This window comes from Coenobita brevimanus, chromosome 79, assembly GCF_032717465.1.
Source record: "Coenobita brevimanus isolate Jiangsu-jjx chromosome 79, ASM3271746v2, whole genome shotgun sequence".
NCBI classification, from domain to species: domain Eukaryota; kingdom Metazoa; phylum Arthropoda; class Malacostraca; order Decapoda; family Coenobitidae; genus Coenobita; species Coenobita brevimanus.
In genome coordinates this window covers 35254766-35326854 of record NC_137032.1, presented here as the reverse complement: position 1 = coordinate 35326854, position 72089 = coordinate 35254766, and the positions used below count along the sequence as shown (strand labels likewise).

Genomic DNA, 72089 nt, shown 5'->3' with positions numbered 1-72089 from the left:
GGGAGCGGTTATAGTTTTGGAGTGGTGGGAGGGACTGGTGATAGTTTGGAGTGGTGGGAGGGAGTGGAGTGGTGATAGAGAGGCCTGGAGTGGTGATAGACATGGTGACAGAAAAGCATGGAAATATTTCTTAAATGGCCACGTGCATGAAGTACTAGATTAGGTGCATAGAATCAGATAAGAGAGATAAAGAGGACAGAGGTATTGGTTTAGTTGGAGGCTTATAGGATTATCAGTATTGCGTAACATTAGCTTTTGTCTGACGGATGGATAATGCTCTCTCTCTCTCTCTCTCTCTCTCTCTCTCTCTCTCTCTCTCTCTCTCTCTCTCTCTCCGGGCGTCAAGCGTGTGGGAGATAAATGGATAAGCATTATCAGTCAAGTTTAATAACAGGTAGGGCACAGTACCGCTGCAGAATTCTACTTTTACTAGTGAACACGCTTAAATGAATGGAAAATGCAGTGACAACAATGTACTGTGTTTTTTATGAAGTTTTATCAAGTACTGATGATTGCGACGGCTTTGTGAACGGCATTTGCAGCCACAGACAGGAGGGGTGCGCCATTCTTTGGGTGCGGGGGTGGAGGGGACTGCGGTAAAACACATAGATTGGAAAGTTATGGATATTGTGTGCAGGTTCCGTGAATTGCACCTGCGCATTTAACTCCTTCAATCCTGGGACGTTCTCATTAGTTATTTAGTTAGTTAGTTATTTATTTGTCTTCCTGCTACCACCAGACAGTTTTTATTCAACTTTAGAATGGGCTTTCGTTATAAAAGACTTAAGGCTGTATCTAAACCCTTCATTTTGAGAACTCCTAGCAAATAAAAGTCTGAAACCACCAGGTGTAATCAAAGAAAGACATCACCGAATTCAAAGGATTGATTAGAATTTTTGCCACTGGAGTGAGACGGTACTTTTTTGTGGCAGCGGGGGGGGGGGTTATTGTTTATGTCCGAGCCGCGGTGAGTCAGTGGTTGTGCGTTCACCTCCCGATCTGCCTGTGTTCTTTCGAGGTTTGAAACACGTATCATGGCGGATCTTTAAACTCCCTAAATACTGTGGCTTCTTTTTCTTTCTTTTTCTTTTTTCTTTCCTACCTCCAGACAACTTTCATCGGGTTATGAGAGGCTTTTCGTGCCGGAGTTTGATCCCTCCTCACTGACCCCTCCACCACCTGAGTTTTCTCATTCATCTAAGCATTTGATGATACTATGGCCCGTATTCTCGTCGGTTAAGGAAGGTCCCCAACACCTCTTCATAAGCGGTTTATTTATATACTCCTTACCATCCTGTTCTGTCATTTAAATCATTCAAATACCACCATACTGAGCATAAAAAACACACAGACTTACATTAACTAGCCGTATCTAGTAACTAGAGGGGCACTCAGTGGAGCACATCTCTCCGACAAGGGCAAGGTACTTTCCAAATCACTCATCATAATGGGTTACGTTTTCTCATCATTGATTAGGGTTTGGCAAAAAAAAATAAATAAAGTTTTCCGGATCCAGAATCCTTAATACGATCCGGATCGATCCCAAAAGTTAATAGATTGTTCCTTGGGACATGGGCTGTCAGACCAGCAGCCCAGAGCCTTGAGCCTAGACGAACGAGGTACCAATACTGGAGTTTAGGTGCATCTTTGAAGTCTATCTATCTATCTATCTATAGCCCGACGCCCTAATCCCGCAAAGGGTGGCCGCAAACAAAACGCCTCCAAGTCACTCTGTCACCCACCATTTGACTACCCTCCCCCCAACTCACCCCCCCCCTCCCTCATATACCTCTCAACTCCATCCCTCCTCCTCATCCTCGGTCTACCCCTCCCTCTCCCTCCCTCCACCTCATCCTCGGTCTACCCCTCCCTCTCCCTCCCTCCACCTCATCCTCGGTCTACCCCTCCCTCTCCCTCCCTCCACCTCACCTACATACACCCTCTTAGTCAGTCTTTCATTCTCCATTCTCTCCACATGTCCAAACCACCTCAGTGTATTTCTCCTAATCTTTGAAGTAATGGTATGAAATGGATTTCTGGCCGGTCCGGTACCCCGCGCTGCGTGTGATCCATGGGGACCCTGACAGTGGCCCCTATGATGAGGCTAGCACAAACATTGGAGATACCAGTGTGAATCACGTCCAGATTGTGCACACTGCCAAACCAATCGCAGATACATGCCTGACAGACACCCCAACCACTGCGCAGGACCCGCCAGACCCCCCCAGAAGGGCCCAAATATATTTCTGCTAGCACAAACATTGTAGGTACCACATAAAACCAATTTCAAAGAAGCAGTTACATTCCCCAGAGTGTCAAATGACCCTTGACAGATTTTCCGCAGCGTTATCCCTACCAGACACCGTTAAATTGGGCCCCTCCGCCCCAGGTACCACATACAACCACTTCCAAACAAATAATTTATGCCAGGTACTCGTGGTTCGAGGAATACCATATATATATTATCCTGGAACCATTGGAAATACCCACAATTTCCCCCTGGACAATACTCCTTATGGACAATACATCGATGGACAATGCCTGGGTGGAAAATACAGCAGTTAAATTCACCCGGATTTACCCATACCCTTATTCCTGTTACTGATCCCGGATGAGAGAGAGAGAGAGAGAGAGAGAGAGAGAGAGAGAGAGAGTGAGAGAGGGGGGGCAGGAGGGGAGAGAAAGAGAATTAGAAGGGGAGGGGAAGAGAGTGTGTGTGTGTGTGTGTGTGTGTGTGTGTGTGTGTGTATTTGTGCATGTATGTACGGTATGTGTATGTGTATGTACTGTATGTGTGTATGTTCGTTTGTGTGTATGTGTGTATGTATGTATGTATGTATGTGTGTGTGAGGGGATGCAGCAACAACAGGATGGAGCCTAATTTCCTCTTGTGCCATAAGGTCAGGGTGATGCCTAGTATTTCCCCTTGCTGAGCCGGAATGCTCAGCTCAGGGGGGTCAGCCGTGCATATATAGGACGATCCATATATAACACCCCTAGCACACTACAACAGGCGAGTTAGTCTTGTGTGCGGCGGCGGCTCAGCGTTTCCAGTGACCCACTTGCACTATTTATTCATTTCCCACACCCACTGCCACATCCACGCCCACACCAGGAGACTGAGCCGTCCCCGTAACACGTAGGGTGAGTTTCTAGAGGAGTGCTATGTGTGGACCGATCTTATTGATTGTTTTCCGTCGTTCCTATTGTTTTTGTTTGTTTTTGTTTTATATTTTTGTTTATAGTCTGTTTTTTGTTTTGTTTATCTTGTTTTTGTTTTTATTATCGTTTGTTTTTGTTTTTATTTATCGTTTGTTTTCTGTTTTATTGTTTACTGTATACTGTTTTCTGCTGCTTTCATTCTATCTTGTCAGACGCCTTAATCCCGTAAGGGGGGGCCACAAACAAATCGCCTCCCTGACTCCCTGTTCTCCGCCATTTGACTGCCCTGCTCCCAACTCACTCCCCTCTCTCTCATATACCTCTCCACTCCATCTTGCCTCCCTCTCCCTCTCCCCCCCTCCACCTCACTCTCATACACTCTCCTCGTCAGTCTCTCACTCTCCATCCTCTCCATGTCCAAGCCACCTCAGTGTGTTTCTCTTAACGCTTCCCATCACATCCACATCCACACCACAACGCTCCTTCACTTCCTCATTTGTCAGTCTGTCTCTCCATGTGACTCCGCATGCTCCTCTCAAATAACTAATTTCCACTGCACTCACTCTTGACTTCTGTCCCTCCAACAAGGTCCAAGCTTCACTTCCATACGTTAGAGTTGGTATCACAATACTGTCATGTAGTAACTTTTTTACTTCCATGCTCACTTCCCTGTTTCTTATCACTGCTTTCAAGGAACCAGCAACCTTCCTTGCCTGCTGCACCCTTTCAAGCACTTCACCCTCTAAACTTTCATCCTTACTCATCACACTGCCCAAGTACTTAAATGCACTCACATTTTCCATTTCCTCCTCATTCAACATCACTGTACATTCACTGACTTCACTTCTCTCGAAGACCATAACTTTACTTCTCCCTACATTCACCTTTAGATTCCGTTTCGTAAACACTCACCCAAACTTATCCATCATGCCTTGCAGCTCCCCTTCTTCTTCACATAACAACACAGTATCATCTGCAAACAACAATACAAGGAGTTTCCAAACACTGCCCTCTCTCATTAGGGCTGCTCCAGCATCCGCTTCCCTGCCTTGTATCTCTTTTATAACCCCATCCATATACAGATTGAATAACCATAAGGACATGACACATCCCTGTTTCAATCCAACCATCAAAGAGAAAAATTCACTCAATTCACTATCCTCACGCACTGCAGCCTTAGCACCCTCATACATACTCTTCACGGCATTCAACATCTTCCCATCTACTCCATATATTCTTAACACTTTCCACAATCCTTGTCTATCCACCCTGTCATATACTTTTTCCAAATCCATGAAGGCCGCATACAACTTCTTTCCCTTCTCTAGAAACTTTTCCACTAAAGATCTAAGAATATCTGATCTACACAACCTCTTCCCTTCCTAAAGCCTCCCTGTTCTTCTCAAACAAATTCCTCTGTTATTTCCGTAACTCTATCAATAAGTATCCTACCATATACTTTTCCTGTTACACTAAGAAGACAAATGCCCCTATGATTACCACACACTTCTTTTTCCCCTTTTCCTTTGTACAAGGGAATAATAATTATACCTGACTTCCAATCCTCCGGGACTCTACCTTCCTCCCAGGCCAATCTGCACATCTTCCACATCCATTCTACTACTCTCTCTCCCCCATGCTTCAGCATTTCACCACACACTCCATCAATTCCTGGGGCTTTCCCCATTTTAACTTCCTTCATTGCGGGGGGAGGGGGTCCGTTCAGTATTTCCCATTTCTTCACTAATAGCACAAACTTAATCACTCCATACCCTTTGACATTAACATTATTCCCATTAATTTTCACTCACTTCCACTAACTTCCACTCTCCCACTAACTTCCATCTCATTTCCACTAACTTTCATCTCACTTCCACTAACTTTCTTCTCACTTTCACTCACTTTCACTCACTTCCACTAACTTTCATCTCACTTCCACTAACTTTCATCTCACTTCCACTAACTTTCTTCTCACTTTCACTCATTTTCACTCACTCCCACTAACTTTCATTCACTTCCACTAACTTTCACTCACTTCCACAAACTTCCGTCTCACCTCCACAAACTTGAATCTCACTTCCACTACCTTTCATTCACTTCCACAAACTTCCGTCGCACCTCCACTAACTTTCATCTCACATCCACTAACTTTCACTCACTTCCACCATTCTCTCTCTCTCTCTCTCTCTCTCTCTCAACGGGAAGATAAGTCGTTGTGGTGCAGGGGTGAGGAGGAACCTGGGAAGTGTTTTTTATATATTGTATCTTTAATCACTCTTACTTACGGCATGTGATTGAGATGTGGATCGAGATAACGTGCTCTCTTTTTCTGTAACTTACCTGATTAAAGGAGAGAGAGAGAGAGAGAGAGAGAGAGAGAGAGAGAGACTGTGTGTGTGTGTGTGTTATCCGTGCTTGTCAGTGTTCGTGTATGTTATCGAGAAGACTCCATCCCCTCCCTCCCCTCTCTCTCTCTCTCATCTAATCCCGTGTTGCCCCATGAGGAGCGTAGGAGCCCGGGGCTAGGCAATTGCGAGTGAGCACCCTCACTCATCCCTGAGTGGCATTACATGAGCAATAAACCCCACCCATCCCATGGATATAAACCTACACAGGCTCAATCCGATTGGAGCGCCTTAATTACCCACTAAACCACCAGGCGCCATAATTTGGTTATATGGTAACCACCCAGCGTAGTTAATGGTTTCCTGGTGTACAGGAAACCATTTGGCTTGTCACTTACTGTAGAGTCACCCACAGACAGAAGGAAGAGGAAAGAATGAGAGAAAGAAAGACTGGAGGAAAGAAGGAAGAATGAAAATGGCAGGCATTCGAGAGCAGCACTATATCGATTGAGTGGATGGTGAGTGTCCCCACCTACCATATATATATATGCAGGTAATTCTTTGATCAAGCCTAGCGCAGTGGTGGTGTAAATCGGATCGATTAGAATCACCAAGACGCTGCTGAAGTTTTCAGGCCTCCACACCAAATCATGGAGAACCGCAGTGTTTTCTCCATTTCCTTCTTCATTCTTCCAAAAGCTTTTTTGAACTACGCGCCATTCCCTTACAGTTTCACAAATTCGCTTCAGACTTGAAATTGTTCCGTAGGCCAATAGCCAGACACTTTTTTTTCATACCCTTTTTCTTTCTTCTTTTTTAAGCCTAATAATTGATTTTTGGGATCAAACTTCAGGCCATTCAAACTCGCAGATTTTGAGTTTTTTTTTTTTTTTCATTAACCATCTTGGTAGTTTACACAAAGGTATGGAAGTTGTTAGCGTCGAAGTGGTGTGGATGTGTGTGGTAGGCAGGTGGACTGCTGGACCTCAGGAAACGGGCGAGTAAGTGTATGACCAGAGTCACACACACACACACTCACACACAATCTGTCAACACCATCTAACATGCCGTTTAGTGGTAGGTGGTGGCGACCATCATCCACTCACTCGATGTAGTGCTGCCTACTTCTCCCATCACCTTTAACATTCTTTTTCTGTCTGCCCTCCTCTCTTCCCATTTCTCCCATCTTTCCTGTCACATTTTATTACTCTCCTTTCCATTTCAGGTGGCTTTACATTAAGTGACAAGCCAGGTGGTTTCCTCTTAGCCAGGAAACTATTTACAACGCCAGGTGGCAACCATATAACAACCCGTAGTGTTCCCTACGTGTCAACAAGTGGGTTGGCGGAGAGTTAGTGCCCCTCCCCGTAAAATAACTAACTCAAAGACAAACGGCCACCCCTTAAAGGATTATTGGTCTGGCTGTAGATAGTTAGATTCGGTTAAGAGTGCTGACTATCTCGTTTCGTATCTGTCTTGGTCTGCCGTCACCCCACTCTGTCGTGACTGATAAAGCCAAGGTTGGGGGAGAAAGTTACTGATAAGGGAGAAAAGTAGGTGAGAGAGGGGAAAGTGTGGGGGAGAGGAGAAAGTGTGGGGGAGAGGAGAAAGTGTGAGGGAGAGGAGAACGTGTGGGGGACAGGAGAAAGTGTGGGGGAGAGGAGAACGTGTGGGGGACAGGAGAAAGTGTGGGGGAGAGGAGAACGTGTGGGTGAGAGGAGAAAATGTGGGGGAGTGGAGAAGAGGATTGAAATATTTGTGCAAGCAGGAGAAAAAGGGAAATACGAGAGAGAGGAGGAATGAGATGGGAGTGAGAGTATGGGAGGGAAAGGAGGGAGAGAAGAGAGAAAAAAAAGAGAGTGAATGAAAGTTGTGACCGATAACTCCAAGGTTAGAGAGAGGGAGAGAGGAGGAAGGAGAATGAGGATATGAAAGGGAAGTGAGAAAGTTAAAAGAAAAAGATGTGAAAGAAATATAGATATGAAAGTAGGAAAGAAAATGGAAGGTATAGTAAGAAAACGGGAAGGGGATGGGGCTGTGGAAACTAGAAGAGAATGATACTGTATGTGAAAGAAGGGAAGAATGAGAGAGAAAAGAGAGGAAACACACACACACACACACACACACACACACACACACACAGCCCTTATTAACATCCCAGAGAGCCGGATGTCAGTAGTAAGGTCGGATAATAATCAAGGTTTCATCTCTGGCCCACTCAGTGTTCAAGGATACCGTTTCAACACTAGCCCGTGAGCATCATGCCGGCTATACTTCTTTTCATCTTAACTTGGCCCAGAATTTCGTCCTTTTGTAGCTTATTTCACGTAGTTCAGTGGCAGAAGAAGACAGTTCCATGACTCAAAATTCCTTCCATATTTTTTCGTGACTAACATCATATTTCGGTGTTCTATCTTTACAACTCAGGAGTCAAGATGGAGAGATGGCAAGTTGGGTAAGTTAGAGTAAGAAAAGTATGCTTCTGTATTTTTTTCTTTCATACCACATTTTCGTGACTAGCATCATATTGTAGTGTTAATTTATCGTTACAGTCAGCGTTCAAGGTGGAGAGATGGAAGTTTTAGGCCAAGTTAGAGTGAAAAGAGTAACTTCAACACATCATACCTCTTCTACACCATTGCTACGGCTCAGACATCGAAGGAGACATTTTTTTTAGACATTAATGTTTGCAACAATCCCCTCACAAATATCACCGGACCTTCCTCAGCAACATCCTACTTCCAAAACATTTCAACACTAGTAATGAAGAATCACCAACATACACGTTTCATGCGCAGGGCAACACAGCACCGCGATCAGAATACTAAACATCCAGCCCCCTTCCCCTCCTCCCTCCTGGCATCCACCCATCAGAGGTAGCCATAAATAAACCTGGTCACGTTAAGGGAGGTAGGGTTAGACAAGGACGCTACCCAGCACCCCTCAAAACCAGCTTTGATTCAGGTCGGGTGGAATTACAAATGATACGACCATCATCCACTCACTTGATGTCATGCTGCCTACTTCTTTATTCACCTTCATCATTCTTTCTGTGTCTGCCGTCCTCTCATCCTACTTCTCCCATTCCTCCCCATCACCTTTATTACTCCCCTTTCAACTTCATGTGGCCCTACACTGAGTGACACGTCCAAAGGTTTCCTGCAACCTAGGAAACCATTTACAGTGCTTGGTGGTACCAAAAAACTAAATCACTGGATGCAGTGCAGCCTACTGTGGTGCCCCCTGTAACGTGAGTGGAGAGATGCAAAATGTGGCATCCACCTAGGAAGCAAACCTCCACACATTTCACCACGCCTCGCTGTGGTGAGGCGCTGTCATCCGAAAAGGAATACCTGTTCATGCGACCCTGCAAAGACGGTTGCATTCCTGTATTTGATGGGTCTGATTGGCCAGACAGTCGGGTTGATCAGCAAGAATAGATGGCACGTTCCCCGCATGTAGAATAGTCCCACACAACATAACACAATGGAGCACTGCACAGTACACGCCACATTAAGACGCAGACACAACATCACTGGTATGGGGAACCTAAGGGACGACCCTGTAGGGCTAGTTGCTTGCCTGCAGTCGACGGGTGTGCTGGGCCGGGCATGACCGAGGTTGAATAGCAACAGCAACATATGCACCGGAGTCCATGCGTGTTTTGAACAGACCCTGAACACGTTTCAGACAAGAGTGGCTGACGCTACTGAGTTGTCTTGAGTGTGACCCACTCAACAAAATAAAAATGTCTTAGGTTAACTGCAACAGAATATCAGAGTTGTCACGATCATAAGAGGGTTAATCATATCGGTGGTGATTTAGATTATCAAGAAAAAAAAAAAAAATAAAATTGTGTTATTACTCGGTATCAAACCCTTCCAGTGCGATGTCATTTTGTTTTCTCGTTACCGCCAGACGATTTTGTTCAGCTGTAGAGGAGGCCTTGAGTTTATATCGAAGAGATTGATGTCGGCTGCACCTAACTATTCAAGCTCAAAGTTTCTCTTAGACTGAATAAAATCGCCTGGGAATATAATAAAATAATCATCATCCATCCATCATCCAATCCTACGTTGCCCCCATGAGCGTAGGAGCCCAGGGCTAGGCAAGTTGGTCCTGACATTTGAGTGACCAGCCTCACTCATCCTCGAGTGGCATTACGTGAGCAATAAACCCGAACCACACTGTGATAATTAATATAAATAAAATGTGCCAGCGAGCTATAACAGGTGGCTTTGGGAACTTCGGTAACACCTCTTCCTCAGCGATTCATTTTGCACATAACACCTATTAAATTATCAGCCGTATAGCCAGGTTTTCAACGGATGGGGATGGGGACTGAGGAGAGGCCAGTCCCTATTTTTTTTTGGGGGGGGCACAAATTATATAATCCGAATTGCAGTTTGTTAAAATATGTTAAGAAATCTCGGAAAGTGAACGAGAATAGCCCATGTTCGTTATCACGCAGCCCACCCGTTCCGGTGGATTTCCTGCCGGATGTCAACAGTTAGGAGGATGTCCGTAGGCGGGGTATTAAATCTGAAAATGTTTAAACTCGAAGACGTTGCGGTTTATTCATATAATTAAATTTTATCCAGTTTATTCTTCTTGCGGTTAAACGATTTTGTTTATTCTTGCAATTAAACGATTTTATTTCGTGTATTCTTGTTGGAATTAAACGATTTTATTCTAGTTTAGTACAGCGTCCTGGTAGTGAACGGGGTTAATTAAGGCCATATCTAACCCCTCCGGTCAGAAAAATCCCATGAGTCAAATCGTCTGTGTAGGCTAGCAGTAATAATTTAATGTCCTAATGAAGTGATTTCCTCCTCTAGGATTTGTCAGCGGAATAAAATCGTCGTACAGCAGCAAAAATAAGAGCCGTAACTGAAGTGGAGTGGCTTCCTCAGATAAAGAAAATCGTCTTGGCGTAGAGAATGAGACGCCATTGTAGTGAAATGCTTAACTCTTTGATTACAGGGATCTCTCTGCTCAATAAAATCGTCTGAGTAACTATAATGAGATGTACTTTTGAGTTTCATTTTCGCAGATGGATAAAATCGTCTGGAAGTCATACGAGTAAAAAATGTCCTCAAAATAAAATAGTAAACCCTTTGACTTAGGATTTCTATTGGCTGAACAAAATCGTCTGGAGTTATCAAGACTGAGATGAGAAAAATCGTCATTGTGCTGAGAATAAATGCGTAGGTAGCCTTTTGCTTCTGTTATTTCTCACAGCTGAATAAAATCGTCTGAAATTACGAACAGTGAGATAATAAACATCATTTTACTGAGAATATAAATAAATGCATAGCCTTTCGATTCTGCTATTTCTCTCAGCTGGATAAAATCGTCTGGAGGTAGCAAAACATATAAATTCGTCCTTAATCTTTTGCTGCTAATATTTCTTGCTGAATAAAATCGTCTGGAGAGAAAATGAGATAAATACGTCCTTGATCTTTTGCTGCTTATATTTCTCACTGAATATAATCGTCTGGAGGTAACGAAAAAGATAGATTCGTCCTTAATCTCTCTTGTTAATCTCTCTCCCGCTGAATGAAATCGTCTGGAAGTAGTAAGAAAGATGCAAGAAAGCCGCTATTGTACGGAGGGAAGTTGAGTTCCCCGCCGGATGTCAAATGTCAACACAAAGGGAAGGAAGTTCTTTGTGTTGTGCCATACAAACCTCCTTGAGTGGATTCAAGAATGTTATTATTATTATTATTATTATTATTATCATCATTGTTATTATCATTATTATTACTATTCTCGTTGCCCGCTAAAATGGTAAGGCGATATAGTTAGCGTAATTCACCGGGTCGGTCAGGATCACTTGATGGTCGTGATCGTCAGCTTTTTACCCTCCCGGAAGGGAGCTGAGAGCTCATATAGTCCGATCTAAGGGCAAGGCTGTGACCTTCACACACGCACACACCCGTCCCCTTGCTCCAGGGGGACAGTAACCACCCACTTCGTCAGTGAAACTTTTCGCAACCTGAGCGAGGCGCGAACTCCCGTCCACCAGTTGGCAGGCGAGAACGTTACCACTGCACCAGCGAGCGGGGTGTGTGTGTGTGTGTGTGTGTGTGTGTGTGTGTGTGTTTTGCCAAAATATCTCGAAAAGTTTTGAACGATTTATCACCAAACCCTCAGGAAATAGCAGCTATAAGGGTGTGCAAGTCCATTACTTTTGGTGAGGATTTGATCAAAGATGACCAGATGCCAGCTGCCATTTTTTTTTTTTTTTTTATATGGATTCGATTAAAGGCCGCCGTTCCGCTCGATGTCAAAAAGGGCCGTTACGATAACTTCAATGCCCTCAAAGAAAGTGATCCGCCTAGAGGCCGCCGAAGCCGCTCGATGTCAAAAGGCCAGAAATATCATGACGGGAACCAGTGGACCGATTGGACTGAAAATTGTTTTGTTCAAGTTAGAGCATTTTAGCGGTACCTTACTCTGACAAAAATTGCCCTACAATGCGCCGTTTTTGCTGTTACGGTAATGAATGGACATACCAACAAACATACAGAAAGTCGATCATTATAGTACAGAAACGGATCATTCTAATATAGATAGATTGATTGGCTTTTTGTGAAACACAGTTTCAATCTGAATTCCGTGGTGTTCTTAATTTTCTTCAAATTTGGTTTGTAGGTACCTTATACCTTACCCAGCAACATGTTTTGGCGGGCAATTAGCGTTCGGCCCCCGAATGCTTTTTATTAATATTACTATTATTATTATTATTATTATCATCATCATCATCATCATCATCATCATCATTATTCTCTCTCTCTCTCTCTCTCTCTCTCTCTCTCTCTCTCTCTCTCTCTCTCTCTCTCTCAATAGATACATACTTTCCATTCTCGTGTCTAATTCTATCACTCAGTGCTTTCTATAAAGCCAAATTTCCCTTAGCACTATTACTACTACGCCATAATAACACTACTGCATCATGAACATTAGTATCAGTGCACCAAAAACACACTAGTACACCATAAATAAGATAAACACCACCACATAAACATCACATTGTAAACATTAGTACCTTTGCACCATAAACAGTATACATAAATATGATAAAAAGCACATCATAAACGTTTGTTTGTCACCCACTTGAGATTAGTATTCAAATGCGATTCCAAGCTTATCTTAGATTACGGAGATACGAAATGCCTTTGTAAGCGTGGCTGTGTGTGTGTGTGACTGTGTGTGTGTGTGCGTGTGTGTGTGTGTGTGTGTGTGTAAATTAACTTATATTAGTGAATCTATGTAATGGATGACTTTAAATTCAGCGCCATGGCTGTTACGTCACATGTCAGCTGATTGGTAGGATACAACAACAAAGAGGCGAGCCATCGTTTTCCTGCGAGTGTGATTCATACGTGTTTGTTCTCTGCTCTGGGGACGCTGTAGGCGGAGTTCTTGCTAGTATAGAGTGCACAGGTGTAGAGATATGAACCCAGCAAACCACGGCCAGTGTCACATACGTCGAAATTCCCGAGATGAGAGAGTAGAAGGAGGTAAATCCGAGCCCGATTGTGGCATATCACAGGCAGCAACAGACTCTGAGCTCAGCACCCCTTCTGAGCCTCCATATCACGGGGAGGGGGGGCGTATCAAGCCGAGTAGTGTTGAGGAAAGGCAGGCTGAACTGGATAGGCCTAGTGCTGAGGAAGAGGCAGCTATGACGAGCAGGGTTGTGGTGAGCCAAAGACCGAGTACCAAGCCTCGCGGACGGACGGGCTCCTGGTCTGGGGTCAATGAAAGTGATGATGGTTTGTTTAGCTTGCTGTAGTATTGGCATGGGCACACACACTTCCTCCCTCACACTAACAGTTATGAGCTGCACACACTCTTGATTAGCTTGAAGTGTCTCCATTTCCTTTGTGTATATTGTGTACAGTGATTGCCCTTTACTGCCTACCAAGGGCTCTTTGTGCTTTCTTACAGTCAGTCGTTTTGTTAGCCATTTGGGTCAATTTTTACACATATACCTCGTGGGATTTTGACTTGTTAACATTTTCTAGTAGATCCAGTCATTCTAAGAATCTTTTCTTCTGTGACATTTCTCATGGAAATTGATAATAAACGAGAAACAGAAAACACACAGGTTTGATGCCTGTTACCACGTGAAACGTCCTATTTTTATAGCTAAAGGAAATTAACCTAACCTAACCTATCAAAATTACCTATCCTAACCTAACCTAACATAAAAATTACCTATCCTAACCTAACCTAACCTAACCTATCAAAATTACCTATCCTAACCTATCAAAATTATCTAACCTAACTGACCGGTATCAAAATTATCTAGCCTGACCTATCAAAATTACCTATCCTAACCTTACCTAACCTATGAAAATTACCTTACCTAACCTATCAAAATTACCTTACCTAACCTATCAAAATTACCTTACCTAACCTATCAAAATTACCTTACCTAACCTATCAAAATTACCTTACCTAACCTAGAAGCTTACCTTACTCAGTATCCTCGTCTTTGTTGAGGATGAATTTCATTGGCTGATGCAAAGCGTGTTCGTCTGTGATTGGCTTTAAATAAGTCACGTGTAACTCGTTTATTATCAGTTTCCAAGAGAAATGTCATAGAAGAAAAGATTCTTAGAATGACCGAATCTACTAGAAAATATTAACGAAAGTTAAAAATTGCATGAGGTATACGAGTAAAGTTTGACTGCCCTTTGTTTTGTGTTACTGTATTTGTTTTGAATATTTTTGCTGTACCATATGTTTGTTGTTATTTGTTGTGATTATTTTAATTTTTACCCTTATTTCCTGTAACATTGTGGACACTGGTCATAATATAGGCTTGAATAAATTCGAAAGCTTCTTTAACCTGTTAACTGTGCACGGCGGTTTTTTGGAGGTGTCCATGATGCGCAGACATAGGGGTAAAAATGAAATTTCCCAAAGGCCAAATTTTGTTTTGGGAATTGAGAGAACACATGCCAAAGTACTGTATATAGTAACAAAATTTTTCATTCATTCATTCACTGCCAGACGCCATGTATCCCAAATGGGGTGGTCAAGGGCTCAGAGTTAATTGTTCTACAGGGAGGGGCACTAATCCTCCACCAACCCCACTTGACACGTAGGGATGCCAACAGCATCTGGTGTTCCCAGGCGGTCACCCATCCAAGTACTAACCAGACCCAACGTTGCTTAATATTAGCTCAATATATACCTTGGTAAAGCCATGGATGAACATCGAAGTGTCTGATTCCCTATTGGAATGTATGGTTTTCGGTTTCAGTTTTGATTTTGAAGGTTAAAACATGCTTGCATCGGTCAGCCTTGGTCACCAAGGCACTATATTCGAAATTCACCTGGACAGTCAGGGCTGTATTGAGCTGTCGCACTCAGAACATCCCAAGCTGTATAGAGCAGTTAATGGGTTAAGCAGAGGTGTATTGATGAGTGATCCTTGTATAATTAACAAGATTTAGTAGCCAACACATGAGATGGATGTGTGTCTAAGCTAACCTCAGTATGTCTTTCTATCGATCTATTGCCAGATGCCAGTGTACCGTACTGGGTGAATTTAAATTTTTGAATTTCAAGTCCTTTACTAGATCACTGTTAGGGCAATATATGCAAAGCTAAATATTCTTCTAAATGACTGCCACAATAACAGTATTTTCTAATACTGTTGCATCTCCCTGTCTTAAAAAAATTATGAATACCGGGTATGCTGTAGTTGCACCGCATGACTCTTGAGGTTATCATTATCCTACCCTGGCAACCTACCATTCAAAAATGCGTCCAATTTCATATCATATTATACACGAATCATATTATTATGCATGAATATATTATACTCAAATAATATTATACACGAACATATTATACATAAATCACTTGCATCTTATGTTATACACGAAATGGGACGCACTTTAGAATGAGAGGTTGCCAGGGTTCAATAATGACAGCCTCAGAGTCGTGCACCATGACTATACTGTAGTAGCTGTGTGACAAGCATTGTAAATACTCATGAACTTTAAAGCTGAAAGTAATTTTTGCTGACTAGATCATTTAAAAATATAAAATGGAACAAAGAATAATACAGTATATACTCAAGTTAACCTGCATGATTCAGCTAAATCCTACTCTGCCATTATGATATACCTGTATTAGTTTTCAGTAACAGTCATTAAGTGTGATGGGTCTTCTGACCACTCGACCTCTTCTTGTCCGCATTTCAGTTTCTTGATCCTCAGCATCTCTGCACAGTTGTTTTGCTCTCACCTCTAATTCCTTCTCATGCTGTTGGGCTTGGTCTCTTAGGAGCTGTGAACTCCTTCATCACCTTTATTTTCTGTGATATCCTCCCCACACCTTATTATCTTGGTGGTCTTCTGCAGGAATTTTCTATTTCTTGTATATTCATCCCCATCCACCATGGCTGTATATGATCATGGAGTTACTTGTTTTTCAAACTTTCCTTTCCTCCAAGCCCTCTCTCCAGTCACAGGCTGCACATACCACATCACCAGGCTGTAATGGAATCAGATCTTTATTTGATTTTCTAATAGGCTGTGGTTAGGATTACGGCAGCTGCAATTATACACTCACAGACTACAATTATGGCAGCCATAACCTTACCTAACCAAACCACCAAACATAACTGCTAAATTGTGGTGGTTTAATCTAAATCTAGATGTGGATGTGGTTGAAAAGATTAGGAGAAATACACTGAGGTGGTTTGGACATGTGGAGAGAATGGAGAATGAAAGACTGACTAAGAGGGTGTATGTAGGTGAGGTGGAGGGAGGGAGAGGGAGGGGTAGACCGAGGATGAGGTGGAGGGATGGAGTTGAGAGGTATATGAGGGAGGGGGGGGTGAGTTGGGGGGAGGGTAGTCTAATGGTGGGTGACAGAGTGACTTGGAGGCGTTTTGTCTGCGGCCACCCTTTGCGGGATTAGGGCGTCGGGCTATAGATAGATAGATAGATAGATAATCTAAATTGTAGTGGTATTAACCTAACCTAACCTAACAACTCCAGCGTTCAATATACTGTGTGTATAAAAGCTCTGTAAGTACCATAATCGTAATCCTTGAGTGCACATGTATAATTATGGCTGCCATAATCCTAACCACTTCATTTCTAATACTTTATTTTTACATTTCCTTTGCAGATTATTTGTCTTCAAGTTACTGTACTGAGCCTAACCAACCCAAATGTACAGTCGTGTTGTCCTCCACCCTTATCCCTCATCACCCAGTTGCACTACAAACCTGGAAACTATCTATCTATTGCCAAACACCTTAAACCTGGAAACATTGTGCATAGCCTACAGTATGCAGTGGGTCATTTTTTTTTTTTTTTTTTTTCCCATGTTCTATACTTCTCTGAGTTTTTGTCTTAGTGCTTTGACCATACTCAGGTGACATTACTGATGCATGATTCTTTTTTTTTTTTTTTTTTTTCTGCATCAACTTACAATCCACTGGGTTCATGTTCAGATGAGCCTGAGGTTACAGCCACCACCACCACTACTACTATGGTATATCATTTTTTGATGGTTTGAGATTGCTGTGGCTGCTTTGTTTACCATTTTTATCAACAGTTTACTTAATAATTTATTATAGATGTGCACGGTTCTGTCAGTTCCTCAGTCTGTCCGCAGTTTCGTGTCCGCTCTGTAACTTCCACATGCTTGGGCAGATTTTGATAAAACTCTGCAAAATTTTTCCCCATACCATGACTGTGTGTCACACGCATCAACCAGCCATCTACCCTCAAGGTCAAGGTCTTTACATACCCATATTGTGTTCACAGTACAGTACACTGCTATCATACCCACATTGTATACACTGTACATATGTATGGTTGTCATCCAGTAGGGGACTTTGTATTGCATGGCGATACTTCATTCACTTGTTTATTATTATTGTCTATCTATCTATCTATTGCCAGACGCCTCAGTTATTATTGTATTGTACTGTAATTATATTTACCAGTATTTTTTTTTTTTTAATTGTTTGACAGAGCTGGAGAGGATGGCAGAGGCACTGAACCAGCCGCCGCCTCCGCCCCAAATAAAGGTGACATCGGCTCAGAGCAATGGCACCACGAGGTATGGGTCTATCTCTAGTGTGGCCACTCAGCTGCCACATCTCGACGAGTCCTCCACCACCACCAATACAACTGGGGTATATACCTCAGAGATCACGCCAAACAGGATGAGGCGCAGACTCAAGTAAGTAGTAGTTGTGGAAGTAGAATTAATAGTAGTAGTAGTAGTAGTAGGAATAACAGCAGTAGTAGTAGTAGTAGTAGGTTCAGATTCATCTGAAATGTGAACTTGGTAGTCATTCAGTTATAATGATAGCAACATGTGAAGGTGTCCCTCTCCTACAGCGGACTCAAGTAAGCTCAGTTTAGAAGGAAGGATTCGTATCTACGTATGTGTTCCAGAATGTCACATTGTTTTCTGCACAGCTAGTACAGCAACTGCTCGTACATAAAAAGTGCCTGTCAGATTTTCATTACCTGATTAGCAGATTTGTTAGCTCTCAGATTTATAGTGCTAGTTCTGTGGAGAGTTGTCCATCTGTAGCCAGATGCCTTAATCCGAGAGGGGTTGGCAGCAAACTAATTGCCTCCATATCACTTTATTCTCTGCCATCAGGCTACCCTTACTCTTAAACCTCTCCATCTGCTCCTTCCATTTCATCCTCATTCTTCCCCTCCATCATGCTGACATACATTCTCCTGATCATTCTCTCATTTTCCATTCTCTTCACATGTGTACTTATTTGAATACAGTCCTGGCATATAGTGAGGACCAGCTGTATAGCTTGCATAGATAACACCAGCAGAATTAAAACTGATCCACAAATAATGACAATGAATTTTTAGTGTACAAAAACATTTCTTACAGAAAATTGAGCACCAAATTTTGTTAAATTCTTTCACGTGTTTCACTTCTTTGTACCTGTACTTTCATCGCTGCAAAAGGCAGCAGGACAGGTTGTCTTTGCCAGTTATAAAACCTCACTGTTCGAGCATTACTGAAGCATTATAATCTTCACAGAGTAGGGTTTTATTCTTAGCAGTGCAGGATCATTTCCTTGGCCTCCAAAATTACCATTAGTGTGCCCCAGGAGCATAGTCTTTTTTAAATCCAAGTTAAATAGGTCTTTATTTTCACCTTTTCATTGTGATAAACAGTGCCTGCTGTTTAACCCCATTCCACCATATTTCTTTCATGTGTCAAAACATCTGTTGATATGGATGTGATTGAAAGTATTTGGAGAAATACTGTGCTTTGAGATGGATTGACTGTGTAGAGAGGATGGAGAATGAGAGACTGCCTAGAAGAGTGTATGTGAGTGAGGTAGAGTGGGAGAAGGAGGCTGAGGATGAGATGGAATGGAAAGATATATGAGAGAGGGGGCAGATATTTATGTTGGGGGGAGTTACCCTGCCATTATTGCTGAAAGATCAGGGGCCCATAAAGTTCCCTAGCACCACTGCCCCAGCATGTTTCCTGGTCTTCGACTGTATATTGTATGTTGACATTGTATGTTATTTGCCTTGTCGAGTTAAAATGCTGTTTATAAAGTATTCTTCACCCTGCAGGTTCTTCTTCATGAACCCAGTAGAGAAATGGCACGCCCGGCGGAGGTTTCCATGGAAGCTGCTCCTTCAGATATTTAAAATAATTGTGGTCACAGCACAGGTGTGTATATTGTAATTAACATAGACAGTATATTGTGCTTCCGTGACCTGGAGGTACACTGGACTTCAGATATTTAGATACACATTTACCAAGACTGTAGCAGCATCTGGCAACCTGCCCAGTGTGTTTGGTAGTGATATGGTTAACAAATTCCCCTAATAAAGTTTAATTGACAGCAAAACAGTAATTAGCAACCACCCACTCTTTCATAGACTGTAGTACAAATGCAAACCCTCTCACTATGAACCGGATTATTACCAACCATACTAGTTAGATTGCTTGATATCACTGCAGCCTTGGTAAATGTGTCTCAGAATACCTGGGGACACTGTAGTTAGTTCGTGTATTGTAGGGATGACAGTTTGTGGATGCGAGAAGTGCTGAAACTTTTAGAGATTAATGTTGTTATGTTTTGGTCCTAGTCTTATCAGGACATGAAGCTGGTGGACTGCAGGCTGATACTGCTCCTCTGCAGTTGATGGCCTTCCTTTCTGGGGATAGGGAGGGAGCTGAAGGATTTTTTTATGATCTTGGCGTCACCATTGGAAGGCATCCCTCCAGTGCTGATTGCTTCATAAAATAAATGATCAGTAACCAGTCATTAGATGTAACAAAAAACATACATTATAAAGCATGAAGTGGTTGGAGTACAAAAGAAAATTAGAGTAGACACTGACATTGCTGACTGAACTGATTTGTTGTAAATTTATCTTTTCAGTTGTGCCTCTTTGCCCAACAACGCTTCAATCACGTAAGTTTCTTGTGGGACACCAAAATCTCCTTCTCCCACATCTTCATCAAAGGCTGGGACACAACCAGGGAAATACAAGTTTACCCTCCATCGGCTGGTCCACTGGCTGTCTACAAAAAAAGTGAATTCTTTGATTATCTTGATAATGCCATTACTTCTGTGAGTTTATATTTTTTGTTAAATTTACTGTATAGTACTTTCAGATATACCTGTAATAGAAAAATACTGTATTGTTAGCTGTTGTTAGAAAATCACTAAAAAAAATGTGTGTGGTACTTTTTTTATGTTGCCAGTTAATGATCTAATAAAAAGTTTGAAATATTAATTGGGACAGCACACACCAGACTCACGCATCCATCCTGCTGCTGTGTTGGCATTGTTAACTGTAGAAGGATTACTCATTAATACCTGAAGTAGTAGTTTTAGATCTGATCTGGAATCTATAATGTGGTCAGAACAAACAGCAGAACAATATTATTTAGAATTACTAATCTGATTTTTCTTTTACTGTTTTTTTTTTTTCCCTGGATGTTCTTATTGTAACTTCCTGGACATCAGTAGCCTAGTACAGTATGATGATGACGATGATGATGATGATGATGATGATGTTGATTCAGTAGACTAGTCTCAGTACCCTACACTTTCAAGGGATATGAGTGTGTCTGTTACTGCTATCTTTGTTTCATCAGCTAATAACTAGTCAAAAACAATATACTGTAAATAGAACCTGGTCATCCAGTGATCGGAATGCTGTGGCTGAAGTGAAAGCCTTGCTTAGATTTAGTATGGTACCTAAGAATTAAAGGGAGAATTTACCGCTTCCCGTCCGATCAGCGAAGTTAAGCAACGTTGGGTCTGGTTAGTACTTGGATGGGTGACCGCCTGGGAACACCAGATGCTGTTGGCATCCCTACGTGTCAGGTGGGGTTGGTGGAGGATTAGTGCCCCTCCCTGTAAAACAATTAACTCTAAGCCCTTGGCCACCCCGTTTGGGATACATGGCGTCAGGCAATAAATGAATGAATGAATGAAAAAATTTTAGATCATGTAATGCCACTGAGAAATTATGCTGGTCATCTGCCCTTATGTGTACTGGACTTTGTAAGCCAAGCATGGAACCCCTACACCTCAAATGGGATAAAAATGAAATTGGTTGTTACCATTATAATACAGTAATGTACTGTATTGTACCTACCAGTGATATACGGCTAATCCTCTGTTACTGCCTTGTGCATAGAAAGACCCATGTTAATGCCTAGCCATCTCCAACCTGATACCTCATACCACCAGGCCACGGATGTTTAATTGTGCAATAATTGTTTTCTCAAAGAATGATGGTGTAGTTGTTTAAGTCTTTAATGAAAATAATACATTGAGTGATTGTTGTCTTCTGTGCTGTTATAATGGTGTAAGTCTGTGGTAGTAGTACATTAATGTTTATGCAACAGCTTGTCAGCATCGAGGATGAGGCCATTGGCACACTGCTATTCGAGCGCCAAAATGCAAGTATAGTTGATCCAAAAGTGTGCACGTCGCAGTATGCCAGTGGAGCTGTCTTCAGTAATGGGTCATATATCCTCAACGACAGCATCATTAACAGTATGTCACAGGTCATTTATTTTATTTATATATTGCTTCCTTGAGTGAAAGTGAGAAGGTGGGGATGTCCAGAACCCATTCACTCAGTGTATTGCAGCCTAGGCTCTACACTGAGTGACAAGTCTAATTTCCTATGATGCAGGAAACCATTTGAGACACCTGATGGCCTAGTGAATTAAGGCACTGCAGTCATTTGTGGCCCACGGTTTTAAAGGCCCCAACATGCTTGCATTGTCTTTCATTTTGTTTTGTTTTTTCTAATATACCATAGCAGTAGCCGTGTGTGTGTGTATATTTTGGGCAGCCAAAACTACACATTCAAATCACACCAAAATTGACACAAAAATCGCAAAAAGTTCGCTGATGTGTAAAATCTTGGTCCCATCATGATTGAAAAACTTTAACTATATTTAATGAGCGATCACATTTTGACCAAAATAAAGCTGCTTCCGGTGCCCGGCATAGGATCTCCGTAGAATTTTTTGCCCATTGGTACAACTAAAATATATTATAGCGGTAGCCGCGTGTCTGTGTTTGTATTTCGGACTTGCCTTCAGACAACTTGGGGTCCATTCCCGAAGCTGCAAATAACACGATCAGTTGGTTAGCTGCAAAAAATCCAGCACATAAACGCAAGAGCCCTCCGCAGGAGCAAGTGCGAAGGGCCCACGAGCACTTGTGTGGACCTGTACAGGTCTAAATCCAAGGTATGGTTGGGATAAATTGTTCATTTAATATTTTCAAGGCTGAGTTACTACTTACTATTGCCCCAAATGTCTGGACTACTTAGTCTAACCCTGGACCTCAGTACTTATAGTGGGTGAGTACTGTAAGGGATTGGATGAATGGATTCATGAGTTGATTGAATGTATCAAGGAGAGACAATTTAAGCAGTATTTCTTGGTGGAAGCACCTTCCATCTTCTGACTTAATGTAGTGCTAACCATACAATGAGTGACATGCATTTTTGTATGTCAGGAAAATATTTTATACTTGGGTGGTAATCACAAATCTTATCCATTGAGCTTGGGGGGAGAAGAACTATTGCCCTTGTGTTCCTTGCATTCCAAGTGAATTGCTCCTTGAATCCAGTGATATATTTCAATTTGCAAGTTAAGTTTTTTCATTCTAGGACATATTTCTTTAAAGCTGTAGAAAATTGTTTGGTGGTAGCAGTTATAGAATATAAGACATGGGGGTTAAAAGGGAGGGGGTGTTGGATATACGAGTTGCTACCCAAAAGTTCCAGTAATACAGTAGGTATGCATAATACGCGAGCTCACAGTACGCGAATCTCATTGTACGCGAGGACCTATTTTTTATCGAATTTTAGTGTATTATTTTAATAGTACACAAATTGAACTCGTAATAGGTGAGACAGCAGCAAAGAGTGGCCCTAACCTGGGGCTGAGAGCAGGGGACCGCAGCAGAACAGCCAGCACCACCAGTGATGGAGAGTGCAGACTTGTTGATGATGGAGATCAGCTGGGTACTGTTTGCCCTAGATAAATTCAAGGAAGAATTCAAGGACATCGAACACTGTCAGTTGCGAGTGGAAGAAGTGATGACTTCACTGGACAGAACCTTCCGCTATTACACAGACAGGCACATCCAGGAGGTTAACAGAAGGAGACAAACCCTCATCACCCATTACCTGCGGCCTCAAGAAAGTGAGGAATTACTCCCCTCAACATCAGAAGAGCCATTTCCTGGGGAGGATCAAGAGGATGATGCGATGTCTGAGGTGTCAGAAATAGACTTTGAAGGGTTTATGAGTGAAGTGAGTGCATTAGCCAGTGAAAGTGTGAAAGTGCTGGTGATGAGAGTCGTAAGGAAGGTGGTGTGTTGGGTGGTGTGGCAGGTGGTGCAGGAGGTGCACACAAGGTGCCTCACCCTGCCTCAGATCCCCTTCTTACATCATCAAGCCTGTTGTCCTCAAGGGTTAAGGTGAGCAGCCATATTCATGTTGGTTAGTTAAGCCCTATCCTTGTTGATTTAGTAAAGCCATAATCATCTTGGTTTACTTTATCATAGGTAATATGTTGTAGATAGATTCCCTGTACAGTACAATACTTAGGTCTGAAAGGAGTCTCAAGGGTTACCGATGAAGGGGGGTGCTGCCTTTATGTAAAATTTCCCGTAAATTTATGTATTCACAGTATGTGAATTCCTAGTAAGCGACCTCCTCTGTTGCCCATAAACTCGCGCACTGTGCGTACCTACTGTGTATATATATATACAGTATATATATATATATATATATATATATATATATATATATATATAATTTTTGCAAGGAAGAAGGAACCAAAGGCCAGGAACTTGCATAACGTTCCTTCACAGAAAAAATGAAAGCAATACGACAGACGGCCAAATTCAAGATCTGTTCATTTCAAGATGCCAGGACACAGTGCGTTTGAAAGACTGGAAATCATAGGAAGTAGGGAATTCAGACAAAGGAAGACAGTTCCAGAGTATATGTTCATTCATTTTAAAATGTGTGTTCCAAATTGAATAAAATAATCTGAGTTAGGAAAAATTAAGCTAAAATTGCAGCTGTTTATTCATAGACTTAAGGAACAAAACCAAAATCAAATTTACTATTCCACAGATTGCTACTCAATTGCACTGTCAGATGTGAATACAACAAACTGGTCGACGGAAAGATACATGGAGGAGAAACACAACTACACCTTTGACTTTGACCTCCTCCTGAACACCGAGTTTGACTTTGAGCTGCGCACCATCAAACTGAGGGTGAACCTGCCCTTTGAGACACCCGAATGCTACAGGCTAACTAACAAGGTGATTATAATGTGGGTATAGTGTGTGTGTGTGTGTGTGTGTGTGTGTGTGTGTGTGCATGCAAGACTGCATGTCTGTGTGTCTGTCTTCAGCTCTGATCATAGACCAGATACATAATTTCCTGGGGCATAGCAGTCCTGTATACATCATAGGTGTTAGTAGCAAGATAAACTGTAGTGGTAATGCTAACATACTTGCCATAGCAGTTATTTTGTTACAGATACAGAAATGGCAATGATTAGATGGATGTGTAGTGCATCCTTGAATGGGAGGCCTGGGGGTGCTAGGATTACAATTGAAGAGTTGAGAGGAGATATGGGACTGAAATGTATTGGTGTCATGATGAGGAGTAATAGATTGGTATGGTTTGGGCATGTTGAGAGGATAGAGGATGATAATTGGGTGTGGAAGGTGAGAAGTATGAATGTCAGGTAGGGTTGCAAGAGGCAGACTGAAAAAGGCCTGGGATAAGGTCATAGTGTGACCCCAGAGATAAAGGACTAAGTTGGGAGGGGGCCAGAGGTCAAGCAACGTGGAGAGCCGCTATTAGGTGACCTAGGCTGATACATGCAAGTATATTGGAACTTTTGTAAATGATATGACAGTACAATCTGTTTGTTTCCAGAAGTTTATAAGGAATTTGTTAGTGTAGGAAACTTATGTCCCTACATTGTCTTGATTATTTTTGATGTTAATGTGTAATGGACTTAATTGTGGGAGATGATTTGTTAGGTTGACCTTTAAATAGGAGATAAGCCATATTAACATTGCGAATTGGTGTGTGTAAGTGTAATTGCAGTTCCCTGTATGTAGTTGATCAATAATCACAACTTTCTGCTCCCATAGTTGGTGTTCAACAACCATGACCACGATGGGCAGATGTTGGTAAATTTGGACATCGGGGCCAGGGTGTTGGAGTGTGATGGTTCCGTAAAACTGGCCTCTGAGGCAAAGACACTCAAGGTTGGTCTACTATTTTCTTTTTCCCATTCATAAATTTTCATGTGGACCAGTGGGTTACAGTGCTCCAACTGGATGAAGCCTGTAAAGGTTTCCTCAGGGGTGATTGAGATTGAGGTTTTTGTTAATGTAATGCCTTTCAGGCAAGTGAGACTGGTCACCTTTGCCTAAACAACCTAGCCCCATGTCTCTATGCTCCTGTTTATATGGGATGGTTTGAGACCGGGCAGTGATGATGATAAGTATTCTGGATCACTGCACCTCATGATCACTCTAGTTCTTTTCACCTTAACCTGCCAAAATTTTTGTCCTCTTGCAGCATAGTTTACATATGATCTCCACTCTTTCAAATGCATGTGTCCAGGCATCTCGAAAGGAACGGCCCTTGAATTTGGCTCCTTTGTATTATTTTTGTTTTTTTCTTGGAAGGAATGGTTTGCAGGCACCTGGCATGCAGTTCCTTCTTCCTTGCATTTAAAAAAAAACAGTGGCAGACAAAGAATTATGTGGCTCTGCGTTCTTTCTGTAGCACTATTTTGTGACTAGCAGCACATTCTGCTGTTAATCTGTTGTTACAGCTCTGCAGTTAAGATGGAGAGAAGACAGTTTTAGGGCAGTTGAAATGAAAATTGTATAGTATTTTGGTCGGTGAGTGGTACCATCCCTTGAAAGCTCATTAGAGGTACCATAACTGTAAGACTATGCTTCTGTAGCTTTACCATGATAAGCTATTTTATAGGAATCTTTCTGGTTGAAATGTAGGCTGTCTGCCTTGCTCATGATCACTGTTCAGCCTGTTGTTTTAGTGTCAGAGTACCATAAATTAGCTGGATAAGATTCTTTAGAGCCAAGATTCCAGGGCATGAATAGTTATTGTAGTGAATGGGTGTCTGGCCCATTTCATGGTGAATGCAATCAATAGTTTTCCCCCCATTTTGTTTTCTGTCCCTGCATTCTGGATTCTGCTTCACCTTATTTTTGGATGTGAAAAGGACATGAGGATGGTGATAATGAAAAGTTAGAGTAAAGTAGGGCTTAGTAAGAAAGATACAACATGGTAGAGAGATAGCTGTCGACAGCATGTTCAATTAAATGTGTCAGACACACATTCACTTATCATTCAAGCCTCTCAGATTCAGGCTCCACCTTAAAGACATATCCATCAGTGCTTTTTTTTTTTTTTTTTTTTTTTTTTTCCCATAAATCTGCTTTATATCCACATACCATCTACATTCAGTCCACCAAATGTCATGGTATAAAAGGGATGCCAAGCCCTTGTTATGTACCCTTCCTTACACAGTTCATCCATCCAACTGGATCTTTTGTCAGTTACTTCATTTCATCAACTTCCATACCTTGCTTTTTCAAATGCATTGTTTATATTCATCTACCATCTTCTTTTTGGCCTTCCACACTTCCTTCCCACCTTTAAACTCCAGCTCTTATACCCGTCTTACCACCTTATTTACCATCATTCTCCATAAAACCATACATCTAAGCAAACTCTTCTATTTTGTGAATCATATTATATCTTTAGCTTGTCCTCTTCTCAGGCTGCATCCGTATCATGTACTTGTTGGGTCAGGCAGGTGTGGGCAGGAGTCTTTCATTACTGTAGTCCATACCTGGTCCCTCTGAATGCAGTCAAGTGCAGGCAGAAACTATTAATGCATGGAAGTGCTGCAGAAATCCTGTCTGACCAGCAAGTTTTTGGTGTGGACGTTGCCTAAGTGCACATCCAGACGTGCCCTCAAACATACATTGACAGCATGGTTGGCAGCATGTTTGAGTACATGTATGCAGCAGTATTTGGACATGTGTATGCAAACATGTTTCAGTGCAGTTTTGAACACTGGCAGCAGAGACGATGGGATAAGAGTGTCCATACCAGGCAGCTGAGACTTCTTCATGATGTTGCCAACATGATCTGGACGCTGCTGCTCCCAGCATGTTTGCAGCGTGTTCGTTATTGTGTTGCATACATGTTGCCAGCACTTGTTCGAGCACACTTGTGGACTCGCCCTTAGAGATATTCTCTCTCTCTCTCTCTCTCTCTCACACACACACACACACACACACACACACACACACACACACACACACACACACACACACACACACACACACACACACCAGCTTCCAATAACTGTTTAGAAGGGGTTAACTGCAGGTTTTGGTGCATTGTTTAACTTTTCAGCCTGTAGAAAACTAGCCTTGTGCCATAACCAACCCAACCCCACAGTGGAGTTTCCTTAACCACTTCAGTCATTGGGCATATTTTTATTTTTAGCTCTATGTCCAACTTCATCCTAGGGTGGGGAAAAACATACTGATCATGGAGATGGTGATGATGATGATGCACCGCAGACAATTGTATTCTGCTTAAGAGAGTATGCTGTTAGTGATGAGGTCAGTGAAGGCTGTATCTTACCCCTCCAGTCAAAGCAGTCTCTCCTAAAATGAATAAAAATCATGTGATTATCAAGAATAAAATCTAGAATGTACCATCATAGTGAAGGATTTAACTCCTTCAGTTCGTTGATGCCTTTTTTCACTTTTTCCTGCTGGCGTTAGATAATTTTGTGCAGGTAGTAGAAGCTTTTCACAGTGAATGGGTCAGATATAGCCTTAATTAACCTCTTGACAGCTGTAGCTCCTGCCTAAGCTGGATAACAGCATCAAAATATAGCAAGGAAAAAAAAATGAGATTCAGGAGGTTGAAGGAAACGTGAAATAATAGTGATTGATAGGACATGATTGATTGATTGACTGGAGTGAGGGGGTCGAAAGAAACCATTAAATAATTTTGACTGATATGATTAATTAAATATTTAGAGGGTTAAAAGGTGCTAGAGAGGGACATGTTCATGTGACAGCACCGTATAATCAAGCTGCACTGCTGCCTTGTTACAAATGTCTCTCAGTTTCATCCCTGTCTTTAGAAAAGAAGAAAGTGCACTGTAGGAAGAGGGCATCGTCATTATGCAGTCCACTGGGTTTATGTTCAGTTAAGCCTGGAATTTCAAGTACAGTACCATCAATTGTACATATGACAGTCAAAACTATTCCAGGTTTCCTTTTAACCTCCTAGTTGTACCATAATAGTACATGACACATGTGGTAGGAGGGGGCGCTCACCATCCGCTCACTCGATGTAGTTCTGCTTTCAGGTGTCTACTGTTTCCCCTCCTTCATCCTTCTTTCCTTTCATCCTCTTCTGTTTTTCTTTCCTTCATTCTTTCCTCATCCTTCTGCCTCTGGGTGACTTTATGCTCCCTCTTCTGTCTTTCATTCCTTCTTTCTTTCCTCTTCCTTCTGCCTGTGGGTGACTCTGTACTGAGTGACAAGCCAAATGATTTCCTGTACACCAGGAAACCATTTATTATGCTGGGTGGTAACCATATAACCAAATTTTGGTGCCTGGTGGTTTAGTGTGTAATTACGGCGCTCCAGTCGGATTAAGCTGGTGAAGGTTTATATCCAAGAGATGTTTGGGTTTATTGCTTATATAATGCCACTCAGGGATGAGTGAGGCTGGTCACTCATCTTAAATGTCAGGACTAACTTGCTTAGCCCCGGGCTCCTATGCTCCTCATGGGGCAACGTAGGATTGGATGATGGATGGATGGAGAATTGACTTGACACTCAAGGTTAAAAGGAAAACTCGGAATAATTTGACTGATGTATCATGATGATCTGCAGGTGTGGCGGACAGTGATCAATGTGACCAGCATTTTGATCTGCTTAGTGTCCTTCATCATGTGCATCAGAGCCATCTATCGGGCTCAGATCCTTAAAAAGGTTAGTGTTGCTGCTTCCTTTACGTTGCATTTATTCTTTTAGTATGGTGACTTTTTATTTATATGTTTAATTTGTTTTTGCCAGAGGGAGTTCTTATTTTACTGGGGTTAGAAAAAACTTCCATTATCCTGTTTGGTTTACTGTTACCTTATTTTTTCTTGTTCATTGTCATCATCATCATCCAGACCTCTTTTTCCCGCTCAAAGATGATGTGAGATGTCACCAGGACAAATTTTCAGTGCATGACACAAGACTAAAGCCATGAAATAGAGCTGTAGTTATTGAGGAATGTGTGTGGAGTGCAGAGAGTTAATAGAATCAGAAATAATGTGATTTGTGAAAGAAGTGGAGTAAGGAAGTCTGTGAATGATAGAGTTGAAGAGTTTGTGCTTAGATGATATGGGTGTATGGAGAGAATAGGTATAAACAGGGTGGTGAAAAGGTTGTGAGTGAGTTTGAGGATGGGAGGAGATAAGGTAGCCCAAGAAAGTGAACAGTTATGGTAAATGAGTATGCGAGAAACTGAGGCTTAGAAATAATTGAGGATGTGGAGCTGACAGGAGTTCCAGCTAGATGGTTTAATTCTGTATAGAGTCCATGACATTGTTTTTAATAGTTTTCTGGTAGACTCAGTTTGATGGGTAATGTGAAGCACATGTATAGCAGAGTCAAGATTCTTTGGCTTCAGTGTTGGGTGAATAAGTGTATAGTCTGTTTCACTGTTCATAGGCTACTGTTGATTATTTCTCCATATGTCATGCTTTTTCATTTTTGATGCTTTATGTACCCTGTCTCATCCCATCTGTGGGTGGGAAAAAGAGGCAGGATGATGATGATGATTAAATAAATAAACAAATAAATTGCTTTGGCTGTGATATTTAGTACCATTAACGATACTAGAAAACTGAAAGAGCATTTGAAAAATGTGGTGCATTTATTGAAAATCATTTGTTCTTCCGTGGATGAAAAAAGGCATACACATGCATGCATGTCCAAGGCCTTGAAAAGTATAAACACTTTATATTTTTGTCATTGAGATATTGGGGTTAAATGATGTGGTGTCAATTATACAGCTGCTTAATCAGCTGACTGCCTCTTTTGTTTTGCTCTTGCTGACACTTGGCTGTTTTATAAATTTGTCTCTGAGGAGACTATTCAGAGTCAAGTAGCTTAATGGTTTCGAACTTCATCACTGCTAGAGATTTCCTGTAAGCTGAAGAGTATCACCTGGCAGTAACATGAATACAATGAAAATTATATCTGGGAATAACACAGTTATTTGTGTATACTACAGTATTGTTCCTTCAGTCCCTTTGCCAAGATGCTGAGTTTATAAATTTTCAGGCAACAGTGATGTTTTTCAAGCGTCACTATGACAAGGATCTTAATTTTGAGGAGAGGATGGAGTTTGTCAACCTGTGGTATGTGCTTATCTGCATCAACGATATCCTCATCATTATTGGGTCATTCCTCAAGATTGGCCTGGAGAGCAAGGTGAGCTGCCATCTTGTACATATTGTCTGTCACATCTGATCTATTGTTATCAGTGTCATCGTCATTATCATTGTTTTAATCACAACCATTGTCACCGCCACCATCGTTGTCTTCGTCAGTCATTCATCATCAATCTCTAATGCTGTTCTTAATTTGATCCCTGATGAGATGGCCTTGACAGAACTATCTCCAGCGTACTTCATCCTAACATGAGGATTAGCAATTTTCCAGACGGCCCAAATTTGCCCAGTCCAATGGGCCACACTTCCATTCACTCATCATTCAAGTCCTCGGAATCCAGCCTCTATCGGGTAGGCCACAAACATTCACCATTTTCTGTAGTTTCACATAAACATATCCGATAGAGTCAATCCAGATGCTGTCATGTTAAAAGGGGTGCCAAATCCCTGATCATGCGCTTCTCCTCACAACATTCATCCAGCCAGCTCGATCTCTTGTCAGTGCCCTTGCCATCCAAACCTCTCTTCCTCACACACTCATCCACCATATTCCCCCACCTTCTTGGCCTACCTTACCTTCTCCCTCCTTCAAATTCACTCAGATATACCCTCTTCACCAATCTGTTGTTATCCATTCTCTCCACCTGACCATACCATCTCAGCACACTCTCTTTGCTTCTGGTGTCAATAGACTTCCTCACTCCACATCTTTCACGAATCACAATGTTTCGTATCCTATCCTTACTCTGTACTCCACATACGTTTCTCAGCAGTCCCATCTCCACTGCCCTTACTCTTGACTTTTCCTTTCATGCCACACCACAGTCTCACATCTGTATGTTAAAGTTGGCACTAACACTCCTTCATGTAAGCCTTGCATAGCTGGAACACTCAAGCCTTTGTTTTTTATCAAGGCCTTCATTGCACCAGCTAGTTTCCTTCCCTCTGTCACTCTACTTTACACTTGTTTTGCACATATTCCTCTCTTTGCTATCACTGTACCCAGGTATTTGAACTCTTTCACTAATTCCAGTCTCTCTCCATTCACTGTAACATTGCACTGGGAGCCAGTCACCTTCTCTTCCAGTAACCATCACTTTACTCTTTTCTACATTTACTCTCAAGGCATGACACTTACAGACACCTACAAAACTCAGCACTAGTCTACCAAGCTCTTGTCCAGTATTTGCAAGTTGTACTGCATCAACAGTATACAACAAATTTAAGGTATTCCATCCATCACCATTCATTACCAATGCCATCCCTCACTCCATCACCCATGTTTTTACTTCTCTCATCACCCCATCCATATATATATTGTACAACCATGGGGACATCACACAACCTTGTCGCACGCCTACATTGATCATGAACCAGTCACTTAGATGCCCATTTGCCCTTACACATGCCTCACTACCAACATAAAAACTCTTGACGGGACATAGCAGCTTACCATCTACATCGTATATGCGCAAAGCCTTCCACAATCCTCCTCTGTCTACTTTGTCGTATGCATTTTACAGATCCATAAATGCCATAAACACCTTATAGTCTTTTTCACATGCCTTCTTCACTGCCTGTCATACTGCAAATACTTGATCCACACATCCTCTGCCACTCCTAAAGTCACCCTGTTCGTCACTCACTAGGACTTCTGATCTCTCTCTGACTTTCTATATAATAATTCTTCCATATACCTTCCCAACCACACCCAGTAGGCTTATGGCGCGATAATTCTTGCACTCACTTCGCGAACCGTTATTTTTGTACAGGGGTACAGTCACTGCCTTTTTCCACTCTAAAGGCACAGTTTCACTCATCCATGCCTTCTTACATATCTCCAACAAGCACTTCATTTTACTTGCTCCACTACACTTAATCATCTCTGCATACAGCTCATCAACCACAGGTGCTCTCCCATTTTTCAGTAGTTTCACAGCGTACTTCACCTCTGCGAGCGTCACGTTTCCTGGCACTGCATTCCTTCTCAGTACGCAGTCAATTATCAGTCGCTTCACTTTCTCCATTCCTATTCATGAGACTTTCAAAGTAGTACCAGTACTAATAATAATAATAATAATAATAACAGTAGTAGTAGTAGTAATAGTAAGGCAATGTACAGAATATAGTACATTGGAATAGGTATTAGTGGTTGAACTTACTTTTTGCAGTGAGTTGTATTGTCAGAATGTACATATCTTTAGTCATACACAGCTTTAGTCATGTACAAAACTTTCATTATTCTTGGTGTTTTACTGATACACCAATTCTCGTAGGTGAAAAGCTGTTATGTTGTATTGTGGCCCCAGGGTCATTTGAACATGAGCCCAGTGGAGTGGAAGCCGAAGCTACCCTCCTGCCCTCCACCGTCCTTTTTCTGGGAGATGGGGAGGGAATTGACGATCCATCCATCCATCATCCACTCCTACATTTCCCCATGAGGAGCGTAGGAGCCCGGGGCTAGGCAGTTGGTCCCGACATTTAAGATGAGAGTGACCAGCCTCACTGGTCACTCTCATGGTAGTGGCATTACATGAGCAATCAACCCCAACCACCCCTTGGATATAAACCTTCACCGGCTCAGTCCAATTGGAGCGCAATAATTACCCACTAAACCACCAGGCGCCATAATTTGGTTATATGGTTACCACCCAGCATAGTAAATGGTTCCCTGGTGTACAGGAAACCATTTGGCATGTCACTCAGTGTAGAGTCACCCACAGGCTGAAGGAATTGGAAAGAATGAAGGAAAGAAAGACAGATGAGGGAGTGTAAAGTCACCCGTAGGCAGAAGGACAAGGAAAGAATGAAGGAAAGAAAGACAGAAGAGGGAGTGTAAAGTCACCCGTAGGCAGAAGGACAAGGAAAGAATGAAGGAAAGAAAGACAGAAGAGGGAGTGTAAAGTCACCCGTAGGCAGAAGGACATGGAAAGAATGAAGGGAAGAAAGACAGAAGAGAATGGAAGGAAAATGTTAGTATAACTTAGCAGCGAGCCACACTGTTACATACCATACCACCATGTGAAGTTGTCCCTCTCCAGGACCTGGTTTAGAGTAACGGTAATAATAATAGTAGCAGTTGCAACCCCAGGCTCATCAGAATGTGACCCTGGTGAACGGCATGTTGAAGTTGCCCTTTACCTGCAGTCCATCGTGCATCTTTCAGAGGAAAGGGAGGGAATTGAGGGATGTCCATTTAACTGGCCAGCAGAGTATCCCAGCTTTTTCAGTGTCACCACTTGAGGCCATCCATTATCAACACCGTCTGCTTTAGAGTTAAAAGACTTTCAGCTCAGTACGCAAAGACTTTCAGCTCAGTACTCAGTTTATGAATTCAGCAGCTTTTCCCCCACAGATTCTTATTAGACTTTTCTGGAGATGAAGTGGAGGAGACTGAAACTGTTACTAAATTTTTGTTACTGTACGTTCTTGATCATTTCAGTGTTGTGGGCTAAAAAATTTCACACCAGTTTCTTCTTCTCAGTTGTTCGAGGAAGAGGAGGAGAGGGTAGGTAGTGGTATATTTAGTCCACTCTAACTTGGCAGAGATTATTGTCATTTTGCAGCTTATTTCCAGCAGCTCAATGTGGTAAAATTAAGAAATTGCTGTGCCTGTACTTCCTTTCCATAACACTTCTCTCTCTCTCTCTGTCTCTCTCTCTAGTCATTATACCCAAACCTGGCTCAGAGTTTTTTTTGTTTTTAGCCTTATTTTGTGTAGCGCAGTGGAAGAATAAGACAGTACTGTGGCCCTGTAATCTCTCTATATAAGTTCTTTAAGACTGTCAGCATATTCTGGTGTTAATTTCTTGTTACAACTCTAATCAATATCAGAGATGGCAATTTCAGGCCAAGATAGAGTAAAAAGGGCATAGCAATAATTTTTTTTAGTATTACAGTTCAGTATTCCATCTGGAGCAATTGCAATTTTAGGCCAAGTTAAAGTGGACAGGGACTTGTATGGTAGTTGTAACCCTGACATTGGCTAGCACCACAGCTATTAACCAGATTTAATATCCGGAATGCATAGAGTAACAGAAATTGGCACTACTGTTTATTGGCTGTCTGGTAGTACAGCCAGTAACTAATTAAAAAAAAGAGGGTGTGTATATATTGGCTTTGATGCTTTATGGTTGCTTTTTCTGACACAGAATTAAACACAGTTACAAATAATCACACATCCACACCTTTTGTTTGTTATGTCCATTACCAATGTACAGTACAGTAGTAGCAGATGCAGTCTTATGCTCTTCTGAATGTGAACTCAGTGAACTGTAGGCTGCAAATTACCCTTCTCCCAGTCCATCATCCTCCCTTTGGGGGAGAGGGAGAGAATTGAGGGACATTTAGCTGATTAGGCAGCAAAGTCACTTGTCCATAACAGTGCTATCACATGAAGGCACCCCTCTCCATCACCATAACTGTAGTATATCAAGATGAATGACCTTGATAGTCTGCACCTTCATTATGTACATTCCTTTCATGGGTGTCTGTAGGAATGTTACCCTGGTTGTCTGGCTGCATTCCTGGTCTTTTCACACTTAAATAATTGTACTATGCATGTATAGAAAGCATCTTTTTATTCCTGTAATATTTAGTTCTCCCATATGAATGTGATACAGTCCATCGTTAGTTGACAAATTGTGTGTGTGATGTCGTTGTTCACAGTTGATTGTTCTCAGTGCAGTAGTTTAAATATCAGAGTATCAAACACTACTCAGTTGGCTGTGAGTAGAAGGGAGCTGAATGTCCAATAATAATATGGGCTCCACCTCAGAAATATTCCTGGATCTGCTCCCTGCCTGTAATTCCTTCACTGTGAGAGGTCTCCTCTTTGCATTTAAATATTGCTTACTTATAACCTGATTAAACTTTTATATCAGAGAGGTTAATTATTGTATTATTCAGATGCATAGATTGGCTTCTGACTCTGCATGACTTGAAGCAGCAGCAGCATGATGTAGGTAACTGTAAAAGAGAGAGTTGTTTCACTTAGACCTCCTAGGATTGAGGCCTAAGGTGGAGAAATGATGGATCCTTGAAAATCACAAAAGGCAATTTGTGCCCTCTGAGATGCACAGCTTGCCTTCTAGCTCCAGTACAAGGATTTTGTCTTGGATCAGGACAAGGTGAAACGATGAAATGCCTGGTTGTGTGTGTGAAACGTCAGTTATGTTAATTTTGTTTCATTTGGAGTGAATAGGAGAATAGAGGATATATTCAGACTCTAGAATTTTTGAACCAGTAAATGGAAGGTTTTGATTTAAAAAAAAACTCACCTTTATCAATTGTTTGTTTTTTTAGTTAGTTGTTTTCCGGGGAGGGGCACTAACCCTCCGCCAACCCTTTTAGTCACCTTTTACGACAAGCAGGGATTGAGGCGTCTGGCAATAGATAGATAGATAGACCTTTATCAAAATTCATAGAAAGGGAAGTAGCAGAGGTGACAGAACTGCTGTTGCTGTACCTCCATCCTGCTGAGCATTTCCTTCTCAGTATTTCACATTTATTTACGTTGGTACAACATGTTCTTGGCCTTTGCCATATTTTCACCATAATTTAATCACTGTATCCTTAGGTCAGTCTGGTCAGCATTTTATTTTCATGGTCCATCAAATATTATTTTCTCTCTCAATAATTTAGATACACACAAATGAATGGTGGTAAAGCAGACAGTCCATCCACTTTGCCTTTAACCCATTTTTATTGTAGTAGAACTTTTATATAATGGTTTTTGGAAGACTGAGAAGTGTAATTAATAGGCTATGCATAGGAGCACTGTATTGCTGTATATTTCGCACTCCATGCATGCATCTTCATTTACGTCCTTTCACAGTGGTAACATCTTTTATGTTTTATGCATGTTACTGCTGAAGTATATCAGTCAATATTCCTCGTAGTGAAAGGGTTAGAAGATCACTTAAATCATTTGTTAGCAGAAAGAATAAGGTACAAAGGTTGGCATGGAGCTGAACACCACAAAGGCAGATGAAAATTTAATTGTGTTCTTACCATACTTATAATTTCTTGACCAGAATTTAGTGTTCAGTAGGGGATCTCATGTGGCACCAGTGATCTGCTGTGGTCTGATCACTATAATGGAGGTGTTCCAGTACAGTAGACATGTGGCATGAACAAATACAGTAGTGTTGCAGAGGACTTCCAACATGCCACTCCCTTTGATACTTATAAGTGGAGACTGTTGTAAACTAATTGGAAACTAAATGTTTATGCCATACAGACTAAAAACTGCTTCAGCTTTGTGTTCCTTTGTTTCTTGTTTGCAGTTTGTACTTGCTTGTTCCTCAGAAATATCCACTGTTTATGTAAGCATAGTTACACTTGCCTGTTTGTAACACAGTTTTGCTTCTTTTTATTTTGCATGACTTGGTGTAGGTTTTGCGCATTGGCCATGCTGAATTTGTGAAAAGCAGTGTACAGGTGGTAAGTTGCTTGGATTTTTATTTTTTATATTTATTTATTTTTCTCATGACTTCTATCCCAGCTATGTGAGTTTGTTTTCCCTTCATAATTGCATGAACCATGGTGTGTGTGTTTTAACTATGCTTATCTATCCCTGTTGATTTTTTTCTGTGATGTACAGTACGAATACTGTAAAGCTTCACTGTACTGGACTAATATCAGAAAAGTTTAAGAACCTACTGTGAGAAAAGCCAAAGTCTTTTGTACGCTAGCTTTCACTACATTAAAATTATTGGTATGTATCCAACTGCCATATAGTATGCATGGAAAAACTCCAGTACAACCCTGTGAGTCAGGCAGTGACATATGCTTACTGATTCATTGCTGGATCCAATAATGCAAAAATAGATGTGGATACCAGTAACTTATTGAAGCTCGATAACCTTCATGAAATAGAAATGACAGTGCCATGCATCCTCTGAAGGAATCTTCAAATGGAGATTGACGAAAGAACAGCCAAGATTTCAATCATATGGTATCACCTCCCAAATAAATGGTATCCAGCTACATACTACTGTACCTAAAAAATGAAAACCTGCCCCATACTACCCCTTTTGAGGTGTAGGGGCCTGAGGCTGGGCTGTAGCTTGGTGTCCTACTCTCAGATTTAATCAAAGAGTAGGACACCAGGCTATACTCCTGGTTGTACTTGGTCTATCTATCTATCTATCTATAGCCCGACGCCCTAATCCCGCAAAGGGTGGCCGCAGACAAAACGCCTCTAAGTCACTCTGTCACCCACCATTTGACTACCCTCCCCCCAACTCACCCCCCCCCCTCCCTCATATACCTCTCAACTCCATCCCTCCACCTCATCCTTGGTCTACCCCTTCCTCTCCCTCCCTCCACCTCACCTACATACACCCTCTTAGTCAGTCTTTCATTCTTGGTACATCTCATTAAAAAGAAACAAGTACGGTTACTGTATACTGTTTTGCTCCAGATCATTTATTAGTTATATCAGACAGTCTAATGGGAGAAAATAAAGTCTGATAGGTTTAGTGTGTCCTTTCTATCTCTCTGTTGCCCAACGCCTCAATCCCGTAAGGGGTGACCACAAACAAATCGCCTCCATGTCACCCTGTCCAATGCCACTTCACTGACCTGCTCCCAGCTCACACCCCTGTCATATACCTCTCCACTTCATCTCTCCATTTCATCCTCGGTCTCTCCCTCCCTCTCCCCAAGCAAGGTCCAAGCTTCATTTCCTTATGTTAAGAAATGAAGTTGCAGTACTGTCATGCAGTGACTTTACTTCCACATTAACTTCCCTGTTCCTTATCACTGCTTTCAAGGAACCAGCAACCTTTTCTTCCTGTTGCACCCTTTCAAGCACTTCACTCTCTAAACTTCCATCCTTACTAATCATACTACCCAAGTACTGTACTTGAATGCACTCACATTTTCCAATTCCTCCTCATCCAGCCTCACTGTACGTTCAGTGACTTCATTTCTCTCAAAGACTTTAACTTTACTCTTATCTACATTTACCTTTAGATTCTGTTTCTTACACACGCTCCCAAACTCACTCACCAAACCTTACAGTTCCCCTTTGTCTTCACATAACAATACAGTATTATCTGCAAACAACAGTACAGGGAGTTTCCAAACACTGCCCTCTCTCATTAGGGTTGCTTCAATATCCACTGCCCTGCCTTGTATCTCTTTTATAACCCCATCCATATACAGATTGAATAACCATAGGGACATGACACATCCCTGTTTCAATCCAACATTCAGATAGAAGAATTCACTTGGTTCACTATCCACACACACTACAGCTTTAGCACCCTCATACATACTCTTCAGGGCATTCAACAACTTCCCATTTACTCCATATTTCCTTAATACTTTACTTTCTACAATACATTCCTTGTCTATCCACCCTATCATATGCTTTCTCCAAATCCATGAAGGCCACATACAACTTCTTTCCCTTCTCTAGAAACTTTTCCACTAAAGACCAAAGAATGAATATCTGATCTACACAGCCTCATCCCTTCCTAAAACCTCCCTGTTCTTCTCCAACTAATTCCCATGTTATTTCCCTAAATCGGTCAATATAAGTATCCTACCATATGCATTTCCTATTGCGCTAAGAAGACAAACACCCCTATGATTACCACACACTTCTTTTTCCCATTTCCATTGTACAGGGGAGTAATTATACCTGACTTCCAATCCTCCGGGACTCTACCTTCCTTCCAGGCCAGTCTGAACATCTTCCATATCCATTCCTCTCCTATCTCACCCCCATGCTTCAATATTTCACCACACACTCCATCACTTCCTGGGGCTTTCCCCATTTTGCTTTCTTCATTGCTTGCATTACTTTCATCCTACTGATTCATTCCTCTCTTCTCACCTCCCTCCTGCTCCCAGTCATTCCTGAGTCACTTATACTTGCAGTACTCCAGTAGTAGCAAAAATTTGACATAGTAAAGTCCTGTATAGTGAAGTTTTGCTGTAATACACACTTGACCACTTACCATCTGACTGGTTACATTTTAACCTTTATTATCTATGTGGTTCTGTCACCTAATTTAAGATGAATTTTTATTTTAGTGTAGTTTTATTATAACTTAGATGATGATGATGATGACTAATTCTCTGTAATTCTGATTACAAGTCAGTAGCAGATGGCATTATAATCCAAAGTGAAAGTAGTATTAAAGTACTCTCACATTACAGTTCAGGAAAATTATCCTAGTATACCATTGTACTTCACAATTAAAAACTAAATATTAACAAATCCTTGTCATACATTATTATTATTATTATTATTATTATTATTATTTTTTTTTTTTTTTTTTTTTTTTTTTTTTTTTTTACATTGCCCATAAAGTCCTCAGAAAATAGCTTGAAGATTTCATATTATAGTTCCCTTGCTTCCTCTAAAACTGGTTTGTCATTTTTTTCACCCAGTTTACAGTACCAGTTGTATGAAAAAATTCCTATTGTTGGAATGCATTGTTGGTTTACAGTGAGTACTGTTTGTATAATCCAGAAACCATAATTTTGAAGCACTGTAGAATTTTACTCAGAAAAGTTTACATACTTCACAATGAGTATTGAATAATGCAAACATCCTAACATTTGTGTATAATATTTGTACAGTAATACAGTATTATTAGTTGTAAAAAATTAACCTTTCATTCATTGTGAGTTGTGTTAAATAAAATCATCAATCAGTGCTGTAACAAGAGTATAATATATTCAATACTTCCATTTTATAGGGAGCCTCCATTTATCAAATATTGACTTTAGCAAACTCTGAGCCAACAAGACATTTTTCTAATATACCAAACAAGGTTTAATGTAAAATGTGATACCGAAGGAATTAATGGAAATATATATTTTTTAATCCTTTCAGTACCAACATGCAGCCAGGCCATAATGAATGATGAATATCAGATATTCTTTCCAATTATTAGAGAAAGTTGGGATGGCGGTACTGGCTGCCTGATGCTCTGGGGCTATCTAGGATTGCTCAACTAACCATGTTTTGCTTACCCTCTTGGTCTTCAGCCAAGCACTATCCGGATTGGCTATGAACTATCAGGTGCCCGCCTCCCCAGATACCCTCCTTTGTGTGAGAGTACAGCACTATATGTATGTATGACTGTGCAGTACAGTATTAGCACAGTTGGGGTAACTGGTAATCTGACTGATGCAATGGCCTTGTATCCCAGGATAGGAGGTAAATAACTTGTCACAACTCACGAGCTCAAAGACTCAAGATATGGAAATGAGCACTGCAGCTGAGCACTTCATAACATCTTCCTGCAACCCTACCTCATTTAACCATAGTAATAATAAAAAACACAGTTGTCTTGTGTGAACTTGGGATACAACGCGTGCATGCACAGCAGGCATCTGGTACTGAAGGGGTTAATTAAAATAAGACATCACCATACCAAAATGTTTGACAAGATCAGTCCAGAAAATTAGTTTCCAAACTCCTTTACTAAACAGACATAATACCTACACAGTGCTAAGCAAACTTAATAAGTATACTAAGCAGACACCTCCCCACCTGACTCCTGGCCACTCCCACAGAGTTATGAGGGCTACCTAGATACGTGGAATGTGTGCTCGCTCTTCCTGGGGCTGGGCAACCTCTTTGTGTGGTTCGGATGTCTGCGATACCTTGGCTTCTTCACGACCTATAATGTGAGTCAAAATGCCACTTTGTGTTTGTGTGTGTGTGTATGTAAGTGCATGCATGTACTTTGTGTGTACATGTTTATGTATGTGTATATTTGTTGTTTGTTTGTTCCAGTAAGTATTCCTTAATTTAGCAATGTAGTTGCTTTGGATTGTCTTTAATATTTTATTTTACTCATGCTAACATCTGGTGAGTTTCTTCAGCCAAGAAAAATTTGAGTAGTCAAAGGTTAAGTATTCAATATGGTATATATATGTTTTGTTTTGTTTTTGAAGGCTCCAACATGCTGGCATGCATCGGCCTTGGTCATCTAATGGCTGCTCTCCATGTTGCTCGATCTCCAGCAGCCTCCTTATTCAGTCTCTTATCCCTGAGGTCACGCTCAGTGACGTCATCCCAGGTCTTTTCAGTGTACCTCTTGCAGCCCTCTCGTGAACGTTAACACTTATCACTTTCTGCACCCAGTTATCATTCCCCATCCTCTCCACATGCCCAAACCACCTCAATCTACCCCTCTTCATCACAGCACCAATACATTCCAGTCCCATCTTACCTCTCAACTCTTCCATCTTAAACCTAGCCCCCCCCAGGTCTCGCACTCAGGGACGCACTGCACATCCACCTAATCATTGTCATTTCTGTATGTTTGAGCCTGTGAATATTCTCTTCCTTTATCGCCCAGGTCTCTTTGCCATATAGCATCATCGTTGAACATGCTTGGGGTTTCATTTACTCGGGACTTATCTTGGAAAGATCATATTACATCTCTTGTAAAATCTTCTTCCAAGAGATTGGGTGTGCTAAGCCGACTCAGTTCCTTCTTTACCCCTGCACAATTGTTGACTCTCTACAGGGATTTTATCCACCCCTGTGTGGAGTACAACTCTCTTGTGTGGGGAGGCTCCCCACATACAGCTCTTCTCAATAGGGTGGAGTTAAAGGTTTTTTGTCTCATTAACTCTCCTCCTCTTACTGACTCCCTTCAACCTCTGTCTGTTTGCCGCACTGTTGCATCTTTATCTCTTTTCTATCGCTGCTTCAATGGTCACTGTTCCTCTGAACTGTCTGCTTGGATTCCTCCACCTCTACGACGGGCGCGTAGCACCCATCTAGCAGTAAACTCTCACCCCTTTTCTGTCCAACTCTCTAATGCAAGAGTTAACCATTACTCCCAGTCCTTCATTTATGCAACAGGTCAGCTCTGGAACTGTCTCCCTCTGTTTGTATTTCCTGCTTCCTATGATCTCCAGTCTTTCATACGCAGTGTGTCCTGGCATCTTGAAATGATCAGATCTTGAATTTGACTTTCTCTTGTATTTTGTTTTTCTCTTGGAAGGAACAGTTTTACAGGCTCATTGCCTTTGGTTCCTTCTTCACAAAAAAAAAAAAAAAAAAAAAAAAAAATTACACTCCTGACACATGCCTCACATGGAGGGAGAGCCCTGTCGGTGTCAGGAGAGGCAACAGCCCCCTGAACTTCTTCCAACCATTCCTGACTGTAGCTGCAGAGCTAGCTCCAGCCCCACCTTCAGCACATAACATATCCAAATAACAAAACTCTTCCACACACTCAAGAGACTCACCAGCAAGGTCGATTCTTTCGCACATGACAGCCTCCACATGCTCTCCTCAACACACTGCACACATGAACTACTGCATGTATACAGTAATATCTATATATATCTATATATATATATAATTATATATATATATATGCACAGTATATATACCGGTATGGTTTTTTGTATGTTGTGTACAGTATTACTTTTTGTATCACATATTCCTTATATTGACAGGTGCTGATCTTGACGATAAAGAAGTGCATTCCCAACGTGCTGAGGTTTTCCATATGCATCCTTATGGTGTTCTCCGGTTACTCCCTGTGTGGCTGGCTTGTGCTGGGACCATACCATCTCAAGGTACGTGATCTCCACACCTTTTACAGCAAATTCAGGGTATATGTTGCCGTTCTGTATATTATCTCACTGTTAATTCATCAATAAATTACAGAAATATTGCCAAATACAGAAATATTGATGCCTGTAAAGGTGATTTACCATTTCCCTGGATTAACTGCACCAGATATGTAGAAGAAGTTGTGATATTTTAGACACGTCCATGATATGTAAAAAGAACCATGTGCAGTATTTACTTCTTTTCAATGTTTTCTGGCCAGTGTTTACTTTTGCATCTTACATACCTGGTATGTGTATTTAGCATAAGGTTTGATTTATATTACAGCACCAATGTTAAAATTAGACAAGGGTGAGTGAAATGTCTTTGTTTTTTCAGTACAGTGTAGGCTACCAGATATGTTCAGTCAGGGATAATAGTTTTCTTACCCTAGTACTGTATTTCATTGCATCTACTTCACACTTTGGGCATGTCCTGACAGTTTATATCAAAGAGCATCATTGATGGGTCGAGAATAATACCTATCTTAGGAGTATTAGTTAACAGAGGAAAGTGAGGTATAGAAGAGGTGAAGTAATTGATGAACTGTTGTCACTGAATACATACAGTAGATGGGATTATGAGAGGTCAATATACAACTTAAGGGAATGGGAATGAAGGTGGCAGAGAATGAAATATCTCAAACATGATGTATGTATTGATGTGCTGTGTACAAATATTGAGTGAGATCTTGCTTGGTTGGTTGAGAGCTGTGTGGTGATTTTGAACTGTGAGATGTGAAAGTAAATACTGTATAGGCATGAGTAAGGTGTTGGTTTGGGGGAGAAAATGTGACCCATTTTGTAATGTATTGGTTAAGATTGGAAGGCATTTAGGGAGGGAGAGGAAGGGGTAGACCGAGGATGAGGTGGAGGGATGGAGTTGAGAGGTATATGAGGGAGGGGGGGGTGAGTTGGGGGGAGGGGAGTCAAATGGTGGGTGACAGAGTGACTTGGAGGCGTTTTGTCTGCGGCCACCCTTTGCGGGATTAGGGCGTCGGGCTATAGATAGATAGATAGAGATTTAGTACCTCATTACACTGAAAGAAGAGAGAGGTAAATGTGTAAAGGACATGGATAATAGTGTCTCAGGGAAGGAAGGAAGGAAGGGAACTGATGCTGTGAAACTTATACAAAGCAGGATATACCTTAAGTACAGAAGCTCCAGGTGGATCATATGAAGGTGTTTTAGTACTGACATGAATTGAACTGGCATGATACTTTTTTATGGCATGAGTTTGAAAAGTGAAGTGTGAGAACAGTTGAAATGAGTCTGTAAAGGAATATTTGTAGACTGTATAGATTGAGTAGGATCAAATGTACTTGTATCAGGATAGAGGTTCCTTAAGGATGTGAAATAAGGTAGTCCACTCCCAGAATGGAGCGCTATGCAAGGGCAAGTACCAGATATTTAGCGTCATACCACTTGCATGGTATTCCTGTGGACAGTACTAACCACCTGTTTCCTAAATATTCCAAATTTTGAATGAGGATTGCCTATACTATTTTCATCTGTTTAATATCAAACACATCATTTAATCAAGTTTCCCTGTCCTCAGTTCCGAACCTTCTCGTCGACCATGGAGTGCCTGTACTCGCTGATCAATGGTGATGACATGTTTGCCACCTTCTCATCCACCTCTGGCAAGGACCCGGTGGTGTGGTGGTTTTCACGTATCTACCTCTACACCTTCATCTCCCTCTTCATTTATGTCATCCTCAGTCTTTTCATTGCTATCATCATGGACGCGTATGAAACTATAAAGGTGAGGAGTCATGGTGTTATAGTTTTGTGTGTGTGTGTGAGTGTGTGTGTGTGTGTGTGTGTTGAATAGGTCAATAATATTTTTCCCTTCATAGTGGTTTTATTCTTTTACATCAACATCTACACAGTGATCACCCTCTTAGTTTTCATGTACGATACCTGTCATTTAAGCTAATTATTATATCCCTGTCATTTTTTGCTAAAGATTTTACTGTTGTCATTGTAGCTATGTTGGCTGTTTTATGTCATTAACCTAGTGCTTATCGTTTTATTTTTTTAGCGTTATGCTACTTTTGTGCTGACTCATTTACTTCTCATGTTAATTTGCATTATTATGCTGAATTTAACGTATACTATTTTCTTATGGCCTCAGTTTCCTCTACTCATCCCTCTAACTCACTGTCTTTATTTCTTGTACATGAGGCAGCAAACTAGGTCGTGTAGGAGTTCATATCATCTGTTGTTCAGAACCAAAATTCTGAGCACACACACATACTGTATATTTAACTGTGGTAAAAGGTGGGTATAAGTTGCCTGAGAGACTGTTGTTGAACTGTAATAAAGCCTTTGTCATCCAGTCCTCCCCCCCTCCTTTTTCTTATTTCCCTATAAGGGGTGTAGTGGTCTGGGGGTAGACTATTCAGTTCAGACATTTAAGGAGAGATTGAGTAACTTTTAACCACTGGCTGGTATTATAATATGAGCAATGAGCTAGGTCAATGAGCCATTCCAGATTGGAGCATCATAATGCACAACACCAGGGGACATCCATACCTATACATTATTTTCTTAAAAGTAAACAAATTAAAATGGTACCTTTCCTCCTCTTAAGAAATCTTCAGTTTGAGGTTAACAGTGGTAGAGCTGGTGTTTTCTATGGACCATTAACTAAACCAGGTTCCAGAAATAGTAGATTACTTCCCAGCAGGTTCATGAAACTTTGAAGAGGGAAAAAAACAATCTGAAGACATTTATTTTGATATGTAACACTGTAACGTATTGACTAATCCCTTTCCTCTAAATCTTGTTCCCTGGTGCAGAACTACTACATTGAAGGGTTCCCGCTGAATGAGGTGAAGCGGTTTGTGTGTGAGTGTCAGGAAGAGCCATCCAGTCGGGTGTTCCAGGACGATGGTGACCGCACCATCCACGACGTTATCAATTCACTCTGCTGCTGCGGACAAAAGTAACCACATTTTAAACCATCTGCCCACCTACCAACCTACCTTTTCCTGTCTGATGTTTCTTTACCTGTCTGTCTGTCTGTCCTTTTATTTATATCTCTCTCTCTATCTATCTGTGTGTATCTGCGTATGTCTTTTTATCTATCTAGCCACCTCTCTATGTATCTCGTTAACGATCCTACCAGAACACCCACACAAAGAATTGCCTTGAAAGAAATCTGGTCTGCCCACTTGTTTCACTTACCTTTTGCCATTTCTCCTTCTCTTTCTTCTTCCTTTACCATTTCTCTCGCTTGTAAATTGTTCAGCTTTTTTGTGCTGTACAGGAAGCTCTTGTTATGTCACTAATTTTGATGTTTTTTGCTTTTTGTTTCATGTGTTTGTGTGTGTGTGTGTGTGTGTGTGTGTGTGTGTTTATTTTGGTATTAAGTCTTAAGTGCAGTGTGTGATATTAAATGAAATGATGACTTTTTTGTGTGAAATACTGAAACTTGTGAATTGGAAATCTTGTCTGTCAAGGATACTACCTCTGGTGGAAAGTGTGGTGCTGCTGAGAGTGTTCAGGGTCAGTTTTTTTTTTATTTTTTTTTTACATGTTCCTTGGCCCCCTCGCAATCCCCATTGAACCCATGTAATATTGATCTAGATATGGTAACTCATTATGCGATGAGTTCTCACTTGCTGTAACCCCAGCACATACTGAGGCATGACTAGTTGTTATTAGCATGCAGTAGGTTAGATGTGTTCGTAGATACCATTTGTCTTTATGGAGTGCTAACCTCTTCATTTTTTTCCAGCATGGTGGACAGACAAGATGGGGAGTACGGTGCTTTGATCACGTAGTAGAGCCCTGTGTTACCTGGCTATGGTAAGATATATGTAAAATGTACAGTAAGTAAACTAAGGGTACTCCCAATGTTTGGTGAACCCATTACACAAAAGTCAAACCTTCCAACATCCCCAGCCTGAGTCAAGTAAGATATAAGATGTAGACACAGTTCAGAAGTATTGCACGGACTACATTATGCATGAAGCAGTAGGACACCACAGCTGAAGAGTTGTGGGCTTGTGTTATGGTTGGGGTTGTGTGAGGCATTGTGAAAGGCATCACTCCAACCCTGTGCAGTATTTTTTATCTATGCTGTGTTTATAGTATGCAGAGTTAGTAAAGTAAGTCCTGGTTATGTGTTTTCCTTCTTCCAACCCCCCATTTTTTAAGCCCACAATCACCTTGGTCACCAAATGGCAGCTCTACATGCTGTTTGATCTTTGGTAGCCTCCCTGTTCAATCCCCTGTCCTAGTTAATCTAGTTAGGCTAGGAGAAGGACCCCACCACCCCTCCATAGCTACCAGCTTAGATTTGGTTTGAGAGGAATCACATTTGACTTGTGCCCTGCTTGTAGAATAGACCCACAAAGTATAACACGCATAAAGGAGCACTGCATAGCACATGCCACACATGATGCAGATACATCATCAGTGTAGGGAACTTATGCAACAGCCCCATAGGGGCAGTTGTTTACCTGTGGTTGATGGGTCTGTTCGATCAGATTGACCATTGTGTAGCAACAACAGCAACTAGTTTCCCACAATTTACAATATTGGCAGTATGACAAAATTTGTGATATTTTGGAACACATCCAATATATATAACAAGGACTTACGTTTTGCCAGGGTTTGATGAATGTGTTGTGGAATAATCAAACTATCCCAGAGACATACAGTATTATAGTAGATAAAAGTGTGACTGATTTGGATTGGAGTTGTAAATATAGCAAAATGTGGAAGATGGTTGCATTGCTTTATGTTTGTATGTTAGTTGTTTAACTTACCAAGAAAGAGATTGAAATAACACCAGATACTGTACAGGGTATATATATGGTAAGTAGATATCAGGAACATGGTGATATAATACACTTAAGTGTTGGTAGTTGGCAACATCATTGAGTGTGCTTGAATGGTCATGACTGCCTACCTAATGTCATTTCACTCTCTCTCTCTCTCTCCCTCAACGAGTAGATTATTTAACCCTCTGATGTTATGCAGTAATTTCTAATGTAACGCATTTCTCGGTATAAAGCTCTTAAACAACATTGGAACATTTTTCACATAACACATCATTGTTTAATATCAGGACTTATATATATATATATATATATATATATATATATATATATATATCGAGTTATGAATGTCAGTTAGTATTTATTTTCATACCATAGTAGATAGAATGTAAGGGTAGCCTAACAGTACAGTATACAGTAATTTTTTTTGTTTTTTTTTAAGGCCTGTAGTATATTTAAAAAAAAAAAAAAAGGGCTTATTAAAGTTCCATCATGACCTGTAATCAGATTTGGCACCACCAGTGGACGGCATGAATTGCATAAAAAATGTCATGGTATATGAACTCATGTGCTTCATGTACAAGTGAGGAACTTGTTTTATGATGTAAGATGAGTGGAGATTGCCTACAGTTTCAGCTTATGGCCTTGAAATGATTGTTAATCTTACAACTGTGTGTGTGTTTATATATATATATATATATTCACTCTCATCTTAAATGTCGGGACCAACTGCCTAGCCCCGGGCTCCTACGCTCCTCATGGGGCAACGTATGATTGGATGATGGATGGATGGATGGATATATATATATACATACATACATATATATAGAGTATATATATATGTGCATGTAAGAGACCAGTCCCTTGCTTCCTTAATTTGTCACTTGAGAAGCTTATTAACTCACAGAATTTTTTTTTTTTCCTCCAGGATTTGTTACAATGTTCATATAGGCTTAAGGACCCAGCTGTATGTACGATTCATCCATCCATCCATCATCCAATCCTATATTGCCCCATGAGGAGCGTAGGAGCCCAGGGCTAGGCAGTTGGTCCCGACATTTAAGATGAGAGAATGTACCATCATGCATAAAAGCATTCTTCACCAACCAGGGCATAAAAAGCATTATATCTTTACCATCAGCTCACAGCATAGTGCCACCAAAATACTCAAAAGAATTTCTGTTCATTAAATTTCAATAGGGAATTCATGTAGCTGTTTAGTGGATTGAAATTCATTGAATTTGCATTATGGATGGTTGGTGGAAAGAACTTTGTGTGCTGCAGTATGCTTTCTCATTAATCAGATATAGTTAATTTGTTACAAAGTCCATAGACACTGGCTTCAGTTGCATATTCCGCTACTTTTTTAGTATGCATTATTTAATCAGTAGTTTTTTCCAGAATGTTTTATGTAACACCTGTCATGATATAATTGTGTAATTCTCATCGTTTTCTAATACTCTTGTATTAATTATTACATACTAAATATGTCTGTATGTTCAGAATGCACCTGTCATGATATAAATATTCTTTTTTTTTTAGTCTTTCTTTCCTTCTCCTCCCTCTCCCCTCCTCCCATTTTCAGCCATTCCTTGATGTAGAGAATGCCATCTTGATTTGCGTCGTTGATCTGAATCCCAAACACAAATGTTGCAGTGTATGACTGCATACTTCTTTAACTCGAAGTTGGCCTAAAATTGTCATATTTCCTTCATGAAAGCTGAGCTGTAACAATACTCGTAGATTAACAGTAAAAGGATGCTGGTCACAAAGAAGTGGTATGAAAAGGATGTATAGCTGTAGTGTTGTCTCTGTCACAAAGCCACATGAAATAAGTTGTCTATCTATCTATTGCCTCAATCCCGTTTGGGGTGGCCAGAAACATAAGTTGTACAAAAAAAAGAAAAGAGTATAGTGTAGGAAGTCGTTTATATATTGTGCCTTTTTGACATACTTTTTTGCTAATAAGTCTGTAGTAATTTGCACAGAGATTACCAATGAACCTCTTAATTTTGGTGACATTGTAATTTTCCAACATTGCTCCTACCAGACGATTTTATTTGGCCTTCAGGTGACTGCGAACCAGAGGAGTAAGATGTAGCCCTACTTTACCCTTTCATTATTAGAGGTCTGGCCTAAGATGAATGTTGTCGTCTTGTGATAGCAAGAAGCTAATTTTAAAAGACATTATAGGACTGGAAGGGTTAAAGTTTTCTTGCTGCCTTTAACCCGCCCTGTCCTGGAGACTTGACTTCACGTCCTCACATGATGTGCACTCATATCCCGGAGACGTAAATTAACACGGCAACATTGCAAGGTCCCTAATTTGCATAATTTTCAATTTTCGTGATTGATTTTTGGCACGTATACTCGGGACACCTTCCTCTACAAGATGCCAGGCAGGGACAATGCCTTACCCAGCATGACCTCCTCCCACCCCCTGCATACCCTTTTCTCAGCGATTCACCTGTTATCAGTGACCTGCCCAGTAAAGCCATGTCATGCCACGGTACGAAATTCAGGGCCAGAGTGATTCCCCAATCAGTGACAATGTGGAGGACAAACATTAGAGGAAGAAACAGCCAGAAATGATGATCAGGTAATGTGGCAAAAAAAGGTCAGGAATGGTGATGAGTTAGTGAGTGAAACAATGCTTATAATGCCTATATTACCGTTTGAAAACCAATATACTCTCGTACTGCATATAAATTCGTACCAAATAAATAAATACCGTTTTATGAGTGGTGTGGAATAGTTATCCTCCCATAGAACTCGTTTTCTTTGGTGCCAGCCTGATAGAAAACCCTGTAAGGTAAGGAGGTACTCCTACCTGGATCGAGTATTTTAAACCTCAGGTGAGCGATTTCTCTATGAATTTTCGATGTTTCTCACCAAAAGCGGAGGTTTGAGCCAAATAAAAAAAAAGTCCAAAAATGTCGGGACTGGGGCGTACCACTGCCCAGAAAACGTCGGGATGGGGCGGGTTAAAGGTAATTTGCCAGATTTTCTCAGTGTACAGTACCAGTAGTATGGAAGAAGTTAAGGTAGTTTGAAACCTTGACATTTAACAAGAATTTACTGTATATGTTGGCATGGTATTTGTGTTTTCATATTTTTTGGTCATCGTCTAATCGTTGGAAGGCTAATGAAAGGACGGTCATGTTGCTCCCAAAAGAGAGAAGAATTCTGTGTTGATTTATAGCAGTGCAAGTTTTTTGGGTTTATGATTTTATTTTTTATGTAATATTTTGCCAATTTATTGCTAATGGTTTGTAGTACCATTTCCCTGTGTTGAAATCAGTTTTTAGACGTACAGTATTGTCTGCTTGTTTTAGTTTCTGATGCCCTGTAGTTCTTAAGAAGGCAGCCTAGAGGGAGGAACCTGTTACATTGTGAAATGCTTGTAGGTATGTTTTTAAAACTCGAAGAAAGCAAATAGGAAGGCATGTCCTTAGTATTTAATGATTTTAAGCACCTGACAAAGACAATAACAGACTGTACTCGGATGTAGGATACCCAGATGTAATCATTGTAAGCATTCTGTACAGTAAATACCAGTCAAGAATTGTGGGCTTGTACTCACTTTCATGATCTCAGGTTTAACCCCTTTAATTTGATGGCATAGTTTTATACTTTTTGCATTCTCTTGCCACACAGTCATATTCAACTTCAAACAAACCTGTAGTAGTGAAGTGTTAATATTGGGGGTGGGGTTATGAGGGGTAGACCGAGAAAGACATGGGACGAGGTCATTAAGTGTGACCTCAGGGTTAAGGGAATGAACATGGAGGCTGCAATGGATCGTGCAGCGAGGAGAGCCGCCATTAGTTGACCAAGGCCGACACATGCAAGCATGTTGGAGCCTTTAAAAATGAAACGAACCTCTCCAGTTCAAAGTGTCCCTCCAGACCTGAATTAAATTGTTTAGATAGAACAGGATTTAAAAAATAGATATGTAATCTGATTGATGGGGTTAAAAGTACGGTCTTTGGTTCTTACACTGTACATCCTCTCTTCATCTCTCTGCAGCCCCTCCTTCAACTTATTTGCCTGCAGATTACGGTACTGCAGGCTCTTTTCACTCCAGGACGAGTCATATACCAGTGCTACCTATCGTCTCCCTTTCAGGCACTTGTCTAGTTTATCCATCATCCTGATTAACCTCTCAGGATTCTGTGCATTACTCAGTGGATTCAGATCATTTGGCATTAGAGTAGAATACTAGATTTGGTCTCAACCACAAGAGTTAAATGTGACCTCAATTATGCTCCTGTGACTCCCTTTCCATTGATCAAGTCATGTGGTTTTAGCCTTGATCATGAGAGGGTTAATTTCCACTTGTTCAGCCCATCTGTGTGTTAGTCATGTCACTTTTCCTCCACGCTACACACTCTCTAGCATTTTCCTCCATGACGTGCTGGTAGCAGTCTTTAATCATCTCAGTGTTCATTCTATTTACTGTAATAACAGCTGGACTACAAAAATTTATTTTTTGTTATTCTTGCTATCACCAGACAGTATTCAGCTTAGGAGTAAGGTTTGTGACTGTAGGCTGTTTGTAAAAAGGGAGCTGAGAGGAGTTTGATTCCCTGTATAACCTGTAATAGATGGATCCAGAAAAAATGCATTTCACTGTGGATTAATTCTATATGGGTCGAGTGTGAGGAACATGTACAATGCTTTACAAGTTTTGCCGCTCCCGGTAATATATTGTCACCTTTGTACTGTACATGCTTCTTAACTACATTGCCAGTAATGCTGGCATGCATCACCAAAGCTTTAGTTGTAAGAAGTTTAAGAACAACAAAAGGGCATAAGAGGTTATTGGCAAATCTCATTAATAATACTGTACACCAGAACTTTTTCCATACAGTTGGCACTGTGAATTTGCGGAAACTGGTAAATCTGAGTTGTAGGCGGCAGTGGAACTTTACTGCACTAAGTAAGTTTTATGCACTTTTTTTGAATTTGTCAAATGAAAAAGTGTGTGAATAAATTTGATTTCAAATGAAGAATATCTGTACAGATGTAGAATGTGACATTTGTGCTACAGTACAGTGCAAACAGTAATTTATTGTTATAAGGACTTTTTTTTTTTCAGTATCCTTTCTTTTTTTACTAATGTCCACGGTAAATTACAGAAAAATTGTCTACTAAAGTTCCATTACAGCCTGTGCAGAACCAGTTTGAAGGAAAGAATTTTGAAACACAGCTCAGCTTATAATGAAAATTGCACGCAGAGAAAGGTTACAATTCAGCTAACACAGAATTTCATGTGCGATAAGTACAGTACTGTACATTTGTTTTACCGGGGAAGCATGAATGAGACATTAGTTATAATTTGTGATACTATTGTCAGGTGGCTTGAATGGTTAGTATTGTAATAACTCATAGTCTGAAAAACAAAGTCATATACAGGTTGTAGGAGAGTAAATTTGGTGGTCTGCTGGTTAACTCCTGTAACTTGCAGCTGGAGAAACCCAATTTCCCCTCCTGGGATTGTCAGTGTATTGGACAAGTGTGTTTCTCTTATGGCCAACCCCATCCAGCATTAGAGTACAATTGGGGACCTGAATGTAATTTGACTGTTGTGAGTCAGATCTTAGCAAAAATTGCTTTTATGCCTTAAAGACCCATGTTTAGCTGAAAGGCATTAATCTAAGTCTACTTTTTCTTCATGCCTAGGATAATATTGTTGACCATACCCATTGTTCATTGTCATGTAAAATGATTTTTTTTTTTTTTCCCCTGTGAGATAGTCCTGCAATATGTATAATACAAGTGTACAGAAATATTCATTTGTAAAGTAAAAAGTATGGTGTACTAAAATTACACACTGAACCAGTGCAAAATTTTCAGGTTGACTCTGCTTATGTAGTTAAACATCTAGCCCATGCTTACAGAAAAATGCTTGGAAGTGTTGTTGATATGAAGGTGGTGAGAGGACGGTGTGGAGGGATCTTGCATCAGAATGTTGTTGATATGAGGGTGGTGAGAGGACGATGTGGAGGGATCTTGCATCAGAATGTTGTTGATATGAGGGTGGTGAGAGGATGGTGTGGAGGGATCTTGCATTAGAATGTTGTTGATATGAGGGTGGTGAGAGGATGGTGTGGAGGGATCTTGCATCAGAATGTTGTTGATATGAGGGTGGTGAGAGGACAGTGTGGAGGGATATTGCGTCAGTGTTGTTGATGCGAGGGTGGTGAGAGGACAGTGTGCGGGTATATCAGGTCAGAAAGTTTAAATGAAGGTGGTGAGAGGACAATGCAGAGTTGTTATCTGATCATAGGACTGTGGTATGGAGGGTTCAGCTGAGAGGAGTGAGGTACGTTATGCAACACATGGATATTATAAATCATTCTGGTCTTAATGCCCTACTTGTGTGTACGACAGATGTAAATTTATGTTTCCATATTTGCTGTTTGTAACAGTACATGGTACTATATTAATATTTTATAGTATCGAATTAAATACTATACAATACTATATTTGTACTTTATTAATGTACTATAATTTTACGGGTTACATTATTCCATATATGTGAACATTGAACCAGTGGAGTGTAAGCTGCATTTCAAGGTGTGCCAGACAAACATGCACTTGAATCTTTTGCATTCCATGGGTTATTTTGTTACCTGGCGCTAGGAATCCATTACCAAGTTCAATTCCATAGATTAATATAGGATTTAGACTGTCATTTCTTTTACACTTGGAAGGCAGAGGCTTGATATCACACGAGATTTTACTGATGTTAACACGTTTTTCAATGCTAGACCCTTCAGATATATTGTAGTAATGTAAACTGTATATTGCATTTTTACATCTTTCAGTAACACTGTAGCATAATTCATATACGAGTATATTGGCATTGAAAAACTGTTGAGTTCTTGTATATAATTAATCTGTTTTCCTTGAACTGGCAGTTATGTAAAGTAGAGTTTAGTAAGTGGTAATTATGATTTCCCATTGTAGGAAGTACTGTAATTGTTGTGGTAGGTGAGAGCGCTCACCATCCACTCACTCGATGTAGTGCTGCTGTCGGGTGTCTGCCCTTTCCTCTCCTCCATCCTTCTTTCCTTCCATCCTCTTCTGTCTTTCTTTCCATCATTCTTTTCTTGTCCTTCTGCCTACAGGTGACTTTACACTCCCTCTTCTGTCTTTCTTTCCTTCATTTATTTCCTGTACACCAGGAAACCATTTACTACACTGGGTGGTAACCATATAACCAAATTTTTTGGGCACCTGATGGTTTAGCGGGTAATTATTGCATTCTAATCAGATTGAGCTGGTGAAAGTTTATATCCAGGGGGTGGTTGGGGTTGATTGCTCATGTAATATCACTCAGGAATGAGTGAGGCTGGTCACTCTCATCTTAAATGTCAGGACCAACTGTCTAGCCGCAGGCTCCTACGCTCCTCATGGGGCAATGTAGGATTGGATGATGGATGGAAGTAATTGTAAGGTTGATATTTTTTTAGGCTTTAAATTCAGACCAGTCTACCAACTTTATGTAGCTTAATATGCTTCTCTATTTATGAGCTTTGCAGTGTTGTACATGTAACAGCTGTGATGTATTCACTAATATGGAAACTTTTGAATATATTTGCATTTTAAATGGTCTTTCATTCAGATGCTGCATTGTGTATTACACATTTTGTGATGCTTATACTTTACCATACACTTTTGGAGAGTAAATGAAGTCATCTACAGTAGCCAGAATTTAAGAAAATTACACTGAAAGTTTGTATATAATTTCTAACAGCCTTCACTAGCAGGGGTCTGTTATAAATTGAATCATATCATGTAGGATGTATGAAATAAAATACAGATTGTCTAGAAAGAATGGAATTTAATGAGAGGAATGAAGGGCATAAGTGTGGATATTTACCCCTCTGAGGTAGAGTCAGGATTCTGAGGGTTTCATTGGTGAGCAAATGGGAGTGGGACCCACTCACTTGGGCAGACTTTGGTTAGTTTCACCTTCTGTCAAGTTTTCAGGCCCTCTGGAACCAGCCTTACCTCATGCTAGGGTGAGAGAATAGGTCTGGATGATGATGGTGAATACATGTCACTGATGCAACACAGGAATTGAATCTGCGTGATAGTTACGTAGGTAAGCACTTGTCATATGTTGATCTCTCCTTGTGCTCCCTATCACTTTCTTTAGATTTCCATTGATCTGTTCTTTCAGATGTTGTATGTAGTGATCACTTTCCTGTCAAACTTACTCTTACTACTTATTGTCCCATACTCAGACCCCCTCGATGGAGTTTTCCGAAAGCTGACTGGCCATCATTTACTTCTTTAACTGTTCCTTCTATACTTCCTCCTTTCTTCTCTACTGTTTCAGATATGCTCACCTATTTTACTGTGTTAGATCTGAGTGCAGCTTTGACTGCGATTCCTGGGTTGTCCCCTCCTTTTACTTTGAAATGTTTGCCTTGGTGGAATTTGGATTGTACCGTGGCACTTCGTGTTAAATGTGCACATTGGAAGAGTTACCTACGCAAACACAACACCCCGGATGAGCAGAGTGCATTTCTACTGTTTAAAAAGACCCGTTCTCTTCTTCATAGGATTATTTTATCTATCTATCTATTGCCAGACGCCTCAATCCTGTTTGGGGTGGCCACAAACAATCGCCTCCAAGTCGCCCTGTCCCCCACCATTTCACTGCTCTGCTCCCAACCCACACCCCCCTGTCTCATATACCTCTCCACCCCATCCCTCCATCTCATCCTCAGCCTCCCCCTCCCTCTTCCCCCCATCCACCTCACTCACATACACTCTCTTCGTCAGTCTTTCACCCTCCATCCTCTCCACATGGCCATAGGATTATTAAACAGGCTAAACGCCGTAGTTGGGGATTATACATTTCCACCATCGCTACCAATACACCCATTGCTTCCGTCTGGAAATGTATACGCGAAATAGCCGGTAAACATCTTCCCATGCCTTCCCTTGTCCTCCACTTAGATGAGGAGTCAGTTGCAGATGCTCATGTAGTTGCTAATGGCTTAGGTCTTCATTTTAGTAATATTAGTAGCGGCTTTCATCTCTCACCTGAATTCCATGCCCTTAAAGCTGCTGTTCAGTGTACGCCTGTTGTCTTCAAGCTGCCGTCCAGTCAGTCATATAACGCGCCATTCACACTCCATGAATTGACCTCTGCCCTTCGTCTTTGTAAGAACACTTGCGAGGGTCCTGATGGCATACACTATAATATGCTCCGTCACCTTTCTCCCCAGGCCATGGCCTTATTATTAGCTATTTATAATTGTATCTGGACAGAGAGTGTTTTTCCTCCCTCATTCTGTAATGCTGTCATTCTCCCATTTCTTAAACTGGGAAAGCAAGGCCATGCCCCTCAAGATTATCACCCAATTGCTCTTACTAGCTGTCTTTGCAAATTGTTTGAGCGTATGATAAATCATCGTCTTATGTGGCTCCTAGAATCCAAGGCAGTGTTCTTAGCACAACTTTTTTTTTATTGGCAATTAATGGGATTGTTTCTTGACTCCCAGTTGGTGTTCACTCTTCTTTATATTGCATATATGCAATATATGCTTCAAATTCTTATATCTCTGCCCTTGGTGATCTTATTCAGTGTGCAATTTCTGCTGCCTCAGAATGGGCTACTTCTCATGGCTTTCGGTTCGCTCCTCTTAAGTCTCATGCTATTACTTTTACTCAGTCTCATCTTATTTCTCAACCGCCTCTTTTTCTCTATGGCTCCCCTCTTCCATACAAAACTTCTCCTTCCTTTCTTGGCCTTCTTTCCCGTCTTACTTGAAAGGATTATATTGCCTCCTTGAAAATCTCAGCCTTGCAACGCCTCCGTCTCTTACAAACTTTGTCTCACGTGTCGTGGGGTGCTGATCGGACTACTCTCCTTCGTCTCCATATTGTTCTCGTTCTCTCCAAACTTGACAATGCTTGCCAAGTTTATTCCTCCGCTTCAGACACCGTCCTCTAACAACCTGATTCTGTGCATCATCACGGTTTGCGTCTGGCTCTTGGCGCCTTTAACCCTTTAACCGCGGGTGTCATTCCAGAATGACATTGAAAAAACTGGACCAAACCGCGGGTGTTCATGAATATTTTGAACACCACGCGTTTTTCCTGTGCGCAAATTGTTTCACGCAAGAGTAGCTGTCGAGTTCTTTCACGCCAGCCCTCCCACACCTATGTGTTACCATGGCAACCTCTCACACCACCAGTTACATACACACATTTTCCCACAGCAAGTTCCATTAGAGAGTATTGTGTATGTGTGTGTGTGTGTGTGTACAGTCATGCGTGTGCCTGCTCATCTCACCGCAATGCTCTGCCAACACCCACGACACTTTTCTCCTTAATTTCTTACCACAGAGAACTCTTACATTCCTTGATCTTTTCAAAAGCTTGGTTCAACGTCGTTCTTACATATTATGAAGGAAAAAAAAGGTAACTTTTGATATAAATGTTCGTAAAAAAACATTATATATAAACTGCGGGAGATATATTCTTTCACTTTCACTTGGTCCAGATTTTCGTTCTTTTGCAGCTGATTTCACGTAGTTCAGTGGCTGAAAGTACAATGCTATGGCTCTACAACCTTGTCTCAGCACATCTTCGTGACCAGCATCATCTTCCAGTGTTCATCTATTGCTACAACTCAGCATTCAGGATGGAAATAGGGCAGTTTTAGGCCAAGTTAGAGTAAAAAGAGTATAGTGGACAATATTCATAGTCTTGCCTTGGTTAGAGTGTGTTACACACACACACACACACACACACACACACACACACACACACACACACCTTCTCCACCATCAAGTCCTACCTTAGAATACGTGTGTGTGTGTGTGTGTGTGTGTGTGTGTGTGTGTGTGTGTGTGTGTGTGTGTGTGTGTGCGTGCGTTTTTGAAGTCACCCAACCAGAGAAAGAGAGAGAGAGGCCGTTGACTGTGTGTGTGTGTGTGTGTGTGTTTTAAGTCACCCATCCAGAGAGAGAGAGAGAAGAGGGAGTGGCTGGGGACGAGAGTCAAGGAGACGGGCTGGGGACGCGCCAGACGAGAGAATACGATACGTCAGGCTCGTTCCCAGCCCGTCTCTTCTGGCCTCTCGTCCCCAGCCACTCTGTCTGTCTCTCTGTCTCTTTCTGTCCATCTGTCTGTCTGCCTGTCTCTTTCTGTCTGTCTCTCAGTCTGTCTCTTTCTGTCTGTCTGTCTGTCTGTCTGTTTGTCTGTCTGTCTGTCTCTGTTTCATTATGTCTTCCTGTCTCTCAGTCTGTCTCTGTCTGTCAGTCCCTCTCTCTCTCTCTCTCTCTCTCTCTCTCTCTCTCTCTCTCTCTCTCTTTGTCTGTCTGTGTGTCTGTCAGTGCCACCACGTGAAGGCGTGTCTATATTGTTTGTGATAAAAGTCTACGTAGACAGAGGCGAATGGGAGAAGGCTGTGGTATTGGACTGTTGGGGGTACTGTTGATATTTTCTCTGCCTTTTTTTCTCATATACAGAGTGAAACTAAAGCTTTATTAATCCTCAGATACGCACAAACGTGATCTGGTACGAGTATGGCTGATAACAAAATATGTAATCAGAATAGCGGCCAGAAAAAAAAAAAAAAATCGTTGCTTCTGCTACTAGTGGATGTTATTACAGTCACCTGAGAAAGCCCGATGAAGCCGGAGCCCCTGGTCATTAAGGCAAAATATATATATATGTATATATATTTACATATATATACATATATATACGAACATATATATATACATACATACATACACACATCCATGCATATGAACATATACACTTTCATGCACACGTACATATATATATAATAATTTTTATTTTATTATTTTTTTGTAGTTTTATTTTTATTATTTTTATTTATTTTTTATATTTTTAACCTTATATTACTTATAATCAAAAATACCTAATCTAAAGACCCTAAAACTAACCACCTAACAGACAAATCGCTAACCTATACTAAATCCTAAGAGACAAATAACTAGACCTACACTAATATTCAAAAAGCCTCGACCAAGAGAACACCATCGACTGCAGATATGTAATGCCTTTCTACATGACATACCTGCACTCATCACCTGGTGACTGTCAGTCGAGGCACAACCTAATATAGGGGACATCAATATATGAAAGGGAACCAGACGAGTCAGGAACATTTCCATATACGTCAGCTGTCGTCCCTAATTAGAATAACTTAAGCAAGATGGTATAATGTATTTACATAATTTGTACAAAAAGTGAAGAACCTCGCCCAGCAGACCACCATCGACTGCAAGTGCCCAATACCTTCCTATATTGCACACTTGCACTCATCAGCTGGTGACTGTCAGGCGAGGAACTTGGCTTAATGTAGGGGACATCTATATTAGAAATAGATCAGTGGGAGGAGGAACTATTTAAAATATGTCAACTGTCAACCCTAATTAATATTACAATATATACATATTTACTGTTCATAAAAACCATAACCACACAGTAAAAAAGTCACATCGCTCTGATCAGTCCGGTCTCTCTCAAGAAAGCCATCAATTTATCAGTCATAACAATGTCCCCATCACCCAGGATGGTGGAAAGGGTGAAGGGGACGTCTGCTGCGCCGCAGTAATTTATAAGTGAAGCACGTTCACGAATAAATCGCCGACAGCGCAGGATGATATGACTGATAGATAACACCGCATTACAGATGTCACAGTGCGGTGGGAAGCGTCTTTCCATATAAGGTTTCATATGTGTTAAAATGGTGGCATTGAGCCATAACCGTGCCAACACTTTTTCTTCCAGGCGACTGGGGCGGTTGGCAGTGTCCCAGTCGCCCATGTACGGCTTACAGGTTGGAATATTTAGTCTGGTCCACTGACCTTGCCACAGAAGATTTATTGATTTCTTTCCGAGAGAGAGACTCGACCGTAGATCACGAGGAACGTCCCAAGTCTCCTCGAGCTCTACAGCCGACTTTGCAAGTAAGTCAGCCTGCTCATTGCCGTAGATACGACAATGACCAGGCACCCAGATCAGCGTGAATGACTTGTTGCATGAATGCAACTTATTAACGATGCGGCCCTGGATCTCGTGAGAGTCCGTAGTACAAGATGCAATTGCCTGAAGGGCTGATTTTGAATCTGAAAATATGACAAATGAATCATGCCTAGAATTGAGAGCATAGTCTATGGCTTTGTCAATGGCAAAAAGTTCTGAGGTAAACACAGATGTATGAGTCGGCAACCGATACCTGAGGGCACATTCAGTCGACCACACACTTGCACCCACACATTCACTCGACTTAGAGCCGTCGATGTACAAGTGGTGGGACCCCAAGTGACGAATGATGATGTTACGAAACAAGTGGTGGACCTCCGCCTCCGGCGCCTTGGCCTTTGGTGCTGGGAGCCATGTAACATCAACAGTAAAGGCAGGTGGCTCCCAAGGCGCTATAATTTTTAACACCAACTTGTCACAGTCACTGGGGTCCACACCAAGCTCCTGAGTCAGTAAGTGGAGGCGAACGGCAAGTGGCCGACGCACCCCCCGCAGAAGGTGGTGGTATTGACGCAGGGGGGTACAGGCCACATTGCCGATATTACTTTTCCTAAATGTCCTTACACTATAAGACAAGGCCAGGTGGTCACGGCGAATACGGAGGGGAGGCACATTCGCCTCCACTTCCATACGAGCCACACGGGTACACCGGACGGCTCCAAGACACATTCGCAAACATTTATTCTGTAGCACATCCAATCCTTTCAGCGTGGCATCAGATGCCGAGCCATACACCTGTGCGCCATAGTCTAGCTTCGATCGAATAAGGGACTTATACACCATTAATAAAGATTTTCTGTCGGCACCCCAGGTAGTACCCGCTAGGTACTTGAGGACATTTAACGGTTTATCACAACGAGCAAGCAAAGTATTAACGTGAAGTTTAAAATTCATTCTTCGATCAAAATGTATTCCTAAAAATTTTACAGAATTTTGAAAAGGTACCGCCTGATTATCCAAAGTTAAGCACAAATTAGGTACGTTACGATTAGTGAAGACTACAGCGGCACACTTACGGACGGAAAACTTAAATCCCCACTGCAAGGCCCATTGGTGGACGGAGTCAAGGGCTGCTTGAATCCGCCCAGCCGAAAATTGTGCATTACAGGAAGAGTGCCATATTGCACAATCGTCAGCGTAGAGCGAGTATTGAAGATTCCTCGGGATGGGAGCTGATGACAGAATATCATTGATCATGATACTAAATAAAGTAGGACTAAGCACGCTTCCCTGTGGCACCCCGTTTTCCTGGATAAATATATCCGATGTTACGTTACGGGGCAATTTGACAGAGAAAGTTCTGTCCCTTAAGAAATTTGAAATAAAAATAGGCAAATTTCCTCTTAAACCATAAGCATAGAGCTTCATTAGTATACCGTGTCGCCATGTCATGTCATAGGCTTTATGATGTCCAAGAACACCCCTATCATGAATTCTTTATTGGCAAATGCCTCTGCAATACAATGCTCCAAATTCATTAAATGATCTAGTGAACTTCTGTATTTACGGAAGCCACATTGTTGATCATTTAACAAATTCTTCGACTCTGAAACAAAAAGAAGCCTATTGTTTACCATACGTTCCATGACCTTACATAGACAAGAAGTCAACACAATAGGACGCAATGAAGTGGGATTCATAAGACGACCAGCCTCTTTGGGTATCGGTATGACGTGCGCAAAGTGCCATGAGTTTGGGAACGTTCGAGACGCCCAAATCTCATCGTACAATGCTAACATCTTAATCAGGTTGTCCTGATTAAGATGCTGGATCATACCGTACGTGATGGTGTCTGGTCCAGGGCTGGTGTCTTTACAGGATTTAAGGGCAAGGAGCAGTTCATCTAGCGTAAACTCTTTGTTGTACGGGAAGCCTACGTCTTCTGTGGCAAAGTCAATAATCTGTAGCTCAGCCATGCGTTTATGATGTTGGAAACGTGGGTCATAATTGGCTGAGCTACTTACATGAGAAAAACTCCTGGCGAGGATGTTAGCAACGTCCACGGGCTCGTCATAGATGTTATTATTTACTTGCAAGGTGGTGACTGGGAAATATGGGCCTTTATTATTTAATATTCTTATAGTGGACCAGACTTTACGTAATGGTGTTGTACGAGTCACCGTGGACACAAAGGGCCGCCAGGAGTCACGTTTGGCCCTTCTTATTATTCTCCTTGCCTCAGCCCGTGCCTGTTTGTATGCAATAAAATTTTCCTCAGTGGGCTGGCTATCAAAAATCCTGTATCTCCTATTGCGTTTTCTTAAAGCTTGTCGGCAATCCGGCGTCCACCAATGTGCTCTATGCTTCGCCTGAACTGTAGAAGTCTTGGGAATAGCAGCCTCAGCTGCGTGTAATATGGAAGTAGTTATATTTTCGACCTTAACATCTATGGTCTCCCCAGATATATCTAAATTGGCGATCCTTGAGAAGGATCCCCAATCTGCTTTCTTATAGTTAAATTTTGGAGGTGGAGTGTCCGAAATGATGTCGCGTGTATAAGAAAGACAGATGGGTAAATGATCACTTCCCAAGGAGTCGTCATAAGGATTCCATAAAAAATCTTGATGTATACCAGGGGAGGCCAAAGATAAGTCAATGGCCGAAAAGTTACCAGTACGATCATCTACACGAGTCGCTCTACCATCGTTCAGAAGACAGAGGTTGGACTGTAATATTAGGTCGGCTACTTGCTCCCCACGACCATCGATCCTCAAGCTACCCCATTGATAGTGATGGGCGTTAAAGTCGCCCAACACTAACTTATTTCCAGGTAGATGTTCAACTAGTGAATTTAAAGCATCACTATCAATGGGGCCGTGTGGAGGACAGTACAGAGAGCAAATAGACAGATACGTGTTATTAAATTTTACTCTGCACGCGACAGCTTCCAGAGTAGAATTTAGAATCACTTCCGTTTGTGGGTGTGATTTGTGTGTGTAAATGGCAACTCCGTGACCTTCATATCTTCTATACGAGTGGTAGTGTTTGAACTGTGGAGGATCAGGATGATCCTCCAGGCGCGTCTCCTGTAAACAAACAACGTCTGGCCTGTGTAGTGAAAGCAAGATAGCTATATTATGTAACTTATTCCCAATACCTCTACAATTCCACTGTAGTATAGTGAATGCGGCGGTTTAAGATTTACGAGGGTGGCCAGTATGCTTAGTTTGTTTTATGCCCTCCGCATCCAGGCGAGTGGCTCCCGGGGGACCTTTCCCGGTTCTTGTTCATGGAGACTTCCATATTTTCATCAATGATAAGGCTCCCAGACTCCACCGAGGAAGAGCTATTCTTTCTCTCCCTTGCTGGACCAGGAGCGGGAAGGACATGAGGACGTGACTGCTTAGTGAGGGTGGTCAAATTAATTTTGTCAGACTTGTCTGGCTTCTGTTTTGGCCGCACTGACTGCGAAGGAGCAGAGGCAGCCTGAGAGTATGATGTAGCATCAGAAATGTCCGTAAGAGAGTTGGAACGTACATGAGGCTTAGACTGAGAGGTAGGGCGTGGGGCATGAGGAGCGAATGTTAGGTCAGTCTGTGTCTCAACGGTGCACATCACGGGACGGGACACAACCGCCGATGCATAGGAGATATTAGGCTTGGGAGTTGCATGCAACTCCTTCACCTTCTTCCTTGCATCGTAAAAGGAAATGCCCTCAGTTGCCTTCACAGTGCAGACCTCTTTCTCCTCCTTCCACTTGGGACAAACCCTCGAGGAAGTGGAGTGAGCATCCTTACAGTGAAAGCAGCACTCAGTCTCGGATGTACAGTTGTCAGCAGAGTGACCTACAGCCGCACACTTGCCACACACGATGTTGGAAGCCCGACAAGCCTTTTCATGATGTCCATAGAGCTGACATTTTGAACAACGAAGGGGATTCGGGATGTACGGTCTTACATTTACAATTTCATATCCTACTTTGACATTTGTAGGTAGAGAAACTTTGCCAAAAGCGTGGACAACAGTGGCTGTCTTCGTCCTTACGCCTTCCTGAAAACGAGTGATGAATCTGGCATCAATGATATCCTGCTGAGCAAGTTCCTGTATGATCTCTTCCTCACTCATCACCATGAGATCCCTGCAAGTGATAACACCCTTGCAGGAATTCATGGATGTTGGGATCTTGGCTTCGATATCATGGCAGTGAAACTTGAGCTGCTTTAGCAAGTCTTTAACCTGAGCTGAGTTGAATGTCTTTACTAGGAGGTCACCATTTCCAAGTTTTTTTACTTGTTCCACCTCTCCCGCACAGTGGTCAATCACCTTCTTGACAATGAAGGGATTGAGTTTGGACAGGGGAGTGGAACCCAAAGCATGCAGTGTCACGTAGGTCGCGTTTGCCACGGGAACGTCAAGTGGGGATCGAGTCTGGCGTTCGTCAGTCTGGGGCCGGTCAGTCACGGGAAGATTGTCGTCAGGACTACCTCCCCCCCTCAGGGGGGGAGGTAGTAGTGGCGTCCGCCATAGAATCCACTCCCCCCTTGAGGGGGAAGTGGGAAGAAAGAGAAAAACAACCAAGGGACGAATTACCCGGGGAAGACACCTGGTCTGAGATTACCCTCTCAAACCACTGTCGGGAGGACGCGCCTGTGTGTGACTCACACCCTAGAGCGATCAGTGGGGGGTACACTCCAGAGGTGAGTAAGCAAAGGCGATCTCAGTAATTAGATATAGACACCTGCTATATCTACTAAGGCCAGGGAGGAAAATGAGATCTAGCTAACCTAACTTTTACTCCCCTAATTACAAAACTATTGCCGGTGAGGCAGCCCTAGATCGCTAGAGGAGAGAGCAACGAATACACGACTGCACTCACCGCAACCATCCATCAAAGTCCCTGTCGATGGTTAGCCCGCCGGTGAGGTTGTCTCCGATCCAGGCTCACCTGGTGTCGGGGCAGGTGCAGGGAGAAGGGGCACAGGTCAGTGGTGGTTGGGTAACCCTCTTGCCCTGGGTCATTAGCCCCCCCGTTGTCCCTTCCTGGGGTGGTGGGGTGGTGGTGGCCCGGTGGTGGGGTGGGGGGTGGCAGGGTGGATGGTCCGGCGGCGGGCATTTTATATATATTAATATCTTGAGACTCGGTGGCAGATATAATTAAAAAGGCGCATCTTACGTAGAGGTTAATGGATGATGATGCTATAAGCGATCATTTTCGACAGGTTTTACTCTAGATAATTAAAATCGTCTGACAGTAATATGAACAGAGGCAAAGAGACGTTCTCAAAGTGAAGTGGTTAATGTAAAGATAATGATAATGTTTAAGTATATAACACATAAGTGAAAAGAGTATAGTTAAAATGAAATATACAGTAAAGCAAATGTTACCGAGCATGATTGAAATGAGTCTTCTGTCTCTAACTGGAACTCTGTGAACCCTTGAAGCTCCGAATCCCATCAGTCACCCTCTAACCGAGAAAGGGGAGGACGCAGGTGCTGTGTGTATATTAACTCAGTGATAGGATTATAGTGTGTAAACAGCTTCCCCGTCTTCTTGAGGTACAGAAGGGTAAGCGAGGATACTGTTCATTCGTTCTTTGATAGCTACGAGTTCTCTCTGCTGCGCCAAATCGTCTGTATTAATCTGAAAAAGTAAAGATACGCTGTGGTGTTGATGTGGATGCGCTGGAGGGTGTTGGGAGAGGTACCTTGAGATGGTTTGGCCATGTGGAATGAAGACTGAGAGATTACCTATAGTTCTTCCACCTTAACTTGGCCCAGGTTTTCGTCCCTTTGTAGCTTATTTCATGTAGCTCAGTGGCAGGAAAATATAATACAGTACTACGGTTCTACGTACCTTCTTACCATGATGCTTGTTGTTTATTTATTTATTTTACGCGTCATATTCTGGTATTCGTATTGCTACAGCTCAGAACTGAAGACAGAGACAGTAATATTAGGACAAGTTAGAGTGAAAGGAGTATAAGAGAGTGTATGTGAGTTAGGTGGAGAGACGAGTAGTGGGAGACCGAGAATAATGAGGTGGAGGGATGCGGTGGAGAGGTATATGAACGATGCTGGTGTGAGTTGAAGGAGAGGCAGCCTGATGATGCATGACAGGGTAACATGGAGGCGGTTTGTTTGTGGTCACCCCTCCAGAGATTAGTTTTAGATATAAGAAAGAGCACCGAGATATAAATACATCCATAGTAGCGAGTCAATTGATTTTTCTTTTCTGTTGCTCTGTAAGGTCTTCTCTCAGCTTAACATAATCCTGGAGTTTTTGTTTGAATATATATCTTTATTAATCTATGCTACGTTCAGTGTAGGGTCGGACCTTACAGTCGGAGGGAGGGTGATAGCCAGAATTAACTAACATGCTGACGAGGTGCCAGTGGGAGATGGGTGTCCGTAGGAGGGATGATGCATATGAAAGTGGAGAAATATGAGGGAGAGTGAAAGGCAGAATTAACTACCACATGCTGGCAAAGTACATCTGGGAATGGGATGGGTGTGTAGGGAGTGTGATGTTTGTGAAAGTGGAAATATTGTAAAGTATTGGTTATGTTTATGTGTCAGAGTGTGTGTATGTCATTGGTAGAAGTAATATGGTGTGAATATATGTAAGTATATATTATCTTTATTGATAGACAGTGGGTGATTCTGTACTTAGGAAATAAGAGGCTTTACGAAATGTTGATATACATATTTAGACACCACGTTATGGAGATGGTTTGTGTAATATCCTAGAGAGACACACAGCCACACCTCCATACACAGCCACACCTTCATACACAGCCACACCTCCACACACACACACACACACACACACACACACACACACACACACACACACACACACACACACACACACAGCCTCTTCCCTTCAGTAGAGCTTCACCCATCTTAGGAGAAATCTCTAGACGCTGGCAGGAGTAGAGGAGACTGTTGACAACCCAGTTACCTGCATAGTTCACACCTGAGCCAATTATAATCACCAGGTTGTACCAGTTAAATAATAATGATAATGATAATAATAATAAGAAGAAGAAGGTGTCATGATATTGAATAAGTAAAGAATTTTCACATAAAACCATCACTGATATTATGCACCTGTACTGATGTGTTGATTTTACCTGTATGATATCTTAATTAGGAACTCAAAATGTGGCATGCAGGCTAATAAATCTGATCCCTGCTAGTCTTACATTAGTGACCGTCAAAAACTGAGGTCTTTAATTCTCCTTTGGTCTCATAGTTTTAAGATTAAGGACTAAATTAAGACGAAGTATTGAAGGAATCTGTATTATATCTATGTATTTTTTTTTTATGCAAGGAAGAATGAACCCAAGGCCATTTTTCCTGGATACCTCTATGACAGGTTTCCCTCATTTATTTATACAGTTTTCTTATCTTCTTTTTATTTTCATTACCTTTTTCCTGATGTCCTCTGCGTGTTCCTCTCCGCCAAATTCCTAACAGTAAGTGCCAGCAATACAATATACTAACACTATTTCATTTTTCAGAGAGAAGGAACCAAAGGCTGAACACCAACGCAAGATAGTCAAACAAGCAAGACAACGTCAAGACCATGCTGTACCTAGACACACAGCGTTAGAAAAATGGAGGTCGAAGGCAGGGGGAGATGCACACCAAGTAAGAATGCTCAAGAGATAGAATCTTGGCAATACAGGTGAGTGATTACAAGACACGTAGTATTTTTCCACATCATTTCATCAACTCCCCCACCTCTCTCTCTCTCTCTCTCTCTCTCTCTCCCACACACATACACACACACACACATTACATTAACCCTTCCACTACAGTGAGGAGATGGAAGGAGCACTTTGAGGATTTGTTGAATGTAGAGGGTGACAACAGTGCGAGTATCTGATCACTTTATCTATTTTTCTATCTATCTGTTGCAAGGCATTTTATTCCTGTAAGAGATGGCTGCTAACAAATTGCCTCCATGTTACCCTGTCCCCTGCCCTCCCTCCAGCTCACACCCTTCTTCTCTCTGATCTCTCTTCATTGCATCCCTCCATCTAATCATTGGCCTCCTCCTCCTCCACCTCATTCATGTGTACTCTTCCTGTCAATCTCTCATTCTCTATCCTCTCCACTCCATCTCATCCTTGGTCTCCCTTCCCATCTCACCCACATGCACTCTTCTAGTCAGTCTCTTATTGTCCATCGTCTCCACTTCATATCATCCTTGGTCTCCCCCCCCCCACCTCACATGCATTCTTCTAGTCAGTCTCTTATTCTCCATCCTTTCCACTCCATCCCTCTCCTCATTCTTGGTCTCCCCCTCCCCCTCTTCCTTTCCACCTCACTGGTAAACTCTTCTGGTTAGTCTCTCATTCTCCATCCTTTCCACATAGCCAGACCATCTCAGAGTATTTCTCTTAACACTTTCAACCACATCAACACCACAATACTCCTTTACTTCCTCATTTGTCAGTCTGTCTGTTTGTCTACTTAACACAGCATAAAATAACCACCTCTCCATCTTGACTCCTGAGATATACAGGATATTAATGCCAGAATATGAAGCATTTAAGTGAGGATATTTATGAGGTGGAGTCAGGATTCCAGGGGCTGGAATGGTGAGGGAGTGAGTGTGTACTTATAACTTGCCTTCCTATAACCTGGGGCACCCGCAGTCCACTCACACTGTGTAGTGCTACCTCCTGGTGATTCTACCCCGACTGACAAACCAAGTGGTCTTTTGTAGTCCATGAACCATTTACTATGCCAGGGTGGTTGATATTAATACCTAGCATTAGTAATGACATGCTGCTCCATAACACAAAGTTATACGTGTACACAGAACAGGCGAAACTTGGGATTTGACATCCATAGACTTTCAGGCAGCAAAATTTCTGATAGCGAATTTATAGCCGATCGAAAGTTAGGTTAGGTCACTTTGGGCAGGGTTTGGTCTGATTAGGTAATTTTTGGTTGGGTTGGCTTCAGTTCGACTAGATATAGACGGATTAGGTTAGATTGCTTTAGAATACCTCGGTTTTGATAGGTTTTGGGTTGGGTTTTATTTGGTTGGGTTAGGCTGGGTTGGGTTCGGTTGGATTAGGTCATTTTAGGCTTGACTGGGTTGGGTTAGGTCGGGTATGGTATGGTTAAGTGAGACTGGGTAGGATTAGGCAGGGTTAGATGCGGTTAGGCTGCGTCAGAATTGGTTAGGTTAGGTATATGGAGGTTACGTGAGATTGTGAGGTTAAATACAATTAGACTGGGCTAGGTGAGGTTAAGTTAGATTAGGTTGGGTTGATTTAAGTTGTATTAGGTCATTCGAGGTTTGGCAGGGTTCAGTTCGAGCAAATTTAGATAGGTTAGGTGAGACTGGGCTAAATTAAATCAGTTTAGATGTGATTAGGTTGGTTTGGGTTAGGTGAAGTTGAAATAGGGCAGATATCGGTAGGATTAGTGAGATTAGTACAGATTAGATATGGTTAGGAGGGATTTCACTAGCACCGGCCACCGTAACATTAGCCTCCTCTGGTCAACCTCAGTTTTCCTTTCACTTTTCCCTGTATATTTCTTTCCTCGACTTAGTGATGGCCAAGGTAGAGCTGCAAAGAAAGTGGTTGAGGAGACGAAGGGGAAGACAGGAGGAAGCAACTCCTGTGAGAAGAGTGGAGAAATTGCAAGATAGTGAGAAAATGACAGAGTATAAGAGCATAGTGGAAGAAAGACTGGGAAGGTATGAGCTAGAGCAGATGGAAGGGGTGGAAGACATATGTAAGATATTCACGGAAGAGATAGGCGCAGCGTGTGAGGCGGTTTGTGGAGTGAGGAGGAGATGCAAAGGACAGCATGGTGGAATGATGAGGTGAAACGAGCTGTGGAACAAAAGAAGAAGGCATGTAGTGAATGGTTAGCAAGTAGAGGTAGGGGAGAAGATGAGAGAGAGAAGAGAGAGGTATATGTGAGCAGGAGAAGGGAGGTTAAGAGACTGGTGAAGGGGAGTAAAAAGAAATTGGATGAGGAGTTTGGGAGGAATCTGAGTGTGAAATGGAGGGAGAGTAAGAAATTGTTTTGGAAGGAGGTGAAGAAAGTAAGGCAGTGTGAAAGGGCAAATAGTAGGGGAGTGAAAGATAGGAATAATAGATTGTTGGTGGAGAAGAGAGAGAAACTGAGGAGATGGAAGGAGCACTTTGAGGATTTGTTGAATGTGGAGAGTGAGAGCAGTGCGAGTATAAGTGGTTGGGGAATGGCTGGGAGAAAAAGAGATGAGAGGAGGGAGGAAGAGATCAGTAGGGCGGAAGTAGTGGAAGCGATGAAGAATGTTAAGTTGGGAAAGGCCCCAGGAATTGATGGAGTGTGTGGTGAAATGCTTAGGTATGGGGGTGAGATTGTTTTGGAGTGGATATGGAAGTTGTGTAGATTGGCTTGGGAAGAGGGAAGGGTTCCAGAGGACTGGAAATCAGGTATAATTGTTACTTTATACAAAAAAAGGAGAGAGAGAAGTATGTGGTAACCACAGGGGTATTTGCCTACTTAGTGTGACTGGTAAAATATATGGTAGAATACTCATTGATAGGGTTAGGCATATGACAGAGGAGCTAGTTGGAGAAGAACAAGGGGGATTTAGGAAGGGAAAAGGGTGTGTAGATCAGATATTTGTTCTAAGATGTTTAGTGGAGAAGTATCTAGAGAAGGGAAGGAAAGTGTATGCTGCCTTCATGGACTTGGAGAAAGCTTATGACAGAATAGACAGGCAAGGTATGTGGAAGGTATTAAGAATATATGGAGTGGAGGGGAAATTGTTGAGTGCTGTGAAGAGTATGTACGAGGGAGCTAGGGTTATGGTGCGAGTGGATGGTGAGCTGAGTGAGTTCTTTGATCTCAGTGTGGGACTGAAACAGGATTGTGTGATGTCTCCATGGCTGTTTAATATATACATGGATGGGGTTGTAAAGGAGGTGCAGTGTAGGGCAGTGGATGTGGGGGTGGCTCTAATGAATGAGGGTGAGATTTGGAAGCTTCCGGTGTTGCTGTTTGCTGATGATACAGTACTGTTGAGTGAAGATGAATGGGAGTTGCAAGGTTTGGTGAATGAATTTGGGACAGTGTGTAGGAGGAGGAATCT

General features: G+C 41.7%; 1 protein-coding gene across 1 annotated transcript; it reads left to right on the top strand.

Annotated features, from left to right (window-relative positions):
- The first annotated feature begins 12966 nt into the window (after positions 1–12966).
- Positions 12967–46148, top strand: LOC145409113 (mucolipin-3-like). Its single transcript, XM_080279653.1, has 14 exons — positions 12967–13288; positions 17525–17735; positions 19121–19220; positions 19939–20130; positions 21420–21570; positions 24182–24375; positions 25222–25338; positions 29038–29136; positions 30481–30630; positions 36987–37034; positions 41133–41246; positions 43038–43160; positions 44753–44959; positions 45999–46148. The coding sequence occupies exons 1-14, from the start codon at positions 12967–12969 to the stop codon at positions 46146–46148; spliced, it is 2178 nt and encodes a 725-aa protein (XP_080135779.1).
- Positions 46149–72089: the final 25941 nt, after the last annotated feature.

Excerpts from the sequence above, each read along its gene's own strand:
- LOC145409113 (XM_080279653.1), top strand. The coding sequence starts at position 12,967 with ATGAACCCAGCAAACCACGGCCAGTGTCACATACGTCGAAATTCCCGA. Across the intron at positions 21,571-24,181 it reads CAACGACAGCATCATTAACA|ATTGCTACTCAATTGCACTG; the intron begins GTATGTCACAGG and ends ACTATTCCACAG. Across the intron at positions 43,161-44,752 it reads TGGGACCATACCATCTCAAG|TTCCGAACCTTCTCGTCGAC; the intron begins GTACGTGATCTC and ends CCCTGTCCTCAG.